This window comes from Coregonus lavaretus (assembly GCF_964263955.1).
Source record: "Coregonus lavaretus genome assembly, chromosome: 6".
In the NCBI taxonomy this organism is placed as follows: domain Eukaryota; kingdom Metazoa; phylum Chordata; class Actinopteri; order Salmoniformes; family Salmonidae; genus Coregonus; species Coregonus lavaretus.
This window is the reverse complement of record NC_139993.1, coordinates 11,250,161-11,311,108: the sequence shown is the minus strand read 5'-3', so window position 1 is coordinate 11,311,108 and position 60,948 is coordinate 11,250,161. Positions and strand designations below refer to the sequence as shown.

The 60,948-nt window shown below is 40.7% G+C and overlaps 3 protein-coding genes and 1 long non-coding RNA gene across 10 annotated transcripts in view; 1 reads left to right on the top strand and 3 right to left on the bottom strand.

Moving 5' to 3' along the window:
- Positions 1–3,495: 3,495 nt before the first annotated feature.
- On the bottom strand, positions 3,496–4,809 carry LOC311130718 (beta-1,3-galactosyl-O-glycosyl-glycoprotein beta-1,6-N-acetylglucosaminyltransferase 3-like; the record flags this gene model as incomplete). Its single annotated transcript, XM_084163508.1, has 1 exon — positions 3,496–4,809. The coding sequence occupies one exon, from the start codon at positions 4,807–4,809 to the stop codon at positions 3,496–3,498; it is 1,314 nt and encodes a 437-aa protein (XP_084019634.1).
- Positions 4,810–6,603: 1,794 nt separating this feature from the next.
- Positions 6,604–7,890, bottom strand: LOC311130678 (beta-1,3-galactosyl-O-glycosyl-glycoprotein beta-1,6-N-acetylglucosaminyltransferase 3-like; the record flags this gene model as incomplete). Its single annotated transcript, XM_084163464.1, has 1 exon — positions 6,604–7,890. The coding sequence occupies one exon, from the start codon at positions 7,888–7,890 to the stop codon at positions 6,604–6,606; it is 1,287 nt and encodes a 428-aa protein (XP_084019590.1).
- A 13,548-nt stretch (positions 7,891–21,438) lies between these two features.
- On the top strand, positions 21,439–27,677 carry LOC311130419. Its single transcript, XR_014613352.1, has 3 exons — positions 21,439–21,548; positions 27,388–27,450; positions 27,568–27,677. It is a non-coding gene; the product is annotated as an uncharacterized lncRNA (long non-coding RNA).
- Positions 27,678–36,652: 8,975 nt separating this feature from the next.
- LOC311130881 (sodium/calcium exchanger 1-like) overlaps positions 36,653–60,948 on the bottom strand; it is a gene marked incomplete at both ends in the record, with an annotated part of 26,169 nt that continues 1,873 nt past the window's right edge. The window contains 9 exons of one of the 7 annotated variants that reach the window (XM_084163687.1): positions 36,653–37,029; positions 37,419–37,691; positions 39,861–39,960; positions 42,545–42,672; positions 43,517–43,585; positions 45,368–45,382; positions 45,489–45,506; positions 45,933–45,953; positions 48,481–48,587. In XM_084163687.1, coding sequence (XP_084019813.1) covers positions 36,653–37,029; positions 37,419–37,691; positions 39,861–39,960; positions 42,545–42,672; positions 43,517–43,585; positions 45,368–45,382; positions 45,489–45,506; positions 45,933–45,953; positions 48,481–48,587 — 1,108 coding nt within the window. Of the gene's footprint in view, positions 37,030–37,418; positions 37,692–39,860; positions 39,961–42,544; positions 42,673–43,516; positions 43,586–45,367; positions 45,383–45,488; positions 45,507–45,932; positions 45,954–47,421; positions 47,544–48,443; positions 48,588–60,948 lie in introns of all 7 variants that reach the window. The other 6 variants (XM_084163688.1, XM_084163689.1, XM_084163691.1 and 3 more) reach the window with 6 other exon arrangements.

Sequence of the window (60,948 nt, the reverse complement as noted above, 5' to 3'; positions counted from 1 at the left end):
TAAATTAGGCCCTAATCTATGGATTTCACATTACTGGGAATACACCTTTTTTTTTAAAGGTAGGGGCGTGGATCAGAAAACCAGTCAGTATTTGGTGTGACCACCATTTGCATCACACAGCACAACACATCTCCTTTTCATTGAGTTGATCAGTGGTCTGTGGAATTTTGTCCCACTCCTCTTCAATGGTTGTGTGAAGTTGCTTGATATTGGTGGGAACTGGAACACGCTGTCGTACATGTTGATCCAGAGTATCCCGAACATGCTCAAGGGGTGACATGTCTGGTGACTATGCAGGCTTCCAGGAATTATGTACAGATTCTTGCGACATGGGGCCGTGCATTATCATTCTGAAACATGAGGTGATGGCGGCGGATTAATGGCACAACAATGGGACTCAGGATCCATAAAAATTGTATGTACTACCAAATTCTCTAAAATGACATTGGAGCAGCTTATGGTAGAGAAATGAACAATACATTCTCAGGAAACAGCTCTGGTGGACATTCCGGCAGTCAGCAATTCAATTGCACGCTCCCTCAAAACTTCAGACATCTGTGGCATTGTGCTGTGTGACAAAACTGCACATTGTAGAGTGGCCTTTTATTGTCCCCACCACAAGGTGCACCTGTGTAATGATCATGCTGTTTAATCAGCTTCTTGATATGCCACACCTGTCAGGTGGATGATTTATCTTGGTAAAGGAGAAATGCTCACGAACAGGGATGTAAATACATTTGTGCACAACATATAAGAGAAATAAGCTTTTCGAGCGTATGGAACATTTCTGGGATCTTTTATTTCAGCTCAATAAACATGGTACCAACACTTTAGATTTTGTGTCTTTATTTTTGTTCAGTGTAATTCAAAATGAAAAGCTGAAATGTCTTGAGTCAATAAGTATTCAACCCCTTTGTTATGGCAAGTTTAAATAAGTTCAGGAGTACAAATGTGCTTAACAAGTCACATAATACATTGTTAAATGGACTCACTCTGTGTGCAACAATAGTGTTCAACATGATTTGTGAAAGAATGCCTAATCTCTGTGCACCACACATACAATTATCTGTAAGGTCCCTCGGTCGAGCAGTGAATTTCAAACACAGATTCAACCATAAAGTACAGGGAGGTTTTCCAATGCCTCGCAAAGAAGGGCGGGCACCTATTAGTAGATGGGTATAAATAAAACAATCAGACATTGAATATCCATTTGAGCATGGTGAAGTTATTAATAACACTTTGGATGGTGCATCAATACCTCCAGTCATTACAAAGATACTACCTAAGTCTGTTGCCGGAGAGGAAGGAAACCGCCCAGGGATTTCATCATGAGGCGTATGGTGTCTTTGAAGCAGTGACAGTTTAATGGGTGTGATAGGAGAAACCTGAGGATGGATCAACAACAAAGTAGTTACTCCACAATACTAACCTAATTGACAGAGTGAAAAGAAGGAAGCCTGTACAGAATACAAGTATTCCTAAACATGCACGCTGTTTGCAGTAAGGCACTAAAGTAAAACTGGAAAAAAACATGGCAAAGAAATAAACTTTTTTTCTGAATACAAAGCGTTATGTTTGGGGCAAATCCAACACATCACTGAGTACCACTCTAAATATTTTCATGGTGGTGGCTGCATCATGTTATGGGTATGCTTGTCATCGGCAAGCATTAGGGAGTTTTTTTTATGCTAAAAATAAACGTAATAGAGCTAAGCACAGGCAAAATCCTAGAGGAAAACCTAGTTCAGTCTGCTTTCCACCAGACCCTGGGAGACAAATTCACCTTTCAGCAGGACAATAACCTAAAACACAAGGCCAAATATACACTGGAGTTGCTTAACAAGATGACGTTGAATGTTCCTGAGTGGCGTAGTTACAGTTTTGACTTAAATCGGCTTGAAAATCTATGGCAAGTCATGAAAATGGTTGTCTAGCAATAATCAACGACCATCTTGAGAGAGCTTGAAGAGTTTAAAAAAGAATAATGTGCAAATATTGTACAATCCAGGTGTGCAAAGCTCTTAGACTTACCCAGAAACTCACAGCTGTAATCGCTGCCAAAGGTGATTCTAGCATGTATTGACTCAGGGGATTGAACACTTATATAATCAAGATATATTAAGGTTTTCTTTTTCATTAATTTGTTACAAATGTTAGAATTGTTCTTCCAATTTGACATTACAGAGTATTTTGTGTAGATCACTGACAAAAATGACAAGTAAATCCATTTTAATCCCACTTTGTAACACAACAAAATGTGGAAAAAGTCAAGAGGTGTGAATACTTTATGACATAGTCAAACATTATGTTATTTATGCTGAATTATTTCCTTTTGAAAAGTTGGTGGTAATGTCCAAACTAACCCCCCCAAAAATATTCAGGGGCTTAGTAAATATTTCCACATAAGTATGCAGGTTTCAGATTTTACTTCAATATTTTATTACCTTACTTAATTTTTGTGTTCAAACTGCATGACATTCGAAAATGTAAATTCAATTTAATACACTGCAAAATCTAAACAATTATTTGTGTGTAAAAACAACTACGAGGGAAGTACTGTTTAATTTACTCCAATTTCATATTTTCTCTCAACTTAAGAATTGTAAATTCCTGCAACAACTTGACATGTGGCTCCATTTTTAGAGGATTGTGTGGGTAATTCAATGAATTATATTTTTACACAATGTTGTGTGCATGTTGGAAGAAATAAAATGATATTTCTATATTAGTATTGGGCAGTTGCTGTGCTATGAGGTGTAATAGATCATGATGAACGGATATCAAAACTGTTGGGCAAATTGACTTTCAAAGATGTCATTAGCCATTCCCACCAGAGCTAATTCACGCACATCACCCTTAATATCAGAGGCAAATGCAGCATCCTACAATGTTTGCAGCTCTTTGCCACTTTCTGCTAGTAGAATGAGCTCTGTGTTCAACAATGCCTGCTAAAGTGTGTTAAATGGCTATCACGAAAAATAGATCATTAAATGTTTCTTATAAATTCAAATGGGCAGTTAAGGACGACTTGACATCACATTTCAGTCAGAAGAAGGTGGCAGTCTCTTCAAATGAAAAGGAAAGTTAAAGAGTAAGGCAACTAGCCAAGCAATAGACTACATATTAGTTATTAATTTGCTTGAGGTCAACGGTTGATTTGGTTTGGAAGTGAATAACAATGCAACTAACTTTATTGAAACAGGAAATTGCAAAATTGAGGGTGAAAAAGTTTTATTTCAACACTCGGCAAGTATTCGTTTTTTTTTTACAATCTCCATTGATGTCATTTATACTGTCTAATGATATAACTGTTGTAAAGACAGTGTATTCTAAGTGCGACATTACGTTTTTTGGTATAATTTAGCAGACGTTCTTATCCAGAGCCACTTCTAATCAGTGCATTCAATTCAATATGTAAAACAAACACGTATAAAAATCATACAAAAACACAATTGAAATAAATATACATTACAGTGTTTGCAACCCTTTTTCATTTCATAGCTTTTTACAGATACTCCCAGATGAACCATATGTTGCTTTGAAACGAAGGTAAGATTCCAGACATCGAATGGCTACATCATCCACCTCTGGGTCAAACTTGTTAGCGATGAGGTGGTGGTGTTGTAGGAGCCACCGGAGATCTCCAGCCCCGTAGACACACACAGCTCTCCTGGAGGCACCGGAGCAGGGTGGATATGGGGCTCCTTTCCTCACATCTCCTTCCAGGTAACTCCACTTCACCATGCGAGCGATGGCGTTCATGTCTGTTTCATGGTACTTAATGTGGGGAGGGTTAGACCCTGGCACTGAGGGCATGCGCTGCAGAGTTGCCCACAGGTGCTCATCAGGACTGTAGGTGTCCCTCTCCCACTCCAGCAGGGCCAGAACCTCCTGGCTGTCAAACACGTGATGGACAAAGGCCCTGGAGACCACGAAATAGGCATTTCCGGAGAACATGGGGGTGCTGATTGGAGGAGGGCTCTTCGTAACGCCCGTCCTGACCACTATGTTGTTGGTGATGTTGTGCTGATACTGCCACTGGTGTTTCTTATAGTCGACGATGGTCTCAGACTCCATGCTGTTCCTCCCGTTGAGCAGTTTGAGTGACTGAACCATCTCTGCGTTAGTTTTAATGGGGAAATCTGTTCCACAGGTATTGAGCAGGTACCTCCACTGGACAGGTGACTTCAACAGGTCCCTCATACAGTTTAGATCTGCCTGCACTCGAGACCACGATGCGTAAACTACACTCTCTGTCTTACTTGCCACAAACACATTGGTAAAACAAGACACAATAGCCTTTACTGCAGTCCTGAATTCCTCCGAGGATTTCTGGTCCACATGCACGCAGTATACATTCTGAGGTGTGTACACGGCACGCAGGAGTCGCTCAAACATCTCAATCTTCTCATGGACCACCATGGAGTAGGCGATGGGGAAGTCTCTCTCCTCCACACTCAGGGGCATCATGACGAACCCTCTGTCTGTAACGTAAGTTTTACAGTTTCGGGTCACGTGGTGGTAGAACACCTCAGACAGAAGCTTGGGCTTAATCTTTGTTTTCAGAAGTCTTCTGAGCTGCTCCTTGTCAATGCCCTTCAGGTCTCCTCTGATGATAGCTGAGCAGGCTGGCAGGTCGTCTGCGTAGTCTTGTGGCAGGAGGTCAGGTGCTGGGAGCGGGCTCCTCTCAGAGCAGGTTGGGCGTCTCAGAGTGTTCCAGAGGAGAAGAGAGATCGAAGCGCACATTAGGATGAGAGAGAGGTTTCTGAAGAAGCGTATATGTGATCTTGATGACCTAAGGGGAACCATAACTATTTATCTATGTATTATTCGTATTTGTGTGCAGACCATAGCCTGGGAGCACTGCTGTGAAATGATGAATGTCACACACACACTCAACTCAGTTTAAAGTGAGTAGGTAATTATTAACTTTAATGGGCATGGCTTTATACTGTCTACAAATCCTTGAAATTAAAAGGGTCTAAACTTGGAACAAATGTTGAAAATGAATTACTAGCATACAATACCACACTTTTCAGCAGTTCCAAGTATTGGCATGATGCTCTAAATTACACAATTCTAACCCACTTACCCCACGCAACCAATATTGTTGGACACCCCCCCCCCCCATATAGACTTATGTACATCTATAACACTTGGCCATATGCAGGTCATGGTTGGATGTCGTCTCGGCACCCAGGACCAAATCTCCAGCTACTAATTTTAATAGTTAAACCTGTCATGAGAGAATGGGGTTGGTTGCAGTCAATTCACTCAGTTCAGGAAGTAAACTGAAAATGTAATTCCAGCTTTCCTTGTTGCTTTTATTGCCTCATTAGAGAGGCAATATTAAGGCTTCGCTTGACAGTTATAGTGACACATGATCCAGTCAAACAGTATGTTATTTCTGCTGAATTATTTCCTTTTGAAAAGTTGGTGGTAAAGTCCAAACCAACCATAAAAAAAAAAATTCTTACTAAATATTATGATTTTCACATAAAAATGCAGGTTTCTGATTTCTCTTCCATATTTGAATACTTTACTTCATTTTGTGTATTCAAAAGGCATGAGATTAGAAAATGTAAATGTAATATACTGCAAAATCTAAACAATTATTTGTGTGTAAAATCTATTTAATTTATTCCAACTTAATAATATTGTCTCTTAATTTAAGAACTTTAAGTTCTTGCAACAACTTGATGTGGCTCCGTTTTTAGAAGATTGTGTGTATTTTTTGTTTGTTTGTTGCATTATTACATTTTTACACAATGTTGTATGCATGTTTGAAGAAAGAAAATAATATTTCTATATTAGTCTTAAGCAGTGTGCTATGCTATGAGGTGTAATGGATCATAAGGAACGGATATCAAAACTGTCGGGCAAATTGACGTTCAAAGATGTCCTTAGCCATTCCAACCTGTGCTAATTCACGTGCATCACCCTTAATGTCAGAGGCAAATGCAGCATCCTACAATGCTTGCAGCTCTACTGCCACTTTCTTCTAGTAGAATGAGCACTGTGTTCAACAATGCCTGCTAAAGTGTGTTAAATGGCTATCACGAAAATAGATCATTAAATGTTTCTTATAAATTCAAATGGGCAGTTAAGGACGACTTGACATCACATTTCAGTCAGAAGAAGGTGGCAGTCTCTTCAAATGAAAAGGAAAGTTAAAGAGTAAGGCAACTAGCCAAGCAATAGACTACATATTAGTTATTAATTTGCTTGAGGTCAACGGTTGATTTGGTTTGGAAGTGAATAACAATGCAACTAACTTTATTAAAACAGGAAATTGCTAAATTGAGGGTGAAAAGTTTTATTTCAACACTCCAAGTATTCCTTTTTTTTCACAACCTCCATTGATGTCATCTATACTATCTAATGATATAACTGTTGTAAAGACAGTGTATTCTAAGTGCGACATTACGTTTTTTGTATAATTTAGCAGACGCTCTTATCCAGAGCCACTTCTAATCAGTGCATTCAATTCAATAGATAAAACAAACACGTATAAAATTCATACAAAGACACAATTGAAATAAATATACATTACGGTATTTGCAACCCTTTTTCATTTCATAGCTTTTTACAGATACTCCCAGATTAACCATATGTTGCTTTGAAACGAAGGTAAGATTCCAGACATCGAATGGCTACATCATCCACCTCTGGGTCAAACTTGTTAGCGATGAGGTGGTGGTGTTGTAGGAGCCACCGGAGATCTCCAGCCCCGTAGACACACACAGCTCTCCTGGAGGCACCGGAGCAGGGTGGATATGGGGCTCCTTTCCTCACATCTCCTTCCAGGTAACTCCACTTCACCATGCGAGCGATGGCGTTCATGTCTGTTTCATGGTACTTAATGTGGGGAGGGTTAGACCCTGGCACTGAGGGCATGCGCTGCAGAGTGGCCCACAGGTGCTCATCAGGACTGTAGGTGTCCCTCTCCCACTCCATCAGGGCCAGAACCTCCTGGCTGTCAAACACGTGATGGACAAAATCCCTGGAGACCACGAAATAGGCATTTCCGGAGAACATGGGGGTGCTGATTGGAGGAGGGCTCTTCGTAACGCCCGTCCTGACCACTATGTTGTTGGTGATGTTGTGCTGATACTGCCACCGGTGTTTCTTATAGTCGACGGTGGTCTCAGACTCCATGCTGTTCCTCCCGTTGAGCAGTTTGAGTGACTGAACCATCTCTGCGTTAGTTTTAATGGGGAAATCTGTTCCACAGGTATTGAGCAGGTACCTCCACTGGACAGGTGACTTCAACAGGTCCCTCATACAGTTTAGATCTGCCTGCACTCGAGACCACGATGCGTAAACTACACTCTCTGTCTTACTTGCCACAAACACATTGGTAAAACAAGACACAATAGCCTTTACTGCAGTCCTGAATTCCTCCGAGGATTTCTGGTCCACATGCACGCAGTATACATTCTGAGGTGTGTACACGGCACGCAGGAGTCGCTCAAACATCTCAATCTTCTCATGGACCACCATGGAGTAGGCGATGGGGAAGTCTCTCTCCTCCACACTCAGGGGCATCATGACGAACCCTCTGTCTGTAACGTAAGTTTTACAGTTTCGGGTCACGTGGTGGTAGAACGCCTCAGACAGAAGCTTGGGCTTGATCTTTGTTTTCAGAAGTCTTCTGAGCTGCTCCTTGTCAATGCCCTTCAGGTCTCCTCTGATGATAGCTGAGCAGGCTGGCAGGTCGTCTGCATAGTCTTGTGGCAGGAGGTCAGGTGCTGGGAGCGGTCTCCTCTCAGAGCAGGTTGGGCGTCTCAGAGTGTTCCAGAGGAGAAGAGAGATCGAAGCGCACATTAGGATGAGAGAGAGGTTTCTGAAGAAGCGTATATGTGATCTTGATGACCTAAGGGGAACCATAACTATTTATCTATGTATTGTTCGTATTTGTGTGCAGACCATAGCCTGGGAGCACTGCTGTGAAATGATGAATGTCACACACACACTCAACTCAGTTTAAAGTGAGTAGGTAATTATTAACTTTAATGGGCATGGCTTTATAAAAGGGTCTAAACTTGGAACAAATGTTGAAAATGAATTACTAGCCTACAATACCACACTTTTCAGCAGTTCCAAGTATTGGCATGATGCTCTAAATTACACAATTCTAACCCACTTACCCCACGCAACCAATATTGTTGGACACTTTTTTTTTCATATAGACTTATGTACATCTATAACACTTGGCCATATGCAGGTCATGGTTGGATGTCGTCTCGGCACCCAGGACCAAATCTTCAGCTACTCATTTTAATAGTTAAACCTGTCATGAGAGACTGGGGTTGGTTGCAGTCAAGTCACTCAATTGAGGAAGTAAACTGAAAATGTAATTCCAGCTTTCCTTGTTGCTTTTATTGCCTCATTAGTGAGGCAATATTAAGGCTTCGTTTGACAGTTATAGTGACACATGATCCAGTCAAACAGTATGTTATTTCTGCTGAATTATTTCCTTTTGAAAAGTTGGTGGTAAAGTCCAAACCAACCATAAAAAAAAAATTCTTACTAAATATTATGATTTTCACATAAAAATGCAGGTTTCTGATTTCTCTTCCATATTTGAATTCTTTACTTCATTTTGTGTATTCAAAAGGCATGAGATTAGAAAATGTAAATGTAATATACTGCAAAATCTAAACAATTATTTGTGTGTAAAATCTATTTAATTTATTCCAACTTCATAATATTGTCTCTTAATTTAAGAACTTTAAGTTCTTGCAACAACTTGATGTGGCTCCGTTTTTAGAAGATTGTGTGTATTTTTTGTTTGTTTGTTGCATTATTACATTTTTACACAATGTTGTATGCATGTTTGAAGAAAGAAAATTATATTTCTATATTAGTATTAAGCAGTGTGCTGTGCTATGAGGTGTAATGGATCATGAGGAACGGATATCAAAACTGTCGGGCAAATTGACGTTCAAAGATGTCCTTAGCCATTCCAACCAGAGCTAATTCACGTGCATCACCCTTAATGTCAGAGGCAAATGCAGCATCCTACAATGCTTGCAGCTCTACTGCCACTTTCTTCTAGCAGAATGAGCACTGTGTTCAACAATGCCTGCTAAAGTGTGTTGAATGGCTATCACGAAAAATAGATCATGAAATGTTTCTTATAAATTCGAATGGGCAGTTAAGGACGACTTGACATCACATTTCAGTCAGAAGAAGGTGGCAGTCTCTTCAAATGAAAAGGAAAGTTAAAGAGTAAGGCAACTACCCAAACAATATTTGGTTTGGAAGTGACAAACAATAAAATCAACTTTATTGAGACTTCTTTGTTTGGTGTTTATGACTGCTGTGAGCTGGTGTATTTCCCTGCGTGGAAATTAGATTTGTTGCTTTTCGAGTAAAGTTTGTCTATTACTCAGTTCTGTGTCCTGCGCCTGACTCCGTCCTACCGCTGCACGCTGACACCTGACATCTACGCTCCCCCAGGTTTGCAACATTACCTTTTTGGTATTATGTAGCAGACGCTCTTATCCAGAGCCACTTACAATAAGTTGAATAGTTAAACCTGTCATGAGAGACGGGTTGGTTGGGGTCAATTCAGGAAGTAAACTGAAATTCCCATTCCAGCTTTCCTTATTGCTTCAATTGCCTCGTTAGAAAGGCAATAAGGAGGCTTCGCTTGACAGTTACATGCCTTCAGAAAGTATTAACACACCCCTTGACTTTTTCCACATTTTGTTGTGTTACAGCCTGAATTTAAAATGGATTCAATTGAGATGTTGTGTCACTGACCCACAAACAATACTCCATTTCAAAGTGAAATTATGTTTTTTGACATTTTTACGAATTATACTGAACAAAAATATAAACGCAACATGCAACAATTTCAAAGGTTTTACTGATGTACAGTTCATAAGGAAATCAGTCAATTGAAATAAATAAATTAGGCCTTAATCTATGGATTTCACATGACTGAGAATACAGATATGCATCTGTTGGTCAGATAACTTTAAAAAAGGTAGGGGTGTGGATCAGAAAACCAGTCAGTATCTGGTGTGACCACCATTTGCCTCATGCAGCGCAACACAACTCCTTTGCATAGAGTTGATCAGTGGTCTGTGGAATGTTGTCCCATTCCTCTTCAATGGCTGTGCGAAGTTGCTGGATATTGGTGGGAACTGGAACACGCTGTCATACATGTTGATCCAGAGCATCCCAAACATGCTCAATGGGTGACATGTCTGGTGAGTATGTAGGCTTCCAGGAATTGTGTACATACTATAACCCCACCGCCACCATGGGGCACGCCGTTCACAACGTTGACATCAGCAAACCGTTCATCCACACAACGTCATACAAGTGGTCTGTGGTTGTGAAGTACTGCCAAATTCCCTTAAATGACGTTGGAGCGGCTTATGGTAGAGAAATGAACATTAAATTCTCAGGCAACAGCTCTGGTGGACATTCCTACAGTCAGCATGACAATTGCATGCTCCCTCAAAACTTCAGACATTTTATAGTGGCCTTTTATTGTCCCCAGCACAAGGTGCACCTGTGTAATGATCATGCTGTTTAATCAGCTTCTTGATATGTCACACCTGTCAGGTTGATGGATTATCTTGGTAAAGGAGAAATGCTTACTAACAGGGATGTAAATACATTTCTGCACAATATTTTAGAGAATATTTTTTAAGCATATGGAACATTTTGGGGATGTTTTATTTCAGCTCATGAAACATGGGACCAACACTTTACATGTTGCGATTTATATTTTTGTTAAGTATATAATACGAATTGTAATTCGTAACATATCATATGAAATGGGTGATAGATAGACACAAATTAATACATACCATACGAAACGTAACATATCATACTAAATGGTGTGTCTAGGATTTACGTACAGAATAATACAAAATGCTCTGAGACCAGGTGGGGAAGCACTGTTGTTAAATGATTCATGTTACACACACCTCAGTTTAAAGTAAGTAATCATTCATTTTAGTGGGCATGAATTTTTACTGTCTACAATTACTTGAAATTAAAAGGTAAATAACTTGGAACAAATGTGAGTTGAAGATGAATTACTAGCCTACAATACCACACTTTTCATCAGTTCCAAGTAGTGACGTAATGCTCTAAATTACACAATTCTAACCCACTTACCCCATGCAACCAATGACATTACAGAATGTTGTTTTTTCATATAGAATTATATACATCTAAAACACTTGGCCATACGCAAGTCATGGTTGGAGGGCATCTCAGCACACAGGACCAAATCTTCAGCTACTCATTTGAATAATTAAACCTGTCATGAGAGACTGGGGTTGGTCAATTCATGAAGTAAACATGAAATTCCAAATTCAAACTTTCCTTATTGCTTCAATTGCCTCAGTAGAGGAAATAACAAGGCGTCGCTTGACAGTTATAGTGACATATTACACAGTAGAGGAAATAACGAGAATTCGCTTGACAGTTATAGTGTGTCACTAACGTTGAGAGACGGGTCGGACCAAGGTGCAGCGTGAAAAGTGTACAGGTTTATTAAGTCAAATAAACATACAAGAAAACACTGTAACGTGAAGTCCAACGCGCTATACACACACCAGCCTAACAGGAACAAGATCCCACAACTAAGGTAGGCAACCAGGGCGTGACATAGTGACAAATTACACAGTCAAACAATGATATTTCTGCTGAATTACTTCCTTCTGAGAAGGTGGTGGTAAAGTCCAAACCACCTTGTGGTGCACTGTAAACAATGATTCAGGGGCTTAGTAAATATTGATTTTCACATAAAAATGCAATTTTTTTTGTTAAAGAGTAAGGCAACTAGGTAAGCAATGGACCAATGTTCCCTCTAATTTCAGGTCTGTGGAGCACAAACTTGAATGTTGTGAAAATTCTGTACAGCTTCCAGCACGCCTTTACTGTGAACACTGAGGCTGTACATGCTTTAAGTTACAGTTTCAGACAGTGGTCAAGTAGGCTACTGTGGCTATTTGATCATACTGTAGACCTACCAGAGTGGGCTACCATAAAAAACAATGATTAAAATGCATCCCATAATGTTTTAACATGTAAATAGCTGTTCTATCATTCAGCCTACAGTAGCAGCCAATGTGTGGTGTTCAATGTAGGCCTACATACCATGACTTTTGAAAAAAATATGCAAGGCTTGACATTAACCTGTTTATCCACTTGTCCTTCAGACAAGGAGGTGACTGAAAATGTTGTGTTGTTTGATAGAAGAAACCACTTTACAGAATAAAAGTATTATTCCCATACCATTATTACAGAGAATCAGACAAATTATGCTACCCTCTGCCTATTGGCTACTAAGCTTATTCAAGCGTGTCTCAAAATACAACACTGCCCCTTTAAGACTAAAAAAAAGCTATTTACCAGACTCTAGAAATGAATAGATTTTGTGCTCTTGCAGGAAGCAATCACTCCCCCATTGCTGACTACAAATGATCCATAACTGGGCAAATAAATCACTAACTAGTAAAGGATATGAACAAATGTGCACACGTGACTACATGCAGCTCTCGCTTTGATTTCAAAACAAACGCATGACCGCTCATGCTGTAAATACAGTCCAGTTCAAAGTGAATGGCACACATCCATATACAGTGGGGAAAAAAAGTATTTAGTCAGCCACCAATTGTGCAAGTTCTCCCACTTAAAAAGATGAGAGAGGCCTGTAATTTTCATCATAGGTACACGTCAACTATGACAGACAAATTGAGAAAAAAAATCCAGAAAATCACATTGTAGGATTTTTAATGAATTTATTTGCAAATTATGGTGGAAAATAAGTATTTGGTCACCTACAAACAAGCAAGATTTCTGGCTCTCACAGACCTGTAACTTCTTCTTTAAGAGGCTCCTCTGTCCTCCACTCGTTACCTGTATTAATGGCACCTGTTTGAACTTGTTATCAGTATAAAAGACACCTGTCCACAACCTCAAACAGTCACACTCCAAACTCCACTATGGCCAAGACTAAAGAGCTGTCAAAGGACACCAGAAACAAAATTGTAGACCTGTACCAGGCTGGGAAGACTGAATCTGCAATAGGTAAGCAGCTTGGTTTGAAGAAATCAACTGTGGGAGCAATTATTAGGAAATGGAAGACATACAAGACCACTGATAATCTCCCTCGATCTGGGGCTCCACGCAAGATCTCACCCCGTGGGGTCAAAATGATCACAAGAATGGTGAGCAAAAATCCCAGAACCACACGGGGGGACCTAGTGAATGACCTGCAGAGAGCTGGGACCAAAGTAACAAAGCCTACCATCAGTAACACACTACGCCGCCAGGGACTCAAATCCTGCAGTGCGAGACGTGTCCCCCTGCTTAAGCCAGTACATGTCCAGGCCTGTCTGAAGTTTGCTAGAGTGCATTTGGATGATCCAGAAGAGGATAGGAAGAATGTCATATGGTCAGATGAAACCAAAATAGAATTTTTTTGTAAAAACTCAACTCGTCGTGTTTGGAGGACAAAGAATGCTGAGTTGCATCCAAAGAACACCATACCTACTGTGAAGCATGGGGGTGGAAACATCATGCTTTGGGGCTGTTTTTCTGCAAAGGGACCAGGACGACTGATCCGCGTAACGGAAAGAATGAATGGGGACATGTATCGTGAGATTTTGAGTGAAAACCTCCTTCCATCAGCAAGGGCATTGAAGATGAAACGTGGCTGGGTCTTTCAGCATGACAATGATCCCAAACACACCGCCCGGGCAACGAAGGAGTGGCTTCGTAAGAAGCATTTCAAGGTCCTGGAGTGGCCTAGCCAGTCTCCAGATCTCAACCCCATAGAAAATCTTTGGAGGGAGTTGAAAGTCCGTGTTGCCCAGCGACAGCCCCAAAACATCACTGCTCTAGAGGAGATCTGCATGGAGGAATGGGCCAAAATACCAGCAACAGTGAAATGTGACCGACCGGCTCGATTCGTTCTTATGTAGCAACATTTGAAATTGTGTTTTTTACATTGGATAAAAGTAGAGACTCAGAGCTAGAAAATTGTATATCATACACTACAGTTGAGGAACAATGGAAAGTAATTCTGCTTTGAAAGTTGATAAACTTGTAACCTCACTTTTGAGAAAATGTCCCTTGAATGTTTTGGTAAACCTACTGGAGAGCTCTTCGTTGTCTACCCCCATTCAGCATTGTTCACACCCTCTTAAGCCTTAGCCCCGCCCATCTCTTTAAGGATTCACATGTGAGGCCATGTACTAAACAATCAAAGATTTCGAGACTAAAGGCTGGTTTATACTACGGGTGTATTATTAAATTCAATCTGCAGTGCCAGAGTGCGCCCTGGGCGTTCGTAAACTAGAGCGTTGTCAGATTGTCCATTCATAAATTCAGAGCGTTTCGCTTTAGGAGCACTCAGAGCGAACACTGGACACGTGCGAGCAGTTTGGATGCAATGATTGAATAACATGTATGTGTACATTTATTTTGCAACGCTCGCACACATAACGCGAGTGGTGTGGTCAGCATGTAACTGTGCTGCTGGCAACAATTTAATTACGCCTTTTTGCCGACGTTTACTGACACCAGCTATATTCAACGGGTGTTGCATGTTCGTAAATTCGTCAGTTATTCTGCACTCTGGCACACTCAGACGAGAGTGCTCTGAAATCAGAGTAGATAGCCAGAGCAAATTTACCAGCTACGTCTATTGACAGTTGTTGCAGTGACATCATGAACATTCTATTGAAATGGTTACTTGCATAGTGGAGTCTTTTGTTTAGACATGTAGCTAGCTAGCTAAACAATGAACCATAATCCCAACTCATAACGTTACTACCCTGCATGAATCTTTAGGTAGCTAACCAACCAGGTTCAATGTTAGCTAGCTAACATTAGGCTATAACTAGCAATGCAAATGTCTCCGTGATACGAATAATATTACTATGCAGATCATACACGTAACGTTAGCTAGCAAGCCAGCCAGCTAACGTTAGCTAGCTACCTAACAGTACGCTTTAACTGGAAATGAAAACGATTCTCTGACAAAATTAGAAACGTGTAATATCTGAAAATGTAGCTAGCTAGACTATCTTACCCGTATACATGGATGGACGCTTCTCCCTCTCTGTCACAGACGCTATGGTTGCCCTTAGTTTGAAGATGTAATCCAGAGACAGGTATTTTATACAGCCTTCTGTGTGTTCTCTTTTTGACTCCCTCTGCATATTTGCAATAAAAGGCCAGAATTTTATCTATCTCCTTAGCTATCATACTCTAATTCCATCGGGCCTTCCACTGATTTCAAAACAGTCTTCCAGAAAGTGGAGAGCAACACTTTATCTTTCAAAAAAATGCCATGTTAGAAAGGATTACCTACAAATACTGACCGGCTCATATTATAGACAGAAGCGTGCTACATAGCAGACCAATCCAAAACGTATCTCTTGGCCAATCATGGCTAGCGGGAAGGTTCCTGTCTTTTTCCATGGCTAAACCAACTAGGCTCATAATTTAACAATTTTATTCGTATTTACAGATGGCATACAAGTCTGTTATTAAGGCACATGAAAGTTCACATTTCTGCCAAAAAATGCATTTTGATTTTAAAAAAAAGTTTACGTTCAAATCGCTCTCCTGTGAAGTAGTGACGCGCGACATATGCCTAGTTTCCTGAAACGAGTCACAAATACAGAAATACCTCATTTATAGAAGGATATAAATGACACCCCTGAGTCAATACATTGTAGAAGCACCTTTTGTCACGGTTCTCTAAGACCGAACCCAGAAGCAGACCAGGACAAGGTGAGTTGAACGAATGAGAGTGTTTATTTACAGATAAAAGATGCAGAATAGTCCAGGAGACGGAGCGGGTGGCGGAGATGAGTAGGTGGTGGTGAAGTGGCAGATGAACTGATGGCACGGCAGGGGTTGGGTGAAGGTTCCGGGAGAATGACTGTAGACAGAACAAACGGAGGTAAGTACAAGGCAGGTCAACAAGGTGCAAAAAACAACAAAACTAACGCTAGTACTCTGAGGCTGATACGCTGGCAAAACATACTGTTTATGGCTAACGATCCGGCAGGGAATGGATGTCAGGTCAGAGCTTATGAAGGGGTGATGATCAGGACCAGGTGTGCCGAAGCTGATGAGAAGCAGGTGCGGGTAATCGAGAGATCACCCGCCTAGCAACGTCGCCCGGCAACCGGACAGGGTGCGTTCAGGCACCTTCGGGAAACAGGAGATACAGAGCAGAAAAACGGCAACACAGGCAGGAACAGACTCAGGACGCAGGGTTCATGACACCTTTGGAAGTGATTACTGTGAGTCTTTCTGGGTACGACCCTAAGAGCTTTCCAAACATGGATTGTGCAACATTTGCCCATTATTATTTTCAAAATGTTTCAAGCTCTGTCAAATTGGTTGTTGATCATTGCTAGACAACCATTTTCAGGTCTTGCCATAGATTTTCAAGTACATTTAAGTCAAGTCAGGAACATTCACTGTCTTCTTGGTAAGCAACTCCAGTTTAAATTTGGCTTTGTGTTTTGTCCTCCTGAAAGGTGAATTAATCTCCCAGTGTCTGGTGAAAATCAGACTGAACCAGGTTTTCAGCTAGGATTTTGCCTGTGCTTAGCTCCATTTCATTTGTTTTTTTATCCTGAAAATCTCCCCAGTCCTTAACGACTTCAAGCATACCCATAACATGATGCAGCCACCACTATGCTTGAAAATATGGAGAGTTGTACTCAGTAATGTGTTGTATTGGATTTGCCTCAAACATAACTCTTTGTATTCAGGACAAAAAGTGAATTGCTTTGCCACATTGTTTTGCATTATTACTTTAGTGTCTTGTTGCAAACAGGATGCATGTTTTGAAATAAAAGAAAATCTGTACAGGATTCCTTCATTTCACTCTGTCAATTAGGTTGGTATTGTGGAGTAAATACAATGTTGTTGATCCATCCTCAGTTTTCGCCTATCACAGCCATTCAACTCTGTAGCTGTTTTAATGTCACCATTGGCCTCATTGTGAATTCCCTGAACGGTTTCCCTGGGGCGGCAGGTAGCTTAGTGGTTAAGAGTGTTGTGCCAGTAACCGAAAGGTCTCTGGTTCTAATCCCCGAGCCGACTAGGTGAAAAATCTGTCTGTGTCCTTGAGCAAGGCACTTAACCCTAATTGCTCCTGTAAGTCGCTCTGGATAAGAGCGTCTGCTAAATGACTAAAATGTAAATGTTTCCTTCCTCTCTGGCCAGTTAGTTAGGAAGGATGCCTGTATCTTTATAGTGACTGGGTGTATTGATACACCATCCAAAGTGTAATTAGTAACTTCACCATGCTCAAAGGGATATTCAATGTCTGCTTTTTTCTACCTATCTACCAATAGGTGCCCTTCTTTGCGAGGCATTGGAAAACCTCCCTGGTCTTTGTGGTTGAATCTGTGTTTGAAATTCCCTGCCCGACTGAGGGACCTTGTATGTGTGGGGTACAGAGATGAGGTAGTCATTCAAAAATCCTGTTAAACACTATTATTGTACACAGATTGAGTCCATGCAACTTATTGTGTGAATTATTAAGAACATTTTTTACGCCTACATTTATTTATAACAAAGGGGTTGAATACTTATAATTAATTTGTAAACATTAGGAAAAAATATAATTCCACTTTGACATTACGGGGTATTGTGTGTAGGTCAGTGACAAATCTAAATTTGATACATTTTCAATTCAGGCTGTAACACAACAATGTGAAAAAAGTCAAGGGGTTTGAATACTTTTCTTATTGGACAAGTTCAGGTAGTCCCTCCCTGTTTCAGTTCATCTTCTTCCATTTGGTGCACCCAGTAAACAACACAGGGGTTCAGGGTTACTCTCTGGTCCTGTTAATGTTTGATTAGAGTCCTTGGTGTTATTTTTAAATGTTCCATGGACCACATGTGTTGCTTTCTCACATATGAGTTCATGTTGACCAGGGACGTGGTCAGAGTGGTGGCAGTGGTGAGACCAGCCTCCCTTGAAATATGATTGCCCCCCCTTGTTGCTCCCCCCATTCTCATTGCTTTCAATTGCGGTTTTGTCACAGTCGTGTTCCCGAGAGTCTGACTTTTCAGAAATGGGGTAATTATAGCTAATAGCTTCAACCTTTCAAAAGCTATGCCAATTTGTAGGAAGAAAACATAAAATGCTCTGTTTGTACCAACCACTAATAGTGGATATCGGAGGTTACTCACGTAACCGAGGTTCTATGAAATTAGTGGCGCATTCACTTTTCAAAAAAAAATTCTCCCTTTTTTTTCTGGAACCTTCTGGCAGGCCAAACCAAACGTTGTTGCGGGCCTAGTTTGGCCCCAGTTTGGTCGGCCCTGCTTTAGAGGTTCTATTTGGAACTAAAAATTAAAAAATATGTTTTATTGTCACATACACCAGATAGGTGCAGTGAAATGTGTTGTTTTACAAGGTCAGCCATAGTAGTAATACAGCACCCCTGGAGCAAATTAGGGATTTTTCACCTTGTTGGCTCGGGTATTCAAACCAGCGACCTTTCGGTTACTGGCCCAACACCCTAATGGAACGGTATTAAACATAAGGAAACCACATGTTTGACATGTTCCATTTATTCCATTCCAGCCATTACAATGAGCCCGTCCTCCTATAGCGCCTCCCACCAGCCTCCTCTGTTTCAGTCACTTACTGATGCAAATACAAATAGTTACACCTTTGCCATATTCAAGTCATTTTCTTATTAGCCGTATGAACATAGAAACTTGGTTGCAGATTCTGTGTTACATTGGTTACATCGTTTTTAAAATAAATGTTTAATACTGGTAATCAGAATGTGTTTGGTGTCAAGTTATATGGCTACAATTTAATTAATATTCTAAGTGTGATTTTATGATGACTTACTAAAAATGTTTTGTTTAAAGACCCTAAAAGTAATTGTTTACCTTTTTATATATAAACCACTCAGATTATATAACGAGTTAACTGCACCTCAGATTGCAGCCCAAATAAATGCTTCACAGAGTTCAAGTAACTGACACATCTCGACATCAACTGTTCAGAGGAGACTGCGTGGTTACTACATGATTCCATATGTGTTATTTCATAGTTTTGATGTCTTCACTATTATTCTACAATTGTAGAAAATAGTACAAATAAAGAAAACCCCTTGAATAAGTAGGTGTCCAAACTTTTGACTGGTACTGTACATGCAAATTAACTAAAATGCCTAAACAAAACCATGTGTTCATGCAAGTCATTTGTTTATTGCACAAAATGCTCACCTTAAATCTGTCTATGATAGAAAAGTAGTGAAGACATCAAAACTATGAAATAACACATATGGAATCATGTAGTAACCAAAAAAGTGTTAAACAAATCAAAATATATATTTATATTTGAAATTCTTCAAATAGCCACCCTTTGCCTTGATGACAGCTTTGCACACTCTTGGCATTCTCTCAACCAACTTCACATTTCCAACAGTCTTGAAGGAGTTCCCACATATGCTGAGCACTGGTTGGCTGCTTTTCCTTCACTGTGCGGTCCGACTCATCCCAAACCATCTCAATTGGGTTGAGGTCGGGGGATTGTGTTGTGATAATTGCGTTGTTTGCTCTATAACCTGTTAGTTCATATGCCTTGCCACCGTGAAATATAGGCCTAAGGCCAAGACAATAAGAAGACAATGGCACAATAAATTCAACCACACCTTTTGTTTCATCACAAAACCGGAAAGCAACATCTGTCTGGTGGAGTCCACAAAGCATATTGCATGCAACAAAGTTACATGACCTACGGTATTGCCAATCAATATCATGTGGCTGTCGATGGTACTGAATTCGGTGTGTGTGTGTGTGTGTGCATAAGTAGAATAAACATGTTGACTCACCCTACTTGTAGAGAAACGCCATCTCTCTTTCATGTTGCCGAAACGATCTATGATTCTGTCATACAGTACACGCTTTTAGTTTTTGTTGTCCTAGGGCGGCTACCTGGCTAAAATGCTTGCTAACGATTAGCCATCTAGTTAATGTTAGCCTACTACATCTAGCTACATATTGAACTTCCATCCTCTCAGGCCAGAGGCACAATGTATGAATTTATGGTTGGATCAGAATCAATGCTATAATCATTAAGTAAGTCCAAATCTCCATCCATGGTTAATTAGGAAAGGGCCAATTTTAGCTAGCTAGCCACCGGAGGACAGTAGCACAACGAGATGCAACAATTCATGTTGTTTCTGTCAATTATGTTTTCTTTTTGATGTGATGTGATTGGTGTGAAGCCAAATCCAAACTGGCTTCCCTTTATACTTTTTTGTGGTGCACCAGGACCATTCACAGTTGAGCTCGCTCAGTTTAGCTCAACACTGATTGGCTATTATTGTACAATATTTTTTATCAAGGGAGGACAAATGCTCGCTGGCTTCCTTGCATTCAATGCCACTGGCGGCAACAATGGCATTCATACTCCTTTTGACCAGACAGCATCAGAAAGATGGGCTAAACATACTGAGACAGAGGGGCGCTGATTTGCTCGGATACATTCAGCCTCTTGCGAATTGAAGGATAATTATGAAACAGAGAGACGAAAGATAAACATTTTTTTGTTTTTGTTTTTGGGGAAGCCTGGCTTCCCTTGGGATCCGTGAATACATGCCACTGGAGGTCTGGGATGTATTAAGAAACAACACTAATATAAACTTACGGTACAATTTTTACACCGAGTGTAGTTTAACACTCTACAACTCTGGATATTGACTGATATAATTCCAGATCAAGCAGCAGAACTGTCAGCCTTGGGTACCAGAGTGACAGACAGTAAGAGTCAGGTGGAAGAAGTGAAGGAAGATAATGCAAGTAAGATAAGAAATTATGAATTAATGAAAATGTTTGAGATACGATGTGGTGTTGTGGTTCTTCTTGAGCTTGTAAAGTCAGATGCCAAATCATCTGAGCACTCGAAAGTCGAATTGGGTTTACCTCAAGGTTCAGTACTTGGATTCCTGCTTTTCACACTGCAATTTTCACATAATTTTTTACGTGATTATCTTATAATTTTAATCAATGACTTAATCAAACTGCTCATAACTACTGAACCAAAATTGTGCCAAGTGCTTAGTTTACATGATTGACTGATGTGAAATATGTATTCAAAGACAATGAATGCACAATGAAAGGTTCTGAACGTAAGATAGAGAGCATCACAATCCTTACAAATGTTAACACTTTAATTTTGTGCTAAGTGTTTCGAAAATGGACCAATTATAACATAACACTTTTTTTTTTTTGGGGGGGGGGGGGGGGGGGGGGTAAATAAATCAATACAAATGATGTTGAGCTAAATCACAGATGATCAGTAAAACCATGACAGCTGGTATCTTTTAGGAAACAACACTACTATAATAGTGAACATTATTCACATTCATGTAGTTTGATAGTAAATAACACTCAACAACTCTGGATATTGACTTTTATAATTCCAGCCCAAGCAGCAGAACTGTCATCCTTGGGTACCAGAGTTACAGCCAGTGAGACTCAGGTGGTAGAACTGAAGAAAGCAAATGCAGGTAATAAAGAGAGATGACTGCTGTGAATATAATGGTATGAAAAGTAGTGCTTCTCTCAAATCATTGTTGGTTGGTTGATTAGTTTAGCAATGTTTATTTTCAGCCCTGGAGGCCAGAGTGACAGCCAGTGAGACCCAGGTGGAGGAAGTGAAGAAAGAAAATGCAGGTAACATAAGCTATGTTCAATGTGCTCATGAGTTTAATAAGAATGGTTTGGCCTGCTGTTGATCATTTTCAAACAATTTCAGCCTTGGACACCAGAGTGACAGCCAGTGAGAGCCAGCTGGAGGAACTTTTGTAATTTGGGTGAACTATCGCTTTAATTAATTATTTTCTAGCCCTGGAGGCCCGAGTAACAGTGATAGACAGGTGGAGGAACTGAAGAATGGGAATGCAGGTAATGAAAGGACAAACATAATATAAACTCACATCCGTCACCCTTTTGTTGTTTTACGTTAAATAACACTCTTAATTATTTAAATATTCTACATTTTCCTGATTTTAGCCTTGCTTAATAATTCATTCAATACAAATGTTAACAACATTGATTTATGATTCCAGCCCAAGCAGCAGAACTGTCAGCCTTGGGGACTAGAGTTACAGCCAGTGAGACACAGGTTGTGGATTTGAAGAAAGAGAATGCAGGTAAAAATGAAAGAGGACTACTGTGAATTTACAAGTCATCAAAATAAGTGCTTGTCTCAACTCAGTAATGGATGATACATTTAGCAATGCTTCTTTTCAGCCCTGGAGGCGAGAGTGACAGTCAGTGAGAGCCATGTGGTGGAACTGAAGAAAGAGAGTGCAGGTACATGTAATAAATAATGATTTCCTTAATTGAAAACAGCTTTGGATTTGCCTTGATTGCCTTTGGATATTGGTACATGTAGTCTAATATATTCTATCATTTCAGCCCAAGAAGTAGAAGTGTCAGCCCTGGAGAACAGAGTAGCAGCCAGTGAGAGTCAAGTGGAGGAGGTGAAGATAGAAAATTCAGGTAATGATAGGACAACAATAATATAAACACACATTATGTAGTTTGACATTAAATAACACTCTTAATTAATTCAATATTCTACATTTTCTTACTCTGTGATTTTAGGCCAGACTGAGTTCCAGTGAGAGCCAGGTGGAGGAGATGAAGAAAGAGAATTCTGGTAATAATGAGATGTGAATCTCTATTAAAACATTTGGTTAAAAGGACATTTCACCTTAGCTCTGCCACGGTGTATAATCATTACTATCAACATAGTACTATATTAACATTTAAAAAAATCTCCTCACCACAAGTTAGAGCGAGCGCATTTCCATTTCACGGGTAGAATCAGGATGTTTCAACTTCCTGTGTATTCGTATGCTCATTGTGCACCACAAGGTCCGGTATTCATAGCGAATGCACGATGCACGAGGGTCCAGAGCAGGAAGAATGGCCCCACACCGAGCTGTAGTCTTTTAGAGGCTGGAAGAAATGTGTCACCTTGTCTATCTAGCAATGAATATGCCGATAGGAACATCGCTGAAAGATGTCCAATGGCTCTATGGAACAAGGATAACCATATCTACACGCACACAAACATATAGTGCGATCGATACGAGCACATTTTATTTTCACTGGTAGAATCAAGAAGTTGTTTTTTTTGTGTACGATTTTGTATTATTTCTTAAACAATACAAAACATACATGTATAAATGACAACATACAGATGTTCACAAACATCCACCCCTGCCCCTTTTCCAAATGCAGAAAAAGCTTATTTCTCTCAAATGTTATGCACACATTTGTTTACATCCCTCTTAGTGACCATTTCTCCTTAGTTAAGATAATCCACCCACCTGACAGGTGTGGCATATCAAGAAGCTGATTAAACAGCATGATCATTACACAGGTGCACCTTGTGCTGGGGATAATAAAAAGCCACTCTAAATGTGCAGTTTTGTCACACAACACAATGCCACAGATGTCTCAAGTTTTGAGGGAGCGTGCAATTGGCATGCTGACTGCAGGAATGTCCACCAGAGCTGTTGCCAAATAATTTAATGTTAAGTTCTCTACCATAAGCCGCCTCCATCGTCGTTTGAGAGAATTTGGCAGTACGTCCAACCGGCCTTACAACCGCAGACCACATGTAACCACGCCAGCCCATGACCTCCACATCTGGCTTCTTCAACTGTGGGATCGTCTGAGACCAGCCACCCAGACAGCTGATGAAAATGAGGAGTATTTCTGTCTGTAATAAAACCCTTTTGGGGGGAAAAACTCATTCTGATTGGCTGGGCCTTGCTCCTCAGTGGGTGGGCCAGTCTCCCAAGTGGGTGGGCCCCTGCCCTGTCATGTGAAATCCATTGATTAGGGACTAATGAATTTATTTAAATTGACTGATTTCCTTATATGAACTGTAACTCAGTAAAATCATTGAAATTGTTGCATGTTGCGTATATAATTGTTGCGTATATAATTCTTCACTATATTGAGTCATTGTTAGTTTTACATACACTTGAGACATGACTGCCGAAAATGCAGGTAAGATAAGCTACAGTGAGGGAAAAAGGTATTTGATCCCCTGCTGATTTTGTACGTTTGCCCACTGACAAAGAAATGATCAGTCTATAATTTTAATGGTAGGTTTATTTGAACAGTGAGAGACAGAATAACAACAAAAAAATAAAGAAAAACGCATGTCAAAAATGTTATAAATTGATTTGCATTTTAATGAGGGAAATAAGTATTTGACCCCCTCTCAATCAGAAAGATTTCTGGCTCCCAGGTGTCTTTTATACAGGTAACGAGCTGAGATTAGGAGCACACTCTTAAAGGGAGTGCTCCTAATCTCAGCTTGTTACCTGTATAAAAGACACCTGTCCACAGAAGCAATCAATCAAATTCCAAACTCTCCACCATGGCCAAGACCAAAGAGCTCTCCAAGGATGTCAGGGACAAGATTGTAGACCTACACAAGGCTGGAATGGGCTACAAGACCATCGCCAAGCAGCTTGGTGAGAAGGTGACAACAGTTGGTGCGGTATATTGCAAATGGAAGAAACACAAAATAACTGTCAATCTCCCTCGGCCTGGGGCTCCATGCAAGATCTCACCTCGTGGAGTTGCAATGATCATGAGAACGGTGAGGAATCAGCCCAGAACTACACGAGAGGATCTTGTCAATGATCTCAAGGCAGCTGGGACCATAGTCACCAATAAAACAATTGGTAACACACTATGCCATGAAGGACTGAAATCCTGCAGCGCCCGCAAAGTCCCCCTGCTTAAGAAAGCACATATACAGTGGGGGAAAAAAGTATTTAGTCAGCCACCGATTGTGCAAGTTCTCCCACTTAAAAAGATGAGAGAGGCCTGTAATTTTCATCATAGGTACACGTCAACTATGACAGACAAATTGAGGGAAAAAAATCCAGAAAATCACATTGTAGGATTTTTAATGAATTAATTTGCAAATTATGGTGGAAAATAAGTATTTGGTCACCTACAAACAAGCAAGATTTCTGACTCTCACAGACCTGTAACTTCTTCTTTAAGAGGCTCCTCTGTCCTCCACTCGTTACCTGTATTAATGGCACCTGTTTGAACTTGTTATCAGTATAAAAGACACCTGTCCACAACCTCAAACAGTCACACTCCAAACTCCACTATGGCCAAGACCAAAGAGCTGTCAAAGGACACCAGAAACTAAATTGTAGACCTGCACCAGGCTGGGAAGACTGAATCTGCAATAGGTAAGCAGCTTGGTTTGAAGAAATCAACTGTGGGAGCAATTATTAGGAAATGGAAGACATACAAGACCACTGATAATCTCCCTCGATCTGGAGCTCCACGCAAGATCTCACCCCGTGGGGTCAAAATGATCACAAGAACGGTGAGCAAAAATCCCAGAACCACACGGGGGGACCTAGTGAAGGACCTGCAGAGAGCTGGGACCAAAGTAACAAAGCCTACCATCAGTAACACACTACGCCGCCAGGGACTCAAATCCTGCAGTGCCAGACGTGTCCACCTGCTTAAGTCAGTACATGTCCAGGCCCGTCTGAAGTTTGCCAGAGTGCATTTGGATGATCCAGAAGAGGATTGGGAGAATGTCATATGGTCAGATGAAACCAAAATATAACTTTTTGGTAAAAACTCAACTCGTCGTGTTTGGAGGACAAATAATGCTGAGTTGCATCCAAAGAACACCATACCTACTGTGAAGCATGGGGGGGGAAACATCATGCTTTGGGGCTGTTTTTCTGCAAAGGGACCAGGACGACTGATCCGTGTAAAGGAAAGAATGAATGGGGCCATGTATCGTGAGATTTTGAGTGAAAACCTCCTTCCATCAGCAAGGGCATTGAAGATGAAACGTGGCTGGGTCTTTCAGCATGACAATGATCCCAAACACACCGCCCGGGCAACAAAGGAGTGGCTTCGTAAGAAGCATTTCAAGGTCCTGGAGTGGCCTAGCCAGTCTCCAGATCTCAACCCCATAGAAAATCTTTGGAGGGAGTTGAAAGTCCGTGTTGCCCAGCGACAGCCCCAAAACATCACTGCTCTAGAGGAGATCTGCATGGAGAAATGGGCCAAAATACCAGCAACAGTGTGTGAAAACCTTGTGAAGACTTACAGAAAACGTTTGACCTGTGTCATTGCCAACAAAGGGTATATAACAAAGTATTGAGAAACTTTTGTTATTGACCAAATACTTATTTTCCACCATAATTTGCAAATAAATTCATAAAAAATCCTATAATGTGATTTTCTGGATTTTTTTCTCCTCATTTTGTCTGTCATAGTTGACGTGTACCTATAAAGAAAATTACAGGCCTCTCTCATCTTTTTAAGTGGGAGAACTTGCACAATTGGTGGCTGACTAAATACTTTTTTTCCCCACTGTACATGCCCGTCTGAAGTTTGCTAATGAACATCTGAATGATTCAGAGGAGAACTGGGTGAAAGTGTTGTGGTCAGATGAGACCAAAATGGAGCACTTTGGCATCAACTCAACTCGCCATGTTTGGAAGAGGAGGAATGCTGCCTATGACCCCAAGAACACCATCCCCACCGTCAAACATGGAGGTGGAAACATTATGCTTTGGGGGTGCTTTTCTGCTAAGGAGACAGGACAACTTCACCGCATCAAAGGGACGATGGACAGGGCCATGTACCGTCAAATCTTGGGTGAGAACCTCCTTCCCTCAGCCAGGGCATTGAAAATGGGTCGTGGATGGGTATTCCAGCATGACAATGACCCAAAACACACGGCCAAGGCAACAAAGGAGTGGCTCAAGAAGAAGCACATTAAGGTCCTGGAGTGGCCTAGCCAGTCTCCAGACCTTAATCCCATAGAAAATCTGTGGAGGGAGCTGAAGGTTTGAGTTTCCAAACGTCAGCCTCGAATCCTTAATGACTTGGAGAAGATCTGCAAAGAGGAGTGGGACAAAATCCCTCCTGAGATGTGTGCAAACCTGGTGGCCAACTACAAGAAACGTCTGTCCTCTGTGATTGCCAACAAGGGTTTTGCCACCAAGTACTAAGTCATGTTTTGCAGAGGGGTCAAATACTTATTTCCCTCATTAAAATGGAAATCAATTTATAACATTTTTGACATGCGTTTTTCTGGATTTTTTTGTTGTTATTCTGTCTCTCACTGTTCAAATAAACCTACCATTAAAATTATAGACTGATCATTTCTTTGTCAGTGGGCAAACGTACAAATTCAGCAGGGGATCAAATACTTTTTTCCCTCACTACATTGGTTACAATGATGATTGGTACATACATTGTGGTAAATCATGTGTTTAATAACAATGATTAGGCCTATTGTTGAACATTTTCATACTATTTCAGGCTTGGACAACAGAGTGACAATCAGTGAGAGCAAGCTGGAGGAACTGAAGATAATTATTGCAGGTGACATACAAAAACCATCAGCTCAATCCATCATTTACGGACACAAACACTGTGTGGCCATGCCATGCTAGTAATAGTTAAATGGGCTAAATAAAGCGTACTCTCCTGTGTTTGCAGACAGAACGAATGTGGCCTTCTCTGTTGGTTTGACTAACTCAGGATATGTGGGACCCTTCAACTCAGAGAAAACTCTGGTCTACAAAAAAGTATTCACCAACATCGACAATGCTTACAACACAACCTCAGGTAACAGTTTACAGCCTTACACAAACAATACTACAGGTGCAGCTTATGGCAACAATACTACAGGTGCAACTTATACAGCAACAATACTACAGGTGCTGCTTATACAGCAACAATACTGCAGGCGTGGCTTACATTCACACTGGGCATAAACTGATTGAATCAACATTGTTTCAATGTAATTTGTCAATGTATTGTGATGAGGAATCTATACATTGGATTAGAAAAAAGTAATTAACTGTTGTTTTGAGAGTAAAATTTCAATCACATTATTATGTCATCATTGTAACCAATTTTCAACATAGACAAAACTCAAATATGTTCAATTTGTACCTTGGAAACAACGTCAGATCTTCAACGTTATATCCACTATCAGAAATTAGACAATAGGCTGGGCAGCACCTCCTGCTGGAGAGTTGATCTATCTACAGCTATTTTTGGTTTCCCATCCAGGGTTTTACCAAGCCTGGCATTGATATTTGTCACTGACTACAACCAACGTACTATTGTGAGAATGATTATTAAGAGATTTCTTAATAACTAAATATTCACTGTTGCTAGCGAATTAATTCCAAAGGGTAGGTTTAACAGAGCAAATTAAATGTAACCATACTTTATAAGTCATATATCATTAATGATACTATTTAGGCCATTATAGCATTTGCAAAGTCATCTACAGCTATTGTTTCAATTCAACCCAGGGTTCAACTAAAAATAGACAACACATACAGACTTAGGGTTTCAAGCTTTGGTTGATTTCAAATTTGTCTACAAATTAATCATTCATATGTTGGATGAACCTCTCCATCTCAACCAAAAATATACATTAAAGAATAGGACTAAATCAAAGCAAACTTTATTTAAAGTGCATTTAAAGTTTGATTAGATTAGATTTAGACCTATTCTTTAACTTTGATTTTGGGTTGCGATGGAGACGTGAATGCAACATATCAATTATTAATTTGTAGACAAACTCGATATTGAATTGTGTTTGGTTGTCAACACAACCAAATATCAACATTTGAAGTAGATGTATATTCTACTTGGATAGTTCCATCTGTGCCACTGATTTAGGGCTCTATTCAATCCTTATTGCGGAACTCAGCGTTACAGCGTGATTGAAATTTAAAGGAAACGTTCCCGCGTTAGTGGAGACTGCATTCACGGTAAACCCTGCATATGTCGGCTCAATCGGAAATTACCTTTACATTTCTATCGCGGAATCTGTAACGCTTCAGCTTAGTCTTGCTTTAATTCCAGTTTGTCTGCAAATTAATAATTTATATGTTGGATTCACGTCTCCATCTCAAACAAAGTTAAAGAATAGACTAAATCAAATGAAAATGTAAATGCACTTTAAATAAGGTTACGATTTTACATATTTTACGATTTTACATATAGAATAGCGTGAAAACTGTCAATAGTCAGACTTCTACAAAAATGTCAGCAGTCAGAGTCTACAGGGGCTGGTCCCTAAAACACAGCGCGCTGAACGATCAGCAGACCAACGCTAGATCCACATTCGGTGCAATGTGTGCGAGCCTTAACATGTGCAGTTTGAGCTACTCCTGGAAGTGATGTTGCAGGCTAGCTCAGTACTGCCCCTTCTCATTGAGTAACTCAAGTTGAAGGCCAACTGGGGTTATATTATCTTCTGTGTGCGATTTTAAAATACTCGGTTGAAGGACATACACCTGGTTTATTAGAAGCAATTATTGGTACTATGATTGTCTTTAAAAAAAAGTATTTACAGAAAGATTGACCACGAAGATTGCCATTTTTCCATTCACTGTAATGGGGCATCCTGTTTTCTGCTAACAGTACCGTGGTCGGCCTTGAACTTCCATGGCTTCAATGAGAGGGGGCAGTTGTTCTCCGGTTGGATTAAAGATTGTGTATTATATTGAAAATATATATTCGAGTGACCGCTCTAACAATGGGAATACATGTTCTCAAAGATGGAAGGCAGGCGAGATCAGGTGGGACCATTCTAGCCAATGAGAGGGCAGATATGTGTGTGAACAACAGGCCATAGAGATAGATGGAGGACTCATATTTGTATCTGTCCAATTATAGCGCCTGTGACAGCATGGGCAGCGCCATTGAAGCTATCTCCATTTTAAAGTAGTCAATTGTCTTCTTCTTCATTGGCTGATTGCTCCCAACTCATAAGAATCCCCACCCAGTTGGCTACTCTAAAATTGTGTAAGCTCTCCATTGCAACGTCCATACTAAAATTGGTTATATCCATGATGAGTCCTCTATCTATCTTCATGACAACAGGCACAACTCTGATATAAAGTAGTTTTTTTCAAAGTTGCCGAAATGCCATTTGCGTCCATATCAGTGCATTCGTAACAACCTAACCATTACGAAACTCCTTTTCGATCAAATAAGCCTCACTTAGAAAATTAGCAATTACATTTTTTGTTGACCAAATTTGACTCTCATTGACCTCCATACAAAAATATTTTGTGCTGAGTAAAACGTGTAGCTTTGCCTCTTCCTCTCTGGCTGGATTCACTCTCCGGCCTCTGTCTTTTCACCCTTTCCATCAGCTGGGCAATCTGCAACTGCTACTTCCATTTGTGGACTTTTAAATTAATAATATAAAGCCATTGATTCTTGAAGAATATAACCTATAAATGCCTCATGTGCTTAGTTCAACTGTCTAACCCACAGACTGTAAAACATATTGACGAAGCCATCGATGACGTCACCCCATTGTTTCCTATGAGAATGCTCAGTGGCGCATTTGACGATCAATAAGTGTCATTTCAGCGTGTCACCATCTTGCTACATGAAGGAGTTTTTGGAAACATCGCATGCGCAGTTTGAGCTTCTCTAGGAATTGACGTTGCAGGCTAGCTCAGTGCTGCCTCCTCTCATTGAGTCAGGGGAGAACGACTGCCCCCTTGCATTGAGGATTTAATGTTGAAGGCCGACCGAGGTACTGCAGGCATTGTTTCCAGAAAACATGATCCCCCATTATAGTGAATGAGGTCTAACCCCATCAGGACCCAAAAGATAAGCTTGTTTTACTCTATTATTTGTAAACAATGTAATTGTAAACAAACACTGTATAGCTTCAAAACATGGTTAAAACTATAATTTTGATCTCATGGATGGTCAGTCCTTGCTATGGATGGAAACCCCATCCCTAAGCTGTTTCCCCAAAAAGGGTGGCCGCTTTGTTATTGTTTGAACTGCAGATTGCCCGTTTAATTAATCTCTTCTGGTTGACCTGCACACACAGAGACTTTTAAAGGACATTTTATACGATCTGATTAATATTCAGTCAGATTTTTTTCAAATTGTACAAATCTAAACATTTTTGAAGGGCAAAAAGAGTAAAACAATTGTTACTTAAACCACAATCCTGTACAGGAATACAGTAATATGTATCGGAGGCGTTTGTCAATACAGTATCAGCTATATGTACCAGAAGGGGGAGCCAACTTACTGTTAATCAGACATATCTATTTGACCAAATACCCAACTCCTAACATCATACACAACCATGTACACACCAATAACAACTCTACTGATTTCCCTGAAATTAGCTAGGTTTCAAAACTTTATTTTCTGTGACAGAACTAACTGAGCCTTGGTACACATTACAGATTGTGTACGTCCCTCCTGTTTTGCGTGCACAATGGAAGAAAAACATTACATTATATATATATTTTTTTTACAGCAAACAAATACATTTAAACCAAAAACCCTGATAAATAAAATAAAAAACTAAATGAAACCTATAGAACAATCATTCTGAGATAAATATGGTGCTTGTATTACCTAGCCTGGTGATCCAGTCTGTTTGTGCTTTTGCCAACTCCTCTCTGTGTTCGTTCTTGTCATACCAGGATGTACACTACATGACCAAAAGTATGTGGACACCTGCTCATCGAACATCTCATTCCAAAATCATGGGCATTAATATACAGTTGGTCCCCCCTTTGCTGCTATAACAGCCTCCACTCTGCTGGGAAGGCTATCCACTAGATGTTGTAACATTGCTGCGGGGACTTGCTTCCATTCAGCCACAAGAGCATTAGTGAGGTCGGGCACTGATGTTGGGCGATTATGCCTGGCTCGCAGTCAGCATTCCAATTAATCCCAAAGGTGTTCGATGGGGTTGAGGTCAGGGCTCTGTGCAAGCCAGTCAAGTTCTTCCACACCGATCTCGACAAACCATTTCTGTATGGACCTCGCTTTGTGCACATCATGCTGAAACAGGAAAGGGCCTTCCCCAAATGGTTGCCACAAAGTAGGATGCACAGAATTGTCTAGAATGTCATTGTATGCTGTAGCGTTAAGATTTCCCTTCACTGGAACTAAGTGGCCTAGCCCGAACCATGAAAAACTGCCCCAGACCATTATTCCTCCTCCACCAAACTTTACAGTTGGCACTATGCATTGGGGCAGGTAGCGTTCTCCTGGCATCCGCCAAACCCAGATTCATCCTGCCAGATGGTGAAGGGTGATTCATCACTCCAAAGAACGCGTTTCCACTGCTCCAGAGTCCAATGGCGGCGAGCTTTACACCTCTCCAGCCGACGCTTGGCATTGCGCATGGTGATCGTATGCTTGTGTGCAGCTGCTCGGCTTTCATTATGCTCCCGACGAACAGTTCTTGTCCTGACGCTGCCTCCAGAGGCCGTTTAGAACTCGGTAGTGAGTGTTGCAACCGAGGACAGACGATTTTTACGCGCCCCGCGCTTCAGCACTCGCCGGTCCAGTTCTGTGAGCTTTGGTGGCCTACCACTTCGCGGCTGAGCTCCTAGATGTTTCCACTTCACAATAACAGCACTTACAGTTGACCGGGGCAGCTCTAACAGGGCAGAAATTTGACGAACTGACTTGTTGTAAAGGTGGCATCCTATGACGGTGCCACGTTGAAAGTCACTGAGCACTTCAGTAAGACCATTCTACTACCAATGTTTGTCTATGGAGATTGCATGGCTGTGTGCTCGATTTTACACACCTGTCAGGAATGGGTGTGGCTGAAATAGCCGAATCCACAAATTTGAAGGGGTGTCCACATACATTTGTATATATAGTGTATGTATAGCTTGACAAGGATAGAAGAATTGAAAAGTTGGCTACAGCACAGTTACAGAAGGTGACCAGGCTATACAGTATGTGTGACCAATGTTAATACATTTTTAAAAATGTTTAGTCATTTAGCAGACGCTGTTATCCAGAGCGACTTACAGTTAGTGAGTGCATACATTTTTTTTTATTTTTTTTTATTTATTTTTTATACTGGCCCCCCGTGGGAATCGAACCCACAACCCTGGCGTTGCAAACGCCATGCTCTACCAACTGAGCTACATCCCTGCCGGCCATTCCCTCCCCTACCCTGGACGACGCTGGGCCAATTGTGGGCCGCCCCATGGGTCTCCCGGACGCGGCCGGCTACGACAGAGCCTGGATAAATAGATAAAACAATTAATAGATAAAACAATTAGTCTAGAGATGGGCCTAGGCTTGTGACAAGCTGAGGAAGAGTGAATCAATAAAATATTGTCAATGTTTGTGATATCACTAATAGGAACAATGAGAAAGGTGAAATAAACAGAAGCCATAATATGGCTATTTTTTATGCATCAGCTGTCCTAACAGCGAATCAATGTCCTTAATGTGAGAGAAAAAATGTATTCCTTTTGTTTTGTTTAAACCAGTCAAAACTGTATAATAAGTTACAATACCATTCATTCACACAATACTGGTAGAGTGATACTTATTTTTTTAGGTTTGGCTGAATTCACTCTGTAGTAGGTATGTAGGATCCGTTTTGGCCCCTGAATATATTGACGACAAGACAACTTCCATTGCAAGAAAGGATAAAAAGGACCTTGAGAACCACCCAGACTTATTAAAAAAGAAAGGGAAATATATGAGGAAAAGTGGTATGAAAGTCAATTCCAACATGGCTTCCCTGGAAGGCAACATTTGCTATTCTTGTGTCCCCAAAGGGTTGGAAAATAAATAGCTTGAATCTTATGTTTTCAACTTTGAGGCCATCTACCTCACTTTGACAACACTGTACACTATATACACAAAAGATAACACAGACAAAGTACTGCTTCGTCTTTTCCTCAAACTTGCAAATTTGACATCAGCAAACTCAAGTAGAGCAATGTAGTTTTGGACAGTACGAATAACTATTTCAGCCACCGTCATCAACACAAGAGTTTGAGATATTGCCTTTCGTACAAATAAGAAATGATTTGTTCACATTACCTCAAAGAAGTGTAGTCATTCAGATAACATTGTTCCAGGAGCAAACACACAAACAAACTCAATGAACCCAAATCCATTACTACTCAGTATTAAAAATGTGTCCCCTAATGTTAATGATAACTACGGCTTATTATATACAGTTATGTTTACACTCATGCATATAGTTTACAAGTAGCACATTGATAATCCAACATTGAGGATTATTCAGACAGAGGTATAGACAACACTAGCACACTGTGCTCACCACAGCGCTAAAGCAAACATTGCTGCACACCTGGACAAGGAATCAACAACAATGTATGACTAAACTTGACACACAATAAATTCTTGACGACTTTTCTATGAAAGAAGCACAACTGTAGAATTTGTGCTGTTTTGTCTGTCACCTGTGGTAGTTAACAGACAAAATGAAAGATGCAAGGGACATCACATATATAAAGGGATTGGCAGTCTCTGTCTTGGAGAGCTTGATAGCATACTACAGGGATGGGCAACGGAACTCATCATGAGGGGCTGCAGTGGCTCGTGGGTCTGCGTACCCACATCCATACCACCCCCCGCAAGCAAAACATTTTACCGACCCCTTCGTGACAGCGAAGAGAAACATTTTACGTTTTAAAGTTCATTTCCTGCAATTTTACACATTTTGCCATGGGGCGTAGAGAAAATGTTGCTGTTTTAAAGCTAATTTCATGCAATTCTGCACATTTTGCCATAGGGTGGAGGCAACTGTTTTGAGTTTTTAAAATTATAACAGATAATCAATGGGCCCCACCCTGGTTGGTAATTCGACCATGCTTACTACAAGTTTAGATAGCAGGCCACTAGACTAACTTACCAATCAAAAAACATTTAGCTGACATGGGCTAATTGAGTGACTGCTGATGCACAACCAAATTTTGAAATTGCACCTTGTGTATTCTACTATTCTAACTCTCAATAGTAAGTTGAGACCCCGACTAAGCTCCTAAGAATTCATTTTTTTATTTTTAAACATTTAATTGGTCCGCAGGCCTACAAAAGGAGGGCCGCCAGTTGCTCATCCATGGCATATTATATTTTTTCTGGACTTTATCTTCTTACTATGATAGAAGTCTTAAAAGCCCTATTCACCCAAATATGAAAGATCCATACTGTATCCTTGTCATAGGATATAATGCTTGTCATAAGAGGTCCGATAAGAATATAAAAATAGCTTTAACCCATCCAACCACGCTAGAAAAGGTTGTTTAATTTTCCTAAAAACATTTTCAAAAAGCTTTCACTGGAAGATATCTAGGCTCATTCCTTCCAATTAGATTTTTTGTTGTTGATAAAACAACTTGTTGATTTCAATTTACACAGTGTAGTTTTTGTTTTACAATGATATTTAATTTGTAAATTGTGGTAAATGTATCTTAGTGAAAACTCAGATCACCTTTTGACAAAACATCTCTGTGTATTGTAGTCTTCTTTGACACTGTCTCCACTGTATAGCGTTCTCACAATCTCTTCATTGTAAAAACGGTCTGCTAGCAGATGAAGCTGACTGAATGAAATATGTTTTACACAATTAAAAGAAAGATCATAGAAGACGTTATAGGATATAAATCAAGTCATGTAAAATGTGTAGTCATAGACCTTTACACATTTCACAAAGCCATAATGCTTATTTCACCTCTAATTAATTATTTATTGACTTGTCTAGTGTAATAGTATTGTTGCTGATAAATGTTTAGTGGGGAAAAAATTATAATATATAACATGTGCATTAGTGACATTTTATATCAAGACATTCTTGTAAGGAAAGGTTTCTTTAGTTTCTGTAATATTGGAGATAGAGTCATCACTGCAACAGTACTGTGTAGACATAAAATGAGGTATCGCCTCATTTAAGTATTTACCTCAGTAACTATGCATTTATCATCCATATGCCCTTTGCATTTAAACAACCACTCACATTTCTATGTTATAGGAATATTATGAGTTATTTGTCAAGTTATTTTTTTTTGGCACTGAACAGAAATTGTGCACGCCAGCCAGCAGCACTTTTAGGCCCAGCTTTGAAGTTCTGTATAACCGAACAAGCACACGTTTTTTGCTTAATCTGAAATTACATTTAGGATACACAGCCTTAGGAGTCTTGATCCAATGAAAGTCACCAGAGAGCTTCCATTTAAAATAAAGCTGCAACAACAGGATTGAAGGAGCTAGCGGACAAACACTAAATGAATAGTTTAAAAAAACACATAATGCCTCAGTTTTTCACGTCTGAATTTTTTTGGGCCATCATCCTGCTGGTGTTGGTTCAGAGGCCTTAGTTATAGTAGTGGATGTGGTAGTAAATGGCTTAAGCATTGGATGAGACAGAAGGGTATGCAGTGTCATGGATCTTAGATTTAGGATAAAGGGACGTAGTAGTCAATGCCTCCAAAACCTTGGATGGAATTGTACATAGTTCAGAGGTCTTAGATGAAAGCAATAAAGTGGTTATTTTTTAGAAGCATGAAAATATATTTTAGAAGCTTTCAAAGACTAAAAAGCTTTCAAATATATTTTAGAAGTTTTCAAATACTGTTGAATAGCTTTATAAGACCTTACAGAAGCTTTCAAAGACTAAGAAGCTTTCGAAGACCTTTCAGATGCTTTTGAAGACTCTAGAAGCTAAAGCTTTCAAATATCTTTTAAATATTTGTCTTTGAATCTTGCTTTCAGATACTTTTTAGAGAAGTTAGAAGCCCTTGATATGGCAATAAGCTTCCAGGGAGGAGAAGACGATGTACATGAGCCACAGGCTGAAGAAGAGACAGGTGGTCGCGATTTTGGGGCCCCGGGGCCCACCCAGCTCACCCCCAATCTCGGGTCGGCGGCGGTACATGAGCACGGCCACGGCGACAAAGGCGAAGATGGTGAATAGGGTGACGGAGAAGGCCAGGGTGCCAGGGTCCACCCGGAAGTCGTTGCCCTTGGAATTGTGGTAGATAGCGGCGATGGACCAGGCCACGCCGATGCCCAAGAAGACATTGACGGCATTGCTGCCCGTTACATTGCCGATGGAGGCGTCAGCGTACTGGTCCTGGATTGCAGCTACCTTGCTGGCAAACGTGTCTGTGAGAGAGAGAGAGATCGAGAGAGAGAGAGAGAGAGAGAGAGAGAGAGAGAGAGAGAGAGAGAGAGAAAAAAAAAAATCAGAATTGTGAATGGTGGTAGGGTGACACGGATCCAAAATTAGATGTCCATGCATGACAAGAGCTATGACATAGTGTACTATTCAAGAACATTTCATACAAATCACTGCTTTTAGGAGTGACAATGCCTAATTGTGATAAACCCTGTCATGAGAGTAAAGAGTTAGATGGTGTATGTTACTAACCTGGTATCCCAATGCCGCAAACACCAGATTGGTGACAGAGTCCTAATAAAACCCACTGTTTGTGAATATGTCTGTGTGGTTGTGTATACGTTTCTGTGTGTATTGCAGCATGTATGGAACGCACCTGGCACAGACGTTCCAAGCGCCACAAACACCACGGCGGTCACGGAGTCCTTGAGGCCCACAGTACAGCCAAAGTGGGAGGCCAGGTCTCCGATGAAGGCGGTGAGCAGGCCAATCATGCTGATGGAGACCACGAAGCAGGCCCAGCCGTTCCAGTAGTCGGTGGGCGGCACAAAGGCGAACAGGAGCTTCCAGAAGACGGTGAGGAAGTGCATGACGTAATCAAAGCAGGAGGGCAGCTTCTCCTCGCCGCACTCGTCCTCGTCATCATCGCCTGAGACATTTTGAGGGGAGGGAAGATGTGTTGTAACCCCAACTTCATAGTCAAAGGTTCAATTTAAAAGTTTAACATGGTTAAAACCTCTGCTACAATGTTAACATTCTGGGCAATGTAAATAAGTCTTAAACTGTGAGTGGACCAGGAGAAGCTAGCCACCACTAGTCCATTCTAAATGAAAACAGACAGACATTTAGGCTTTCCTAGTACTGTTAGCAGTTAGCCCCACTCTCTCCACTCCCTTTTCCACATTACACAAATAATGAAGCCTCTTAACACATCAAGTCAGGACAGTAAGCCACATCTCTGCTCATTGAAGCCATGGGAGTTTATTAGGGTGACTGACAGCGTTGCTTAAAATAGCTGATGTTCAAAATCCATCTGAATGCATTTCTCTGCATGGGAGCAGGGAATGGTCACGTTTTTGTGTGTGTGTATCTGTACTTGTGTGTGTTTTTGATAATACAATACATGTCGTGTCCATAAGTATGTCTCAAGACATAGGCCTGCATTTCAGTACTTGTTTCAATGTTTGTTTCTACGCATGAGTGGGTGCGTGTGTGTGCTCATGTGTGCAATTGAGTGGACAGGAGGCCATAGAGGTTCAACAGATCCAGCTTGACCATGTTCTGTCCTGTTTTGTTTCCAATCTAATTTGTGTTATGGTAACCATACAGGTTAGGGATCAACCATAGCCCATGTGCAGCAAAGACTCTGTGCCTATCCTAGTGGAAAGGGTCTGCCTGGATATTAGCACAGTTCAGAACTCACAAGCACACACACACACACACACACACACACACACACACACACACACACACACACACACACACACACACACACACACACACACACACAATGGTCATGTCTGAATACCCATACTTTCATTCTAAATAGCAGGAATTGATTTATAAAATATTTTATAATATGTGAAATTTCAAAATGTTTGTATGCTTTAAATGGCAGGATGTCATACTAATTTCAGCTTTTCAGCTAGTATAATTCACTGTACACTTTTGAGGAAGAGAATCGTCTTTCGAGAGCCACGTGTCTGACAACAGCTGATAATCAGCTGAGGGGACGCGCTTTACCAAAATGAACGAATGACGGGAATAAACGTAATTGCTCATTAGATGATGCATTCTCAGTAGGATGAGCCTAGTATGCTGATATTTGTTGCTTACTGAATTGTTTTTTTTCTAAACAGTATGTGGTACTAGCACACAGTATGCAGTTTAAGTAAGTAGTAGGCAAGCCTGATTCTGGACACGGCCACAAACACACGGCCACACGGCCACATGGCCAAACACACACGTAGTTTAGAACTCAACGAGCAGACTAATTCATTACATGGACTTTTTAGTGATCTCATTACTAGCCCTGGAGGAATCTCCTCTGGAGTGCACTCCCATGGCTAACAAGCTTTGTCAGCTCCACTCAGGCCCTCAGTGTGTTTGTGTGTGTGTGTCTGTTTGCGTGTGTTCGTGCGTGCGTGTGTGAGATGTGTGTGTGTGTGATTGTGTGTGTGAGATTGTGTGGTTGTGTGTGTGTGTTGCTTGATGAGTTTGTTGTGCGTCGACGCTCCTCCGTTGATATATCAACAGTGCATTGTGTCTGGAATGTGCTTCGGAGGGCGCCGCTACTGGAAATTCACTGTTCCCGCTAATTACAAAAAGCGTTCCAATTAAGATTTGGGCAGATGTCTTTGTGACTAGGGTGATTGTGTAGCCAATTACGACAAATGTGATTTGAAAGGAAAATAACATAATATTTTCTAATTTGGATGAGATTTGATATGGCTCTGAATACATCATACCATATTGTTGTCCAAGAATCAGAATATAGGCTGCGTCCCAAATGGTACCCTATTCACTATAGTGTACTACTTTTCAACAGAGCCCTATAGGCCCTGGTCAAAAGTAGTGCACTATAAAGGGAGTAGGATGCCCTTTGGGACATAGACATGGTGTTATGTTTAAGATGCTACCCTGAAGGGTTCTTCCTACTACACTTCCTAGACCTAGGGAGTTTTCCCCTGCCACTCTAGTTGTGGCTTGCTCTTTTGAGGTTTAGGCCTGGGTTGGTGGTTAGGCACATTGTTACAAACACATTTTTAAAAAGCTCTATAGTCTGCCAATGAAATTATTGATTGATTGATCGGCTTACCAGAGCTGACTGTGATAGCTTCCATAAACTGCTGCCTCCAGCTATTGGTTCCAATCAATAGAGCCAGGTTGGTCTTCTTAATCAGCTTATCCACTGTGTTCTGTGGGGCACCAGAAGAGAAGATTTCAGTCTAATATTCCTCAATCCTGGTTATTTAGCATTCCACAAACACACATACAGTTGAAGTCGGAAGTGTACATACACTTAGGTTGGAGTCATTAAAACTCTTTTTTTACCACTCCACACATTTCTTGTTAACAAACTATAATTTTGGCAAGTCGGTTAGGACATTTACTCTGTGCATGACACAAGTCATTTTTCCAACAATTGTTTACAGACAGATTATTTCACTTATAATTCACTGTATCACAATTCCAGTGGGCCAGAAGCGTACATACACTAAGTTGACTGTTCCTTTAAACAGCTTGGAAAATTCCAGAAAATGATGTCATGGCTTTAGAAGCTTCTGATAGGCTAATTGACATAATTTGAGTCAATTGGAGGTGTACCTGTGGATGTATTTCAAGGCCTACCTTCAAACTCAGTGCCTCTTTGCTTGACATCATGGGAAAATCAAAAGAAATCAGTCAAGACCTCAGAAAAAGAATTGTAGACCTCCACAAGTCTGGTTCATCCTTGGGAGCAATTTCCAAACACCTGAAGGTACCACGTTCATCTGTACAAACAATAGTACGCAAGTATAAACACCATGGGACCACGCAGCCGTCATACCGCTCAGGAAGGAGACACGTTCTGTCTCCTAGAGATGAACGTACTTTGGTGCGAAAAGTGCAAATAAATCCCAGAACAACAGCAAAGGACCTTGTGAAGATGCTGGAGGAAACAGGTACAAAAGTATCTATATCCACAGTAAAACGAGTCCTATATCGACATAACCTGAAAGGCCGCTCAGCAAGGAAGAAGCCACTGCTCCAAAACCGCCATAAAAAAGCCAGACAACGGTTTGCAACTGCACATGGGGACAAAGATCGTACTTTTTGGAGAAATGTCCTCTGGTCTGATGAAACAAAAATATAACTTTTTGGCCATAATGACCATCGTTATGTTTGGAGGAAAAAGGGGGTACTCTTGCAAGCCGAAGAACACCATCCCAACCGTGAAGGACGGGGGTGAAGGCATCATGCTGTGGGGGTGCTTTGCTGCAGGAGGGACTGGTGTGCTTCACAAAATAGATGGCATCATGAGGAAGCAAAATTATGTGGATATATTGAAGCAACATCTCAAGACGTCAGTCAGGAAGTTAAAGCTTGGTTGCAAATGGGTCTTCCAAATGGACAATGACCCCAAGCATACTTCCAATGTTGTGGCAAAATGGCTTAAGGACATCACAAAGCCCTGACCTCAATCCTATAGAAAGTTTGTGGGCAGAACTGAAAAAGCGTGTGCGAGCAAGGAGGCCTACAAACCTGACTCAGTTACACCAGCTCTGTCAGAAGGAATGGGCCAAAATTCACCCAACTTATTGTGGGAAGCTTGTGGAAGGCTACCCGAAACGTTTGACCCAAGTTAAACAATTTAAAGGCAATGCTACCAAATACTAATTGAGTGTATGTAAACTTCTGACCAACTGGGAATGTGATGAAAGAAATAAAAGCTGAAATAAATCATTCTCTCTACTATTATTCTGACATTTCACATTCTTAAAATAAAGTGGTGATCCTAACTGACCTAAGACAGGGAATTTTTACTAGGATTAAATGTCAGGAATTGTGAAAAACTGAGTTTAAATGTATTTGGCTAAGGTGTATGTAAACTTCCGACTTCAACTGTACATGCCCAATGAATACACCTTGGCAGTGCACATGATGTAAAAGGGTCTATACAATGCAATAAAGACAAACCAGTTTGATTTATCAGGCCAGACTGTGAACCAAACCATATCTCAACTCCTATATCAACTTCAAAACATACCCTGACTTCTACCCTTAAAACTATCCCAAACTGCAAAGAAATGGTCATCCTAATCACTGTCTCTTTCACGTGGAATATGGAACTTTTGGATTGACAGATGGCCATGTCAGTGACAGTTGGCGTTTGGATGCAATTAAACATTGAAAGGACTCCAGCTGGGCCGACTTAATACATGGGAGATACCACTTAAGACATTGGAGGTACGACTGAAGTAATGGGAGATACAATCTCAAGTGCAGCTGGTTGTCTTACTCCCTTTCCAAGTGGTGGAGTGAGTGGTTTTATGGTCCACTAGGTGTTTTACGGTCCTATCAAAGCTGTGATTTACTATTATTAAAGGTACAATTTGCAGGTTTGTGCGCGACCTGGCAGATTTCAGATAGAAATTAGAGTTAATGATCTGTCATTCTCATTGAAAGCAAGTCTGGTAAGCGGTAGATCTGTTCTTTGTGCGGTATGCTGTGCTTCCCCTCTGTAAGTTTTGTTTTTGCTTATTTTTATTTTCTGTTTTGTACGTCAGCTTCAAACAGCTGAAAATACAATATTTGGTGTTATTCAAAATATATTTCACAGCCTTTTAGATATTGCAATGATTCTCTACACTATACATTGATTTTTGTGTCACAAAAACTAAAATCAGGGGAACATTTTAGTAACCAGGAAACGTATTTCTAAGAAACCAAAATGTAGTCATTAATCTTGTAAAATAGTGCGCTTCAGAAACAGACCAAAGCGGAAGTGCTGTCTCGTACCTTGAACTCATACGACTCCTCGATGACCACTTCCAGTTTGACGTGCTCCCCCAAGGTGGGCTGGCCCATCTCAGCGATGCGACGTTCCTCCTCCTCCTTCTTGGAGAGAGCCTCCTCGTCCCCTTCCTCTGAGGGAGAGAGGGGGAGAAAGATAGCGAGAGAGGGAGAAAGAAAGCGAAAGGGAGAGAGAACACATTTGGGTGGTTAGTGGCCATGACAAGGACGATACCCATAAGAGGCCATTCATGTGTGTCCGTGAGTGGTCAAGGTTGCTGTTGACTGCTCAACACCTGCTCTTGAAAACCTTTACACTTTTCAAAATATTGTGCTAAGCCGTGCCGTACTATGCTGCCTTGGATATTTTATTTTCACATAATCCTTTCTGGCATAGTTCCAGCTACTGTGGTGAATGCATAACCTGGCCAGAGCATAACAGTTCAGCTTGGATCAGTTTAGCAAGGCTCATAAGTGTGAAAATGTCACTTGAGTCCAGGTTTCTGTTGCAAGTGTACCTTCTTGTGCTCTGTTTATGCTAATTGAGTGACGAAAAAGTGAGGACTAAGAACAGTGTGCATATACAGGCTACATAAAGGACCTATGGACATAGATAGCAGGAGACGCCACAAAGGTGTGTGAAAGAGGCAAATGTGCAATAGCTGTTTGATACTGACTATTAGCTTTGCAGTGACAATCTAGCCATTTGACTGGCCCAGCGCTAGTCACCGAAGCAGAAACCGAGACATACTGAGCTGATAGAGAAAGGGAGTTCATTCAGAAAGAGTGACACTGGAAATGAAAAAGCAGACTGTTATTTCGCAGAGATGTCCAGCCGGAGGCAGTATTGAGACAGCCGTGACAGAGAACTCATGAGTCACACAGTGGCGCACGGATGGCAAGAGAGAGAGGGAGGATAGAGAGTGAGACGATAGAGAAGTGAGGGGAGGATGGGGAGAACGAAGGGAGGATGTATACCTGCAATGCTGATAATGGTGGTGGGGACAGGGTTATCCCTACCCTGCACTTTCCGGTAGACGTCCCTGCCTGAGGGACAAGTTCACAGTTCAAAGTTCATTGCACAAAGAGACCCCATTCGATCAAAAAAACCTGTGTCCCAAGGTTTCTGGATAAGTTAAAAACACTATCCAATAAATGTCACAATATTATGGTGGAGGACCGCATGTTTCAATTGAAAAGCTGTTGAGATTCTTTGGTCCCACTGTAAACATGACTTTGTTGAGTACATGAATTTGAGTACATTTGCTTTGTTAATATTGCAGCTCTAGAGGAATCATGTTTTTAAAGTTATCCAGGGAAAACCAGTGACTGTGTTTGATTAAATAGATCGTTTTTTATATAGCATTTGGGTGGCAGACGCTCCTCCTGAAGAGCTACTGAATGTGCAGAGTTTTGTTCCTGCCCAACACTAACACACATGATTCAGCTAATCATGGCCCAGACTGAAGAGCTGAATGAAGTGTGTAGCCTAAGTGCTATCAAGTGTGTTAGTGTTGCGTTGGAACAAATGCCTGCACACCCAGTAGCTCTCTAGGACCGGAGTGACCACTGATATAGCACATACAGCAATTGCCAGGCATGTTAGGTGATATGGCTATACAACTGGTCACACCTTACACAATTCATAAACAATTTATGAATTATTTGTAATAACTGAATTACCATGATAAAAGTGTGTAGAGTGTGTAAGCTTTATGAATGTCTATTTCCTGTAAAATAGGGGTAATTCAACACAAGTTCCTGGGGACATACAATTATTTGAACCAGAATTTAGGTAGTTCCGTTTCATTACATTGTTATATTAATTAGCCTACTGTATACAGTTGAGTAAGTACAAAGTGATGGTGGAAATTGCATTCCCAAGAGACTTGATTGAACCCTGATGAATAGTGTGACCCGACCATTAACGGACCACGACCCACCGTTAAAGGACCACAGAGTGCGCTCAGTGATACCAGTGAGTGTCTGATCACGGGCGTGGTCCTATATGAGCCAAAGTGGACAGAGGGCAAAAGCCGTCTGTTTGGAGGTCAGTCTAGGCTTGAGTCATTCAATGATCACCGGTGGCATGCAAATTACACTTGTCTCGACACGTACACGCCAGTGGAGGCTGCTGAGGGGAGGACAGCTCATTATGGCTGGAATGGGTCAATGGAATAGTATCAAACACATCAAAGACCAGGTTTCCATGTGGTTAATTCAACTCAGTTGACTCCATTCCAGCCATTATCATGAGCCCCTCAGAAGCCTCCACTGGTACACGCCTACACGAACACACAGTGAGGTCACACACACACAGTGAGGTAATTCGTCATCTTTCACACTCCTTCGCACGTAGTGAAGTTTGACTCATTCAGTGATAGGATAGGCCTACATGTTGAATGCCTGGAAGTGCCACAAACCAAGGTGCAAACCAAACAAACTACATTTCTAGTATTCACCATAAAAAATACTATAGTAGTACTACAGTAGTGCACAAAATATATCCATTCAAGTGTACACAGTGCTGTCTTTGGAGTATATTTGATTTGAAAATATGCCATGCTCAAATCAACTAAAGTCTATCAAAGCTTTCTCAATATAATCAATCTATTATATTGGTTTGTTATGAATGTCTAAATATATATAGTTACAAAGATAGACTAAACAGTGAATGAATAGCCTGAAAGGCTTGTGCCATTAGTAGTGGGTAGGAGAATGCACGATTCTCACAAAGGTGACACATATATGTTACTTGAATTTGACTTGCTTTAAATTTCAACGATTTAAAGCAATCAATTACAACACTGAATCTGAATCCTCTCTTACCATAAAGCCTTTTGTCTATTAAAATTAATAAAAAATGACCCATTAATTAATCAATTAATCAATCAATATATACATTGAATCCAAATAATTTACTTTTTTTTGCAATAGCAATATACCATACCTGTCTTCACGAATCCACCTAAAACCATAGAAAATAAAGAAAATAAATCAAAACATGCCTTTTGGTTGTGAGTGGATATTCATTTATATGATGTATCTTAATAGTATCATTGATTAATGACACATTTTGATCAGCAAATAATAATTAAACTCTAGTAATAAAAATACTGTATAGGCCTACTTCCACCTCACTCTAAATCACTCTTTAATAAGAACAATTACACATGTTTTCTTGCTACTGAGAACATAATTTAGGAAATTAATAAACCCTTCCGTAGAAGGTTACCATGCACAGTGACTGCCAGTGTATGCATGTTTGACACTTCACTACAACAGTAACAGACAATGATTGACATTTGAAGTAATACGTGACTTCAGAAGCGAGGGAAACAGAGAGTGTGACAGCACACCAGAGCAGACTAATGAGAAAAAGTAGACTGCTTACCAACTTCTTGAAGCAACACAGCTGATAGGATGGAAACAGATGAGACAAGAGACAGTTGAGCAGCGAGAAACGAGAGATGAGAAACAAGAGAAATGGAAACAAGTAACAAGGGAAACAGAGGAATGAATATACACAAGCCAGTGGCAAAAAGTTATCAGGCAGGTTAGTTATAATATATGACGGCTAGATTTCGTGGTTAGGTTGTTGTTCACTACAGACTAGACGTGTCTAGCAATGTTTTGAATTTCAAATCAGGCTTGTAGGACTCGAAATGTTACACATGAAATGCCAATCAAATCTCAGAGGTATATTGGGCACAATTTTAATTCACAGTATCTGTGTGTATTTAAAGATATAACATATTCAGAAATAAAAATAAGGTATTAGTGTGGGTTTCATTGTGGTATTTGTTACATGCTAAATGTTTCTCCTGGATGAAAGTTTAAACAATGACAACTGATGCCTAAACGCACACTGAATAAGTCAAACAACATTTTTGTCAAAATGATGTACTAATATTAACCTGCAGTGTACTGTTTTGGGCCCAGTTTCCTGAGATGGAACTAAAGTCTCATAAGAGCGTTTTAACGATGCACTGTCCCTAATGTTCGAAAATGTAACGTTACGAGGGTTTTGGGAAACAGTCCCCTAGGTGCTGGCATAGCTTAGTTTGGAGGTCTACATAAAAAATAAAATAAAATGTCAGCACAATAAACATGTTCTGCAATCACTTCTCTGTGATGGCAAAATGTGCCTGTTAAATTAACCACCACTACACACCATTTTCTCATTAACACAATGATATGTTAAAAAGTAATTACCGTACATTGAGAGTGGTGATTCAGTATATTTATTGGTACCGTATATATATGTTAATATTGTATGTAATAATAAAAATATATTTAATGTCATTTCTTCCAAAGTCCTACAGTAAGGAGTTAATCAAAGTCCAACAGGCATACTGCGAAACTCATAATGTCCTTGAGTACTGTGAGTGTGTGATCCAAGCAACACCCCAAACAGAAACAGTGGAACACAGTTAGTACCAAGAAGGATGGTTAGAAAGGGGTAAACTCAGACCATTTGCTTGGCTGAAGACCACAAGAGCTCAAGGGCTAGAAAATGTGGAGGTAAACATTTCTACAGCACCTTCTTGAGCATACAACCATTACCACTCAACGTTCCACCTTTGTTTATCAACCAAAAACTATTATCGGTCTGTTCGCCTCATAGGATGGGACTCCTTAACAGGACAGAACTAAACTTCACTGACTCTGCTCAAATCCTGTTCAGCCCGCCCCATTGAACAGCGGTGTTGACCAGGGGCAGTAGATATACAAGACACCAGAGGAGCGGGTAGCCTTGCGACAGCAGAGAAAATACGAGAGGGAGCAGAAGAGGGTGAGAAAAAGAACAGGAAAGTTGGCAGTAAGAAGGAGTGGGAGGAAGAAGAGAAGGAGGAGGTCAGAGGCTTGAGCCCATCTTCTACTCTGTTCAGTTACTCTCACACCTGTCAATCGCCTTTTCCAATGGGGCTCCTGCAGCTCTATGTAGAATCTGGCCTGTCTTTCATATTCGTCGTGGTCAAGTATTCTAACCGCTATGGTCTTCCTGCAAGAGGACACAAGACAAGGCACAAAACAAAAAGGGAAAGGTGAAGGACGAGGGCGGGAGGTGGGGGAAGGGGGAAAGGGGAGGGAAGATTGTGCAAGTTTCACAAACAAACACACACACACACCAAAAAGGATTTGGACTGGTTTCGATATCCACCTATCCACTGGGCCATCCATGGACGTACAGATGGAACAGTTTGTCGGGGTTCGGGGGTAGGGGGGAAGTCGAGCTCTGTTGCACACTCGTACCACCTCATGGTGCATACATGGAGGGACAGTTGGAACTCTTGTTTGGAAGCCTCTATGATCTCAGTTTGAGTTTAAAGATTAAAGCTTTTCACCTCAACTGTCTTCATTGATCTTCATCTCTAACTTAATCATAATATCAATATTGTTATGTCTGTGCATTTGATATTGTTATGTCCTGGCATTTACCTCTCATAACATTGATATTGTTTTGTCTAGGTGCTGAGGTCAATAAAAGGTCACAGATTAAAAAATGTACTACTCAGAACAAGTGCTCTGTAGTCTAGGTCTGACTAAAATAGTTTTAGGATCAATGCTGGTCCTGGAGGACCAATGTGTATGCTGGTTTCGGCTCCAATCAATCTTGGGATTCATAATCAAGAAATATACACCTGACCAAATATGGTTGAAAGGTAACAATGAAAAAAATACCAAAAATAACTCATCGAGAATCCAGAGAGAAGGAAAACCTGCCTATTACAGTGGTCCTCTTGGACCAGGATTGGGAAAATGCTCCATGGAGGATGGAAATGTGACCTCTATCCATGTACACCCAATACAGTAGGTCTGAGCGAGCACAAAGTAATACTGGATTGATCCAGTAGGGGACGTCATACACGGCGAATGGAATGGGGGCGGGGTTAAGGGGTACAGGGTTGGGACCAAAGCCTGGGAAGGGAACGCCCCACCTTTCCTCTCACTCATCTCCAGCAGCTGAGGCTCTCCCATCTCAAGGAAGAAGTTCTTGTTTTTCTCATACTCCTCGTCATCGATTATATTGATCTGTATAGTTTTGCTGAAACAGAGAGAGAGAGAGAGAAAGAGAGAGAAAGAACAAGGTTGCAGATAGAAAAAAGCAAATGGAGAGTGCGGACATGAGGGAAGAAGAACGACGAGCCATGCATCGTCAAACGACACAAATGCGACAGCACAAAAACTAAATAGGAAGATGGGTTGTAGGGTGACATCAAGCGATTCCAGTGGGGGGAAACAATAAATCATAAACAATGTACTGGAAAGATGAAAACACCCCCATATATCACCTCATCAAAACCCTACATTTAGGTTCTGAATTAAAATAATTTGAGACAAATGAGGGACACAACAATTCACAACAAGACTGAAATATTTTCAAGAGTGTGACTATGCAGTGCTGTATTGATTGTCCAATAAGGAAGAGGCCTTGAAAAATGTACAGGTTCTGTACTGTTAGTGTTCTTATAGGCCACAGGCCCTATGTACAGACAGGCATGGTGGACCTTTTTTCCCTCCAATATATATTATTGCATTTTCATCTCAACAACAGGTCAAATGTAAGTTGAGCTTGGCTTGGCTCAGTACTGTGAAAAGGCCTAGAGAGTCTATCAGTCTATTTTATAGTCTTATACTGTGGCTCAGGCCCATGTTTGAGAATGACCAGGATCCTCTCAACAGTGATGCTACCCAAATATGGAGACTAATACAACTCTCTGAGACAAAAACAGAGCAACCTTGGGTTGAAGACGCACTCCTGCATATTGTTTGTAAACTAAACCAGGGGGAAATTATTGCCTGGTCCCAGATCTGTTTGTGCTGTATATCCAGCTCATGACAATGACAATAGGAGTTGGCAAGACACCACAAACAGATCTGGGACCAGACCAGACCAGGGGTAAGGTGAGAGGGAGGTGAGAGACTTGGCTAGCTCTAACAGCTAGCCAAACATGTCTGAAAATGTCTTCATACACCACACTACTAATCTTCTTGGACAAAATATACAAGTAATGACAAAAATGATGTAGGCTGCTTTGAAAGAAGAGCATTTCTACTTGGCTTGGACCTAAACAGGAGATGACATTGGCAATTTATAAGTTATCAATTGTCTGATTGCTACTGTTGAATAATGCAGAAACTAGCTTCTGTAATAACAGGAAATAATCACAACAGATTGTGATAATTTTAGGGATGAACTATTCACAAACTCCACGATTTGTATAAACATTTTTGCCCTAAGAAGATTAACAGCAAATCCATGCGACACACCTTGAATATTCAAAATGTTACCTTGTGGATGGTTGATGAATGGTACTTCAAGGCTGCTGTGTTTGCCACATTTTGCCCCTGACAAGATGGACCATTTCAATCTGGCAGATAACTGCATCTAATAACAGAACATTTCCATGGTCTGACATGTATTTCCTCCATTAAAGGTAGGCTACACACTGATTGCGAGTCCTAATAGCATTAGCATAAACACAAATGTCAACATTGGTGTGATTTCAATTGCTTACACATATTCAGAGACTGCGCAATAAACAGGGTCATTTATTGGAGTTGAATTACACTGTCCCTTGATAAAACAGTGCTGCATTGTAGTAATTGGAAATGTCATAACTTTTTGGAAGGGAAAATTGCCATAGAAAATAAACACATGCTATGTAGTCAACCTGGGTTTAGAGCATTTCGTATTATTCTGTACGTAATCCTGAAACACTCCTATTTAGTATGATATGTTATTTTTCGTATGGTAAGTATTAATTTGTGGATGTTCATCACCCATTTCGTATGAAATGTTAAGAATTAAAATTTGTATTATATGTTACAAATTTGCTAAACGTAGGTGGCTAGGTGGCTAACGTTAGCTAGCTGGCTAATGTTAGCTAGGCTAGGGGTTAGGGTTAGGGTTAAGGTTAGGGTTAAGTTTAGGAGTTAGTTTAAAGGGTTAAGGGTAGGAGAAGGGTTAACTAAAAGTAGTAAGCAGTTAAAATTGTCCATGATGAGATTCAAACTCACAACCTTTGGGTTGCTAGACATTCACGTGTAATCCCAACCCATCAGTCATTTAGCAGACGCTCTTATCCAGAGATACTTACAGTAGTGAGTGCATACATTTTCATACTGGTCCCCCATTGGAATTGAACCCACAACCCTGGTGTTGCAAGCACCATGCTCTACCAACTGAGCTACACAGGACTACCATCCAACCCGACCAACCACCCTAGTAAGTAAACATCTGTCTTATGTAACCATACCAAACATAAAATATACTAATTTGAGCGTCTTGGATTTATGTCAACTATGTTACGTCTAGTCTATGAGACCAGCCTGGTATAAGTGGGTTCCACAGTGTTTTGTGGGTATATTCTCATAGGCATATTGGAGGTATGAGGCTACGTGTCGACTGGAAGCTAATGTTACACAGTGTGAATACAGTATGGGTGAATTGTCAGTAACAATATAATACTTTGATAACTTTTTCAAAACCTCATTAGGTGGAGGCTAGAGAGGGCTTGACAAACCACAAACTATTTCAAACTAATTGGAACCTCCAAACTGATTAGAATTAGGGCAATTATGTGGGATAGTCAACCTGAGCATGCAAACAGTTTAATTAATGTTTTGTTTGTCCATTCTGTGAGACATTTTATTTGTGATTTTGCGTGGAAATGTCACTTCCATCACGCTGGAATTGCCCATTACTCAAAGTCAACTACTAAGTGACAGGGGACCTTTTTATAGCGTCATTAAGCTGATGTTAATGTGATTGACTAAGATTAACATGAATTATTGATGAACTGCCTCTTAGTGTCACAGAGGTGAAGGAGTTGCTGGTGAAAGGAAATAGCAAGAGTCCTGCTGGGCCCTTGGGTGACATAACAGGGAGTCAGTCACTTCCTCTTGTGACACCTCCTATTCACCTTCTGAGGCAGCCCTGGGTGTCATGGAATAAACCATGGGTGTCAAACTCATTTTGCCCTAGGGGCCGCATTCGATCTTCAACAAGGTCCGGAGGGCTGCACTGAAAATAGGTTATGTTTCCTTGCTGTCAGAATTCCATCGTTTTGGGAATTTTCACTGCTTCCTGACTGTCTAGTGATTATTAGCGACTTGGACAGTCGAGAAACTGTATGAATATAGGTCAATTATCATTTCCACACAGTTTCGATTTGGTTTTAGTCATTTGAAAGTATATTGAGTTTGCCCCCCCCCCCCCTCAATTTTCAAACCAACAGCGGGAAATGATCCCCCATCCTCCAAAACAAAACAAACTACGCAATACTTGTTATTATGCAAAACTAACTACGCAAGATATTTTGTTGTAGGCAGAACGCATCAGAGCAGGATTCTATTGCATTGACGTGCATGACTCAGCCGTACTCTACACAGACCAGTGCGGCAAAAACAATCAGAGCTGCAGTAGGCCTATATGCAAATAGACCTTTGCCATATATGGATCTGTGCCATTCACTTTGAACTGGACTGTGTTTACAGCATGAGCGGTCATGCATTTGTTTTGAGATCAAAGCGAGAGCTGCATGTAGTCACGTGTGCACATTTGTTCATATCCTTTGCTAGTTAGTGAGTTACTAGCCCAGTATAGATAATTTGTAGTCAGCAATGGGGGAGTGATTGCTTCCTACAACAGCACAAAACATGTACATTTCTAGACATCTTTGAAAAGCGAGTCCGGTAAAGAGCTTTTGTTTTTGTGTGAAAGGGGCAGTGTTGTATTTTGAGACAGGCTGGAATAAGCTAAGTAGCCAATAGGCAGAGGGTAGCACAATTTGTCTGATTCTCTGTAATAATGGTATGGGAACAATAATGCATTTTATTTTGTAAAGTGGTTTCTTGAATCAAACAACACAACAACATTTGCAGTCACGTCCTTGTCTGAAGGACAAGTGGATAAACAGGTTAATGTCAAGTCTTGCATGTTTTTTTCAAAATTCATGGCATGTAGGCCTACATTGAACACCACACATTGGCTGCTACTGTAGGCTGAATGATGGAACAGCTATTTCCATGTAAAAATGTTATGAATGCATTTTATCCATTGTTTTTGATAGGCCTACATTATGATCAAATAGCCACAGTATCCTACTTGACCACTGTCTGAAACTGTAACTTAAAACGGGTACAGCCTCAGTGTTCACAGTAAACGCACGCTGGAAGTTGCACAGAATTTTCACAACGTTCAAGTTTGCGTTCAGCAAACCTGAAATTTGCTCTCAGTGACTACTTTTTTTTGAGGGAACATTGCCCGCGGGCCAGATTGGACCCTCTCGCGGGCCGTATGTTTGACACCCCTGGATTAAATAAAAAGACAAGACAGGCAGCAGATGATGTATGTTTGATAGTCTTTCATTGCTCATACCCGAGCCCCCAACCAACAAATAATAGTTTTTAAAGAAAGATTAAGAAGTTCCTTGTTTGGATTGATGGCCTATTACAACATAATACTGTAGCAGGTTTCCTGATCAAAAGAGCGAAAGAAAATAGTTATCTATTTTTGGATTGCTCCTACAGGCTGCAAACTAATACTCTTTTGACAAATTCAGATGGCCACCTGGTAAAAACGGGTGGGTTACTAAACCTATTCAGTGGCTCTAATCTGCAAAAGTCAACAGAGAGACTCCCCTAGCGAGCCATTGTTACTCCCACAAGCATGGGAAACTGGGGATTGGACTGTCTCCACATTTCAGTTGGCTTTTGAAGAGATAAAATCCCCTTTTTCAAGGCTGTGCAACAAAATAAAAGTTGGAGGCCAATAACTCTGCTTAGCAGTCGGTTTGTTAAAGGAGGGGATATTTCTACTGTGTTGGCTCTGAGCAGGATTACATGTGCCGGCTTCCTCACAGCTTTGTCAAAGGCAAGCTCTGGATGTAACTTTTACAGAAGCCAAGTGTACAAGCAGTTTAACTGAGAGACACAGAGAGAGAGAGATTGACAGACAGTGGATGAGTCATGACGAGCGACTGAATGGCAATGACAGTAAGAGAGGGAGAGAGAGAGAGAGAGAGAGAGAGAGAGAGAGAGAGAGAGAGAGAGAGAGAAAGAGAAAGAGAAAGAGAAAGAGAAAGAGAAAGAGAAAGAGAAAGAGAAAGAGAAAGAGAAAGAGAAAGAGAAAGAGAAAGAGAAAGAGAAAGAGAGAGAGAGAGAGAGAGAGAGAGAGAGAGAGAGAGAAAGAAAGAGAGGGGGGGCAGAGAGGACATAAAGGGGAGAGGAGAAGCGAACAACAGAGAGAGTGGGAGAGAGAAAAAAAGAGTGAGAGAGAGAGAACATGGGGACAAGGAGAGGAGAGAGAATGTTCCTCTGGCTTCTTAGCCCTGTGTCAATCCGATCTCTATGAGGCAGCCCTCCAACTGAGTCAAATCAGCCGATGCTGTTTGACTCAGGGCCAACCACTAGCTGTGAGCCAGCATCTCCCCAGTCCTCAGCACTTCCATAATCCCACTCAAAGGCATCCCTCCCACAAAATAGGCAGTGTCAACAGTCACACTGCCACTGCATGTCATCACCAGTGACCTTGTCAACGTCAGTTACCTTCCTTGACAATTGTATTTTCAGTGAAAGACAGCCCCAGATAGTTATACTTTAATGTCCCATTTGCGAAAGACTCAAGTTCAGAGTAGGCTTTACTGTGACCAGAGTTGAATTAAAATGAATGGTTTAACCCCTTACACTCGCGGAAATGGGCCTATTTGGATAGGGCCAAATGTAAATGTTTCTAACAAAAGCATATGCATGACAATGGTAGCAACTGAAAGAGAACACTGGAGATTATGGGGAAATAATCAGACCAAAGGTGAGGACACAAGACTGAATCCAAACACTACACTGTTGATTTTATGTGCGTTTTACATTTACTGTACTATTCACAGCATTTGTCAATAACAAAATCTGAAAATACTCTGGACACATTCAGTAACATAGTAAGAATATTCACTGAAATGTTAGATTGGTACAAGATAAGAAAAAACGATTCCAAGGGTTTGAGTGAGAGGTCTAACTGGTGTCTCCATGTGGCCACACACCTCTCCAAACTGTGCACAGTTCCTATGTAATTTCAATGCACTTTTATGACTCAAGGAAAGAGCCTTCAACTATAAGGTGCTTTTTTTTTTAGCTTTCCTAGCTTTACCATTGAGGAACTGAAGCAAGCACACTTATAGTTTTTTGTTTGGAACACAGCCCTGCGTCCCCACCATCACATAATTGCTGTTGCTGTTTACACAATCCAAAAACTTTCCATTATAAATTGCAATCTGGGTCAGGAGGGCATAATTTGAAAGCTTATTCTATTGCCAACTATAAGATCTTACAGTGTTAGGCTTTCAAAAGGCAGATTGTCATTTTGATGTGCATAGAATGGAGTCATGAGTGCATTCAAGTGCGTGAAATGGGGCAAATTTTCTTCACAAAACGACAAACATAAACTCATTTTGTTCAGGACAACCCAGGGTATAACGCATGTCATCTTGTAACTTTGGATCAAACATAGCGATCATAAACGTTGATACTGTAAATGACATGTGTTTTCTAATATGGAAATGTGAAGTACTTTTGGACTCATGAGTGTGTGGTTTGCTTGTATGACATCAAAGCGGCATTTATTATAATACACAACATCTTTCAGAAGACATCGACTCCTCTCGTTTTACAGCATTTCCCTCACTCAGACAACAACAAATGTGCAAAAGTAGCCCAATTAGCGGGAGGGATGGGGGGCATCTTCTTGTCGCGCGCGGTGCTCAAGTTTATAACGGCTGTCAGTCAAAACCCATACAGCGCAGTGAAGCGGAGAACCTGAGCTCTGACGTCATGTATAGCATGTTACTCTACAGGCACTGCGTTCCAATTAGGGTACTTATCAATGACATCATCTGCCATTTTCAACCCGTATACGAGATGACAGGAGGTGTGAGTGGAAAGAGCTAAAGAAATTATTCTAATTGAGTAAAGCAGAGGAAAGACACATTGAGTGCTAAAGAATAGCTTAGCAAAGCTACCGAGTTGACCAGACCCAAATGAGTACTATTATAAGAACATGAACAGTCATGCTCAACGAGACAAAATCAAATAGAAAAGGTTGTCCAGTCAGCATAATATGTGGAAAACTACTGGGTGAAGTTACATACTGGAAAACTACTGGGATGCACCCGGCTCAGCGTGGTACAAAAAAATAAGCCATTTTGAATAGTTAAAGGTCTGATGCTTTCGTACACATCCATGCATTTCTGACTTTAACTGATGGGACACACCAAGAGGTGACAGAGGAACATCTCCAAAGACTAGGAACCCTGCTTTTACCTGGCTCTGCTTTCAGTGTATTTGGGCCTTCCCGGGTTATCAGACCCTGTTATGGAGAATTCTAACAGGGAAAGACTTAACACCAACCAGTAACAGGCATTACCCTCTATTCTTCAGACCCAGCCACACAAAAGGAGACTGAGAGCAAGACTTGATAACACAGAGGCAGTCCCCATACACATAATATTAGCCTTTTAATTCAAGCCCTCCAACTGGACTGGCAGTATCTGTGATTAACTAGAGGAGAATACTGTACAATGACCGACTCAGCGACTCCACTCTATCAGTCACTATAACGGAGGAGGAAAACTCCCCAATGTAAAAACTCTATTAACCAACTCCTTTGTGACCTACTCAATTATAACCTTCCAACCACATACAGTAGTCCATCATACTTCCATGCAGAAAGTAGGCTATAGTCTGTCTCTCATTGGACTCTGTCAAGAGTAATTTTCTTTTGGTGCCTAAGGAGCAGGCAGACCAATACGTTGCCTTCCCTACCATGAATATAATTAGTTTTTCCCCCTCACATTAATGTTCTATTTCTGGCCCTGCTATAAGAGCATTATGCCAGTGGTCTTGAAATCATTCGCAGTTTTTGTGAACGTGAAGACTGCGGTAAGTAAGAAGACAGCTCATAAAGTGAGGGAGGCTTATTAAATAATACTAATAATAATTTGGTGGGTGCTTATTTGTCCTATTTCACACATGTAATAAGCATGTGTGAATTGGAAATGTGTTTTTTTACCTGGTAAAATAATGGTAAAATAAAAAAATTGCGTATCCCAACTCCAGCTGAGTAACCCCTCCGAAAGTCAACAAAGAGGTAAGAATATGTAGGCTATAACAATATGTTGAAGGCTAGCTGTATTGGGTGCAGATGACTGTCTGCAAGTATACAGACATGGAGGCATACAAAGGTATGTCAATTGGTATTGGTATGTTATACAGATCACATTTACCATCCTCCATCATTACCTTGTCAATGAATATCCCATAGGCCTCTACATCATGGACAAAGTATGTGTATGAAAACCATTCACCGTGCACTGCAAAATCTTTCTGGCTATGGATACGGAGAACATCAACACATTAACATCAACACGCCAGATGATATACCCATTGGACTTGGGGCTTTGCTGGGAGTTTACCTCATATTTAGATTTTTTTATTCTGCTTTGCCACTACAATTATAATAAACACTGAGAACTAAAATATTGTGTTATTGTTGTTATACATATTATTAATAATAATAATAATAATAACGGTTAAAAAATTAACCCTGAAAGGTTCTTCGAGGATCCATTAAAAGGGCTTCTCCCACAGTTTCAATTTGAAGAACCTTTTCTTTTTAGAGTGTAACACGTCTGCCATCATCTGCTCCCAGTCTCTGTGTCTCAGCCAATTAGAGGCCTGACAAACATTGTTTCAGCCATGTCGAGAAAGCCTGACAAACGTTTCAGGCAACAGGGGGCCTCCTTCGTCTGTAGGAAAAAAATACACAAATATGTCCATCACCCCTGAAGCGTTTAGCTCCCCAAAAATTGGGACATACGCACTGCACTGACCAACCCCCTCAAAAACATCCAAAGGCTGCAAGGGAAATCATGAGGCGTATATAGACAGAGGTTGAGTCAGTGGAGTTGGGGAGTTTTTGTGTGTCCTCCTCCCTCTTCCTCCCAGGCCTGGGTTCACATAGTATTTGATATCATTCAAACACTTTAGGCATTTGCTTGAGCCTGCACCAGGCAAGCTCAATCAAGCATAGCTTGAAGTAATTTGAAAGATTTCAATCACGATTTGAACCCTTGGTCTTCTTGCTCCTCTATGGTCCAAAGTGCCTTGGTCTCTTGCCTCTGTCTGTTGCTCGTCTGATGAAGCGGTGGTGACAGCCCCGCTGTCATGCAGCCCAAGGGAAGGCGTCACTCCCCCAGCCATGTGATCCACAGGCCAGAGCCGCCACTGGGCCGCACGGTCAGCTACGCTAACCCTGGATCATGACAGTGGTCTGCTGAGCTTATAAGGATAGAGGAGCACGAGGTCTGTCCTCATGCGAGAGCAGGCCAGAGACGAGAGGGAAAAATTAGCATAGGCAAAAAAACGATTTAATTCGTTGTTTGAAATAGTACCTCCTCCTAAAGCCCAAAGTAACCCTCTGTCAAGTTTCATGCTTGTCAATGTGTGTAGTCAAAGCAAAGCCATTAATTTCACTACATGTAGGCAGGAAAGTTAATAATATCTACAGTACCAGAGGGAGGGTCTTGTCAAAATAAAAAAAAAGGCATGGTTGAACCATCATTCTCTACGGTTGAGGGCAGCAGATATGATCTTGTCTGATAAGGACAGTAGGACACAAAGGACACATTCTGGCTATTATAAATTGTGATGTAAAATGATGTAGTTTTTACATTTACAGCACAGTTATTGTTCAGTATAGTTAAGTACAGTGGACCAAACCCCATTTTTGGAGAAAATATCCAGTAGAAATGTAACTGAAATGGGTACTTTGTAGAACATTGTTAGTTTGATATTTCAAAGATGGCTGAAAGGTCCTTGACGGAGTACCTGGTGCTAATTCTTAAAAACCTATACTGGCTCAGTCAGGAGCTAAGCCCTTATTACACATTAATGTCTCCCAATATCATCACAACCACTAACACTTGTTCCTACCAGCAAAACAAAAGAACATGGCCCTGACCGTGTAGCTTCTTGTAACGATACGACTAGATCGTCTGTGACTATTCAACCCCCCTTATCTGGATACAGGATACAGCAGGGTTGAGAGTAACCAGGTCTCTTGCTTCAGTGACAAGTGGAATTACCATCAATCATATTCTGTCTGTAGCATAAGTAAATGATATGTGCAGAAACATAAATAAATGTTTACATTGCAATGCCGGGGCAGCAGGTAGCTTAGTGGTTAAGAGCATTGTGCCAGTAACCGAAAGGTCGCTGGTTCTAATCCCCGAGCCGACTAGGTGAAACATCTGTCGATGTGCCCTTGAGCAAGGCACTTAACCCTAATTGCTCCTGTAAGTCGCTCTGGATAAGAGCGTCTGCTAAAATGTAAATCTTAAAATAGGTTTGGAAATAACTTGCAACTGCATCCTCTCAAATGTGTCAATGCCAACACTAATACATTTTCCAAATGAAAACTTAAGAACTGACTTCCCAACAGAGGCTGGTGCCTTGTCTATATATGGTACTGCTTCTCTATGCAAAGCTTGCTGAGCCGATTTACATTGCTCACTTCAAAGCAATCCGTTTGCCTCTGTATAAATGTGTGGACGTCTTAAAACTTAAAACAAGCACAGGGCCTTTTCCATTTCAACATGTTGGTGCTGTCCTCAAACTGGCAATGTTTATCCTCTATGGAATACATTTGTTGTCATTATATCCCCCACCCCACAATCCATGGAAAATGTCTGGCCCAACTGCTATTTTAGGTATGTATACCTGACTATACCAGTATATCATTTAGGGGAGTTCCAGTTCGAAGAGGGGAGTGAGAAAAGTGTTGCTGGATTCCCCATTGAAAAAGGTAACAAGGCCTTACTCACTGGTAGTTTCCTATAAATGATGGACACACTGATATGGAAAATCTGTATCGATAGCAGCTGCATTTTCACACTTCAATATTACAACTGCTTAGCTTACATGCAATGTCTTATGAATGAGGAGTTTGTTTTGAGTTTAAATAAACAGGATATACTGCAGACTTACCAATTCAAGATCCAAATTATTTTAGCTAGTATGTAAACTACATGTGGAGTGAACAAATAGGAGTCCTACAGTCTCATGTTCATAACTCCTTTCTCTACTCGTAGCTCTCTGGAACCTATAACGTACTAAAATTAGTTTAGTAATTTTTGGGAGATCTTCATAAATAGTAACTTTTTGCCGATAACTGATTAGAGTCCATTACATATTTTGATACACCTGTTATATTGATATTTTTTTTATCTTTATCAGGAAGGTATTCCAGTGTTTTTACATCGCATACACAAAATGATCAGCCAAAGAACAGCTTCTGCCTCTTGGCTTCAACATATTCCATACCTAATCTATTCATGCCACATGCTAATGTCTCATTATCATTAAGCATCACAATGATCATTTCTTGATGTGTTTTCTCTCTTTTGTCCAGCCCAGTGAGTCATCAAGTCCCATCTTCAGTGAGATACACCACGTTATTTGGTACACTTGAATACTCTCAATTGTACAGTATGTTCTATGCTGAAGCACTGCAAGTCATAAAAGATTCAACTGGTGTTGAGCGAAAGTGGAGGAGAAATTTCAGAAAAAAACATTTAACTGAAATTAAATCATTCAAGCCAGTTCTGCAATACTCTCACAGTCCACAGTATATCTACATATGGTATGCAAAACACTAATTGGTAGAGTTGTAGACAGGGGCTAGTCAGGCAGTCAATTGGATGCTCACATGAATGGATAAAACAAGAGGGGCAGTGAGGGCAAAGATGAGAGAAAAAGTACACAAGACAGTGAAGCAGAAAGGATGAAGACAGGATTCCTTCTTGAACCCCAGAGACACTTAAATCCCCTGAGAAAATGTAACCTAAGATAATAGATTAAAACAATAATAGGAATGGACAGCACATTGAAATTAATGGAATCTAATGATGAGGTTAACGGGCCATACAAGTACAACCCACTGGGCAAAAACTGGTTGAATCAACGTTGTTTCCACGTCATAAACAACAAAAAAGTGATGACGTTGAATCAATTAGGAAAACTGATTGGATTTGCAAAAAGTCATCAACATATGGGAATTTCGTCTTTTTTCACCCAACTTTTAACCCAAATCCAATGACATTATGGTATTTTTTGTTGATTTCACATTGAATTCACATTAGTTGACAGCTAAACCAAGTGTAAATAAAAAAATTACGTTGAACTGACGTCTGTGCCCAGTGGGAAGTCTCTTAGTGCTAGGCGATAACAATAAAGCTCTTTTCCTTTTGAGACAGAAAGTCGCTTCTGTGGGACAAACTAGAAACAGGGACATTGACATAACTAAGACATAACAGTTGTCCAAATTGAACTTCAATGTGCTGTAGGCTACA